General features: G+C 47.8%; 2 protein-coding genes and 1 pseudogene across 8 annotated transcripts; all 3 read left to right on the top strand.

Annotated features, from left to right (window-relative positions):
* Nucleotides 1-3,349: 3,349 nt before the first annotated feature.
* Nucleotides 3,350-4,248, top strand: LOC127312932 (cell number regulator 2). The gene is made up of 2 exons (XM_051343468.2): nucleotides 3,350-3,871; nucleotides 3,962-4,248. The coding sequence occupies exons 1-2, from the start codon at nucleotides 3,463-3,465 to the stop codon at nucleotides 4,057-4,059; spliced, it is 507 nt and encodes a 168-aa protein (XP_051199428.1). The 5' UTR covers nucleotides 3,350-3,462; the 3' UTR covers nucleotides 4,060-4,248.
* An 11,846-nt stretch (nucleotides 4,249-16,094) lies between these two features.
* Nucleotides 16,095-20,107, top strand: LOC127316913 (uncharacterized). Of its 7 annotated transcripts, XR_011747981.1 has the most exons (6): nucleotides 16,101-16,479; nucleotides 16,654-16,811; nucleotides 17,949-19,112; nucleotides 19,211-19,359; nucleotides 19,432-19,591; nucleotides 19,799-20,107. XR_011747981.1 is itself a non-coding variant. In XM_071823045.1 (4 exons), the coding sequence occupies exons 1-3, from the start codon at nucleotides 16,229-16,231 to the stop codon at nucleotides 19,550-19,552; spliced, it is 489 nt and encodes a 162-aa protein (XP_071679146.1). In that variant the 5' UTR covers nucleotides 16,097-16,228; the 3' UTR covers nucleotides 19,553-19,591; nucleotides 19,799-20,107. The 7 variants fall into 7 exon arrangements, 3 of the variants coding, with proteins under 3 accessions (XP_071679146.1, XP_071679148.1, XP_071679147.1); XR_011747980.1 differs by having other exon boundaries at nucleotides 17,949-19,359; XM_071823045.1 differs by lacking the exons at nucleotides 17,949-19,112; nucleotides 19,211-19,359 and having other exon boundaries at nucleotides 16,097-16,479; nucleotides 19,473-19,591.
* Nucleotides 20,108-27,209: 7,102 nt separating this feature from the next.
* LOC127312936 (cell number regulator 2-like) lies at nucleotides 27,210-27,972 on the top strand (annotated as a pseudogene).
* The last annotated feature ends 44,117 nt before the right edge of the window (nucleotides 27,973-72,089 follow it).

The following is a 72,089-nucleotide window of genomic DNA, read 5'->3' as shown; positions in this document are numbered from 1 at the left end:
TAGTAGACTGGCCTCGGATGCGCTTGTTAACAACACTTGGATCTCAGATATACCACCTGACCTGATTTCGGTGGAGGTTTGTTCTCAGTGCATCCATCTTTGGGAAGAACTGGAACGGATAGAAAGGGATGCTACTGCCCCGGATCGGTTCGTTTGGAAAGGATCTGAGTCAGGAGGCTACACAGCGAAAGGAACCTACCTGATGCTTTGCCAAGGGTCGGTGATTGATGGAGCGCATAAGCCGGTTTGGAAGTCCTTCGCGCCACTCAAATGCAAGATTTTCATTTGGCTTGCGCTCAGGAACAGGCTATGGACTGCGGAGCGGAGATTCAGACATGGCATCACGGCCCACACTGAAACTTGCTACACGTGCTTACAAGAGGAGGACCGAGTGGACCACATTATCACCCTATGCCCCTACGCGAGAGAAGTATGGTTCGGTTGCTTGCATACAAACCAGTTTGAGGTGGCCCTGCCGCACCTTACAGATAGTTTGGAGGATTGGTGGCTTAGGGCCCGGAGAGTAGTTCAGAAGAGTGACAGAAGGAGGTTCGATTCCCTGGTGATTCTGGTGGCTTGGACGCTTTGGAAGCAGCGCAATGCCCGGGTGTTCGGCAATGTTCGTATCCAGTTGAACACCGTGCAAATCATAGATAGCGTCAGAGAGGAGTTTAGGTTGTGGGAGTTCGCGAGAGTCGGAGGGAGACAACTAGTGCCGCGAGAGTAGGCTTAGGTGTGTGTGGTGTGTGGGTGTGTGTGCGTTGGAGCTCGCCGGCTCAGTTGTTCGCAACTTGTTGTACGGCTTCTTGTATATCTGTTTTCTGCCTTCTATAAAGATATGGTGCGCATTTAGCGCACTCTCGAAAAAAAAAACAATTCAGTTTCGTTAATGCAGTTTAATTACCGAGGCAGCGGATATGATAGATGAATTGTGTTAAGGCGACGAGCAAGCATAATTAGAGGCTAAACAGGACGAGAGGAAAACGATGGCAGTGGCAGTGGCGACAAGGTCACATGGGTCGGCCATAACCCATAAGCTAGGGTCCTACGTTTTCTTTTACTGCAACTGTTGTTTAATTGAGATCAAAGGTTACACAAGATTTCAACTCAACCATTTGGGAGAAATGCATATGTCCGTGCATATATGCACCTTTAATTTTTGAGTGTTAGGATATGTAACATGGTAAAATGTCTACTCACCACTAGCAGTCTCTCATCTCTATTAATACACACATCCTATTTTTTCATACGCAGATTTGAATTATATGTGTTGGAATGAATATCTATATAACAATTTGTTCAAATTAACCTGTATTTTTATTTCGATGATATTTTAAACAAGCTCAAAATTAACAAAATTCAAAACAAGAATTCCAAAACACAGTGTGAAAGGTTATGATTCACACAATGAAACATCATGATTCATAATGAAACACATTTGATGTTTTTATCTTGTTTCTCATCCATGTATTTTATGGTTTGAAATCTAAGGAAGTTAACAATTATTTTGCTTACTATATGATGAACAAAGTTTGAAACACAACATGAAATAGACTATTTAAAAAAAAAATTCACGAGGTATCATTAAGTTAATCAAAGTTTCGTCAGGTTAAAAAAGTTGGTTTTGTTTTTTGGAGCTCCCTTGGCTAGAAACCCAAATATTCAAACGGTTTTAAAATAAACTTCTCATTGAAAAAGGCAAAATTAAGCTTTCATCACGCAACCTTCGTGTTGCGTGAAGTGGTACCGTCGGTGGGGTGAAATTATTTGCCCGTGGAGGCGTCGACTCACGCCTTGGCTTAACTAATCTGCTGACGTACGGAACGTACTATGGATCATTGCGTGCGCCCGTCTGGTCTGGCCAGCAGCTCAAAGTGTTGTGTTGTGTTATTATGACCCGCATCACAGGTTGCTCCCATAATTCCTTCTTTCAAAGTACTGTAGTTGTTAACTTTGACCAAGTCACATACGTATACATAGTGTCACGCAATCATTTTGTTTCAGTGTATGTCATAACTAAAATGCCCTTTGGTTGTTCTTTCAGGGCACGTGCGATATGGTCCGTCAAATTCTTTTATTGCAGAGCCTCACTTTTTTTTTTAGGGAAATCAACCACGCTAATTTCAAACAATAGTTACAACGTTTATAAGTTTAATTAAGATGTAGCTAGGGGGATCATCGATTCGGTTAGAACTTTTTTTTGACTGAAAACAAAACCTAGCCTGCTCATGAACAATTTTATTAGTTTTTCTAGAACAATACTTGAAGTCGACTCTACTTCCATGGAAGTTGATTGACACTCGTCGCTTAATTCTTTTCCTAAACTATCTGCATACAGTGACAAACCTCGACGCAATAAAACTCACATATTGAGCTAACCTTAAAAACAATAAAGAACAAAATAGAACTCTAACTCTCTAACTGAGGTAAGCCATATGATATAATGCTCATAACATCATAAGGCCAGAGCAAAAGGGCTTCGGTGCCTATAAATTTTTTTTTTCTTGAAAAGAGGAGCATAGTCCTAGCCTCTCGATCAATCGATGTTGTTTAGTGGCCGTCAGACAGACGGATTAAATTATCCAAGCGAGTAACACAGACGATTATGTCTAATCGACACTGTTGCCCCACAAGTACCTATTGAACAAATAATAATTAATCTTGTGATGACCAGATTTTTTGAACATTGATATAAATATGAGATCTAGTTTTAGAAATCTCATCGAGACCAATTTATTAGTGAAAATGGATCCTAAATCTGAGTTAACGGTTGAGAGATAAAACATTTGAATATTTAAAATAGGAAAGATTTTCGCTGGCAACAACAAATTTGTGCATACGCGCAAAACAACTCAGGCGGCCGCTAGCTAGGGTTGCCCTTTAATACCACCACTGCAATATTTCTCACTATGCAAATAGTAAGCATGTGCATGATACATGTCTATATTATTTCTCTTGTCTGATCGCGAAGCAATATGAGAAAAGAAACACGTGCACTTAATTTTACAAGTTTATCTAATTATAGTCTGCATTACCACAAATATGCAAAACTTTTCATAAATAGTTCGCATTATAGTTAAAAAATTAACTAGAAAGGAATTTTTGTTTGGTCCGGAACTAACCGCTGGCTGGGTAGGGTCGCCATTCCACCCTGCTGCAATAATTCTCAATATGAAAGTAGTAAAAAAGAGTTGTCTAAATTATTTCTCATTGGCCTTATCGCTAAAAATAGGAGAAAAGAAACACGTGCACTTAATTTAACAGGTTCAGCTAATAATAGTACAGACTAATTAACGATAGGATTAGAGTTGTTTAATTAGGGTGCATATGCATGCCGGCCTACGTACTCACCTGTGCCGATGCAGCCATTCTTGACGCCCTTCCAGAGGTAGCTAGCTCCCCTTGAGGGCAGGCCACCCACACGCTTAATCTGCGTGCCCAATCGGTTCCTCTAGCGCAGCCATGGACGCTGCCGAGGGGAAGCCAACACCGGCGGCGGCGCCGTCCCACCCTCAAGGGCCGCCGCAGGTGAACCCCTGGTCGACGGGGCTGTTCGACTGCACGCAGGACCCGGCGAGCTGCTGGCTGACGTGCCTGTGCCCGTGCATCACCTTCGGTCAGCTGGCGGAGATCGTGGACCGCGGGTCGACGTCGAGCGGTGCGAGCGGGGCGCTGTACATGGGGATCGGGATCCTCACGGGCTGGGAGTTCCAGTGGATCTACTCCTGCTTCTACCGCACCAAGATGCGCGCGCAGTACGGCCTCCAGGAGACCCCCTTCCCGGACTGCTGCGTCCACTGCCTCTGCGAGCCCTGCGCCATCTGCCAGGAGTACCGCGAGCTCAGGAACCGAGGCTTCGTCATGGACATCGGTTCGTTGATTACCTTCGTTTCATTTACATGGAGCTAGGAGCCTAGGACACATGTGCAGCAGCAAATCAAGTTATATGTTCTTCATGCAGGATGGCACGCCAACATGGAGCTCCAGCAGCAGCAGGGCCGCGGCGGCACGGCTGCGACCTCGCCGCCCGCCATGCACGCAGACGGGATGACCCGCTGATCCATCATCGATCATGCAACACTCCGTGCTAGCTGCCTTGCTTAAATATATATAGCAACGTATCTGTTGGATTCATACATTCATATAGTCTTTGCTAATGTAAATTAAATCGCAAAGCTTCCTCCATCTCATGGATGCAAGGAGAGTTGATTAATTTTGGAAGAAGAAATGCCATTTTTCATCCTTAAACATTCACCAATGTTCACTTGTCGTTATAAATGTTTCCTAAGGTACAAAATAGACCCTGAACTTTGCCAACACATTCAAACGCCCGGTTTTGCTGATCTTCTTGCATAGATGATGAGCAAAATACAGACCTGGACCATGACCATGACCGAACCACACTCACGCGTGAGAGGAGCTAGCGTTCGGTTTTCTCACACGATGAACATGGATGACGTGTGGAGTGTATGTTCTTTTCATAGTTTTAGAGGGAGGAAATGCAAAGTACTCGCAAGTTTGACAAGTCAATTTTTGTTGGAATATTAAAGCAGACCAACGTGTGGGAGATAGTGCCGGGACCCCAACTTAGAAGTGGAAAATCCTTGTTGTTTCAAAATGCACTTCTAAGATATATCCATAGAAATTTCTACTATTGGGTTCGTGACTTTTCTCATAAAGGACAACCAACCCTCAACAATGGATAGTCCAGACATGAGCCACACATTTGGTATCTCCAAGGAAGACATACAAGTTGGGGGCCTTCAATATACCGATGATACGATTTTGTTCATGAAACACGACCCAGAGAAGGCGCCATAAATATTAAAATGATTCTACGCATCTTTGAAAAAAAATTAGGCCTTTAGATATAAGTTCCATAAAAGTGAGATTTTCTATTTTGGAAAGGCGCCAGAGAGTGGGAATGAGTACAGACAAATTTTGGGCTATACTGTGGACTCTCTCCCTTTTTGGTACCTTGGAGTTAATTCCAATTCATTGTAGAAAACTCTTTAATAAATAATGGAATCCAATATAAAACCAATTTGAGAAGAAATTGAGATGTTGGCAAGGAAAGCTTCTCTCACATGGAGACATGCTTATTATAATAAATTCCGTTCTTACGAGTCTCCCGATGTTAATGTTTTCTTTCTTTTAAATACCTAAAGGGGTAAGGAAGAGGTTAGATTTCTATCGGTTATGTTTTTTCTGGATGATTTGAAGCATAGATACCATTTAACCAAATGGAAAATTATATGAAAAATTAAAGACCAAGGGAGGCTGGGTGTTGAGTTATTAGGCATAAAAAATAAATTCTTATTAAGTAAGTGGGTATTTTTAATTTGTTGAAGGAGGAAAGATTGTGGCAAGAACCCATGAACAAAAATACTTTAAGAATAAAACTATGTCACAAAAGATGACAAAGCATAGAAATTCAAAGTTTCGGAAAGGAAGCATGAAAGCCAAAACTTTGTTTTTTTAAAAGAGGTTCTTTTAGAGTGGGTAATAATAGTCAAAATACATGATTCTCGGAAGACACATGCACTAGTATGGATATGCTTAGTGGGAACATGCGATTAATGGCGCACTGTATTAGTTCAACGCCATTATTATTACTGCAACATCACCATTTTGGGACCACTTAGGGCGTTCAACAAGGCCAGCAGCGCCACCATTAAGTGGACCCAGCGCGCAAAGCCTGACCGGGCAGTAATGATGGCTTTGAGCTCTAAGCCACGCCATAGTTACACAGCTGTTGGTGAAGCAGTGCATGCGTGCACACCACCATTTCTGACTATGTTGGTGGCATGCGCGCGAACCTCCATGCCATGACTGAAACAGGTTGCGTGACTTGTCATGTCATGTATGGCACCACTGGTAGAAAAACAGGCTTCCGGTGAGCCCCATAAGTCGCGAAGCTGTAGGAACCGCGACTAATGGTACTTTTAGTCGCGGTTCGGGAGGCGAACCGCGGCCAAAGGCCTGGGCCCAAGGCGCTCGGTGGCCAGCCGGTGCACGTGGGGGGCTTTAGTCGCGGTTGGCCAGGCCAACCGCGACTAAAGGTGCCCGAAGGCCTTTAGTCGCGGTTGGCCAGGCCAACCGGGACTAAAGCCCCCCCCCCTATATATACCCATCCAGCAGCCAACACTTAGCCATTTGGTGCCATTCTCTTCACAAACTTCACAAGTGGGTGTTAGGTTTGCTTTTGGTTCCTCTTATGCACATAAGGTGTTTGATGAAATGCCCCAAGAGCATGAAACAAACATGATATGAAGTGTTGGAGCCACACTTGAGCTTTCTCATTTATTTTTTCCTCCTCGATCGCGGTTAGCAACTTGAACCTTTGATGTGTCATTGATAAAATGTGCATGTGTGTGTAGTTCATTGTTTAATTTATATTGTTTGTAGCTAGTTAGTTTAACAAATGCATGATGGTTAATTATATATTTTATATTATAATAATGCAGATGAATCGACAATGGATGTACGGCAACCGACTCTCCGGCGAGTTCAGTACGGGTTTGAAAGATTTCCTCGTAGTGGCTAATGCGAACAAGCAGGGGGGTTTTGTTATCTGTCCATGTGTTAAATGTAAGAATCAGAAGGGTTACTCTTCCTCAAGAGATGTTCACATGCACCTGCTTCGGCACGGTTTCATGCCAAGCTATAATTGTTGGACCAAGCATGGAGAAAGAGGGGTTATAATGGAAGAAGATGAAGAAGGGGATGATTTCATCGATGAAAGCTATCTTGCTCATTTCGGTGATACTTTCATGGAGGATGCTGAAGGTGAAGGGGAAGGTGAAGGGGAAGGCGAAGAAGAGGCACGTGATGATCCCGTTGATGATCTTGGTCGGACCATTGCTGATGCACGGAGACGCTGCGAAACTGAAAAAGAGAGGGAGAATTTGGATCGCATGTTAGAGGATCACAGGAAGGCGCTGTACCCCGGATGCGATGATGGTCTGAAAAAGCTGGGCTGCACATTGGATTTGCTGAAATGGAAGGCACAGCAGTGTAGCTGACTCGGCATTTGAAAACTTGCTGAAAATGTTGAAGAATATGTTTCCAAAGAATAACGAGTTGCCCGCCACTACGTACGAAGCAAAGAAGGTTGTCTGCCCTCTAGGTTTAGAGGTTACGAAGATACATGCATGCATCAACGATCGCATCCTCTACCGCGGTGAATACGAGAATTTGAATGAATGCCCGGTATGCACCGCATTGCGTTATAAGATCAGAGGCGATGACCCTGGTGACGACGATGTTGAGGGCCGAGAAACCCGGGAAGAGGGTTCCCGCCAAGGTGATGTGGTATGCTCCTATAATACCACGGTTGAAACGTCTGTTCAGGAACAAAGAGCATGCCAAGTTGTTGCGATGGCACAAAGAGGACCGTAAGTCGGACGGGGAGTTGAGACACCCCGCAGATGGAACGCAATGGAGAAAGATCGACAGAGAGTTCAAAGATTTTGCAGCTGACGCAAGGAACATAAGATTTGGTCTAAGTACGGATGGCATGAATCCTTTTGGCGAGCAGAGCTCCAGCCATAGTACCTGCCCGTGACTCTATGCATCTACAACCTTCCTCCTTGGTTGTGCATGAAGCGGAAGTTCATTATGATGCAGTGCTCATCCAAGGTCCGAAGCAACCCGGCAACGACATCGATGTGTACCTAAGGCCATTAGTTGATGAACTTTTACAGCTGTGGGGCAAACCTGGTGTCCGTGTGTGGGATGAGCACAAAGAAGAGGAATTTGACCTACGAGCGTTGCTTTTCGTAACCATCAACGATTGGCCTGCTCCTAGTAACCTTTCGGGACTGTCAAATAAGGGATACAATGCATGCACGCACTGCTTACATGAGACCGAAAGTGTACATTTGCCAAATTGTAAGAAGAACGTGTACCTTGGGCATCGTCGATTTCTTCCGAAAGGTCATCCAAGAAGAAAGAAAGGCAAGCATTACAACGGCAAGGCGGATCACCGGCCGAAGCCTGCAGGAACACTTAGTCTTGAGGTATTTGATATGGTCAAGGATTTGAAAGTCATCTTTGGAAAGGGTCCTGGCGGACAATCAGTTCCGAAGGGAGCTGACGGGCACGTAGCCATGTGGAAGAAGAAATCTATATTCTGGGAGCTAGAATATTGGAAAGTCCTAGAAGTCCGCTCTGCAATCGACGTGATGCACGTTACGAAGAATATTTGCGTGAACATCCTAAGCTTCTTGGGCGTGTATGGGAAGTCAAATGATACAAGGGAAGCACGGCAGACCAAAGAAAGTTTGAAAGACCACGATGGCCGGCATCCGGAACGGTTTCAAGGTCGTGCCCTACGCTCCGACCAAAGAAGAGAAGGTCATCTTTTTTGAATGCCTGAGCGGTATGAAGGTCCCGTCGGGATTCTCGTCCAATATAAAGGGAATAATAAACATGGCGGAGAAAAAGTTCCAAAACCTGAAGTCTCACGACCGCCACGTGATTATGACGCAATTGCTTCCGATTGCTTTGAGGGGCTCCTCGGAAAATGTTCGAGTAGCCATTGTGAAGCTATGTGCATTCCTCAATGCAATCTCTCGAAGGTAATCAATCCGTAAGTTCTATCACGGTTACGTAACGATGTGATCCAATGTCTTGTCGGTTTCGAGTTGGTGTTCCCGCCATCCTTCTTCAATATTATGACGCACCTCCTGGTTCACCTAGTCGATGAGATTTCCATTCTCGGTCCTGTATTTCTACACAATATGTTCCCCTTCGAGAGGTTCATGGGAATATTAAAGAAATATGTTCGTAACCGTGCTAGGCCAGAAGGAAGCATCGCCAAGGGCTATGGAAATGAGGAGGTAATTGAGTTTTGTGTTGACATTGTGCCGTACCTTAAGCCGATTGGTCTTCCTCAATCGCGGCACGAGGGTAGACTAAGTGGAAAAGGCACGATCGGAAGGAAATCAACGATATGTATGGATGGCCATTCTCTGATCAAGCACACCACACGATTCGACCAATTCCAGCTTGGTGGCTCCGTACTTTGAGAAACACAAGAATATTTTACGCTCGGACAACCCCGAGAAGCCCGAATCCTGGATTAGGAAGGCCCACATGGAGACTTTCGGCGGTTGGTTGAGAAAACATTTAATGAGTGACGATCATGTTGTAGATCAGCGTACATGTTGGCCAAGACACCATCTTCGACTATAACGACTTTCCAAGGGTACGAGATAAATGAGAATACATTTTACACGATCGCCCAAGATAAAAAGAGCACCAACCAAAACAAGGTGTCCGCTTTGATGCAAAGAACCGAGAATGGGCAAAAGGTCACATATTATGGTTACATAGAGGAGATATGGGAACTTGACTATGGACCCTCCTTTAGGGTCCCTTTGTTCCGTGCAAATGGTTCAAGCTAACAGGAGGTGGGGTAAAGGTGGACCAGCAATACGGAATGACAATGGTGGATTTCAACAATCTTGGATACCTTGACGAACCATTCGTCCTAGCGAAGATGTCGCTCAGGTTTTCTATGTGAAGGACATGAGTAGCAAACCGAGGAAACGGAAAGATAAGAAAACGATCGGTACATCATGCGATGATCCAAAGCGCCACATTGTTCTTTCAGGGAAAAGAAACATCGTGGGAGTGGAGGACAAGACAGACATGTCGAAGATTATAATATGTTTGCTGAAATTCCGCCCTTCAAAGTGAACACCGACCCAAGCATTAAGTTAAATGATGAGGATGCTCCATGGATACGGCACAATCGTAAGCAAGCGGGGACACAAGGGAAGAAATGATGTGTAATAATTTATTGTACCAAACTTTGTTGAATGAATCATGTGAATTATATTACCCGTGATGTGTTTGGTGTCCATTTTCGAATGATTCAATTGACTCGAGATAGCACCGATGATACATGAAATTTGGAGTGACTAAGTCATACTCCCCGCATGCATACATGAAATTTGGAGTGACTAAGTCATACTCCTGCATACAGAAATTTGGAGTGACTAAGTCATACTCCTGCATACATGAAATTTGGAGTGATTTAGTCATACTCCTGCCTAGGCGTATAATATGCATACTCGTAGTCTTCATAGCCGCCGCCGTTGTACCGGTAGTCGTCGCCTTCTAAGTTGCCGGCGTCGTCGTCGCCGTCGGCTGTCGTCGGGCGGCGCTCGTGGCTCGAATCGAGGGTAGCGCGGGCGGGGGATATCGCCGGCCGTGATGTAGTCCATGACGCTCTGCGAGTCCGGCCGTACCACCATAGCCGACGGCCGGCCTCGTGGAAGTTTCCGGGAGGCGACCGTCCTCCTCATACGGCAAGCGCCCTCTCACGCCGATTGATGAAGAAGGCGTCCCAAGTATGCTGGTTATCGGGATGCCGCCGGGGATTCATCCGCTGCTCCGCGTGAGGTCGAGGTAGTAGTGGTTCGTGATGGCCGTCCGGCGCGCAGCACTCGAGGGACGGGAGGGACCGGCACGCCGCCGGCGCTAGGCTCCAGCCGGCAGTGGACGCGGTAGCCCGGAGGGCAAGGGTAGTTCGAGGCGCAAAGCTCCTCCACCTGCTGGTAGGTTAGAGTGGGTGCGGTGGAAGCCATGAGAGAGTGATGAGAGATTGTAGAGATGTGATGCTGGCCAAGCCGGGCTGCCTATATGTAGTGACAAATGGCGGGAAAAATGGGAGCGGGAAGACAGGAGGCGGGAAGAAAGAGGCGGGGAGAAAGTGGCGGGAAGAAATTGGCGGGAAAAAATTGGCGGGAAGAAAGAGGCCGGAAGAAATTGGCGGGAAACAATTGGCGGGAAGAAAGAGGCGGGAAGACAGGGAAGAAATGGCAGGAAGACGAGGAGGGAAGAGGGGGTCGGCGGAAAGAGGCGGGAAGAGGGGGCCAACGAACTTTTGAATTGAATTAGTTTTATTTTTATGAATTTTTGATAATTTGTATTTTTAAAATTTTGAATTGAATTAGTTTTATTTTTCTGAATTTTTTGATATATTATTTGTATTTTTAAGATTTTGAATTGAATTAGTTGTATTTTTATGAATTTTTTGATATATTATATGTATTTTAAACATTTTGAATTGAATTAGTTTTATTTTTCTTAATTTTTTGATATATTATTTGTATTTTTAACATATTGAAATGAATTAGTTTTATTTGAATTAGTTTTATTTTTTTGAATTTTTTGATATATTATTTCTATTTTTAAGATTTTGAATTGAATTAGTTTTATTTTTCTGAATTTTTTGATTAATTATTTCTATTTTTAAGATTTTGAATTGAATTAGTTTTATTTTTCTGAATTTTTTGATATATTATTTGTATTTTTAAGATTTTGAATTGAATTAGTTTTTTTTTCTGAATGTTTTGATATATTATTTGTATTTTTAAGATTTTGAATTGAATTAGTTTTTTTTTCTGATTTAGAAATGAATTCGAAAAAGGCCTTTAGTCGCGGTTGGCCAGGCCAACCGCGACCAAAGGGTCTTTTCCGCGGGAAGCCAAAAACCGCCCAAAAATGAGCTTTAGTCGCGGTTGGGGACCCCAACCGCGACCAAAGGCCCACGCCTATAAATACGCGCGGGCGGCGCGCACTGATCTCTTCTTCCTCTCCCTCGTCTTCGCCGATCGATCTGCCGCGCCTCTTCGTCGTCTCCGCCGCGTGCAAGTCCTCGCCGACCGCCGCCCTCGTCGCCGCCGTCGATCTTCTTCCCGCGCCCCGCCCTGCCGTACGTCATCGTCCCCTGCACACGCCGCCGAACACCCGGCCCCTGCACACGCGCGCCGCCGATCGAACCCCGGGGGCCGCCACACGCCGCTGCCGCCGCCGCACGCTGCGCCGCGCCGCCGCCCGAACACCCGGCCACACTGCACGCGCGCGCGCCGATCGAACCGGGCCGCCGCACACGCCGCCGCCGCCGCCGCGGCTGCGCCAGCGCCGCCGCGCTGCGACGATCGCCGCCGCCGCCGCGATGCGCGCCCTCGCCGCGACCGCCCTCGCCCGCCCGGCCTCAACGGCGCCGCCTCGCCCGCCAGCGCGCGGCCGGCCGGTGCCGGCGAGATCGACGAAGGGGCCGTGGCCGGCGCCGGCCCCTTTTTTTTGTTTTTTTTGTTTTTATTAATTATCTCACATTTTGTTAATTAAAATTGTACACTAAAATTTGACTTAAAAAAAGATTGTGTAAAGAAAAGTAAAATTTGACTTAAAAAAACTAAAATTTGACTTAAAAAAGATTGTGTAAAAACTAAAAGATCTTTCGGTCACTTCGTCCCGTGCCTCCGCCCCGTATGGTCCCACCTACGTCACCGTCTTCCCCTCCATCTTTTTTTTTCTGGCCCGGCAATCTCATCCCCAAATCGAGCCGCCGCCAACCCAGCAGTGCGTCGAGCCATAGCGCGCCACTCCGCCTCCTCTCCTGCATCCCGAACCCACCTACACGCGATTCCGCTGAGCCGAGCGCCGCGAGCTGCCTCACCCCGTTGGATTCCTTGTCGTAAGGAAATCGGACTTGCCTACGTGAAGCAATTCCGTCCAAAGTATATGCCGTTTCGTTGACCAAAAACGCGCAGGAGACTAGCTAGCTAGCTACTTCCGTTCGCTCCACTAATTGCCTGCTGTGTCATCGCTACCTATCTGCTCGCATTCAACCTTAAACCTCCTACACACACATATACAATATCCGGCCCCTTTCATGACTAAAAAAGATTGACTAAAAAAAACTAACCACCGCGCGTATACGGAGGGGGCAGCGAGCCCCTCGTCGCCCCGTCCGTATACGAGCGGTGTTTTTTTTTTTGGGTCGAGAGGGGGCGGCACCACCACTGCCTTTTCGCCACCGCCGCCCTTTCGCCACCGCCCTTTCGTCACCGACCCCGCGTGTAAACGGAGGGGGCGGCGAGGCCCTCGCCTCCCCCTCCTTATACGCGCTGGTTTTTTTACGAGAGAGAGGACCGGCACCGACACCGCCACCGCCACCGCCCTTTCGCCACCGCCACCGGTCTCTCGGTCACGCGGTCACTGCGAGGCGAGGTCGATCGTCCGCATATACACATCTAATACACGCGTCCCCCCTCTCGCCTCCCTCGTCGCCCTCTCTCTTTATATGTAGAAGAGATGTGATAATGCTGGCATATACACAATTAATTTGTTTTTACTACATGTTTTCAGGACTGACATATGGCGGACGATAGAGCTGACCCGATTCTGGACAACTATGATGCGGACCTTGAAGAACATATGTTCGGCATCATAAAAGGCGATATTCTATATGTGCCGACCGGACAAGAAGAAGATGATATCTCTTCTTATCTGAACCTTGAGGGTGAAGATGAAGGGCGCCGTCAGCAAGATGATGCCGAAGAAACGTCGATAAACGACGATCTTCAATTGGAAGTAGCAACCACCTCCGGCGCCGAGGTATATATATATACATATTGAGCGTCTGGTGATACAAACTAACTGATTTGAATAAATATGTGTGTACTAACGCGCGCGACTCTCTTTCTTATTTTAGCCCTCGGCCGGATCGTCGAAAAAATCGAGTACGTCGTCAAAGCGTGGCGCAACCAAGATGATGTAACCAAACAAAACATGCACCATCGAGGTTGTCGATGAAGAAACCGGCAGGCCGCTGGAGCCCAGCAAGAACGCCACCAAGTTTATCAGCCAATGCGGAGCCGTTGTTAGAGACAACGTCTCGATCACCGTCCAGGAGTGGAATGAGCCAAAGAAGGCACGTCTTGGTTTCACTTTTGTCGATAAGAGAACAAAAAAAGATTGCTTCAACAAGCTTATGGAACATTTCGTTCTACCTCCGGAATACCGCAAATATGATGAGGCGGGTAACAAGATTCAGGAAAACAAGGAGAGGTGCAAGCTAGTCAAACAGTTCGCTCTTTCTAAGATGGCCAACGCATTCCGGAAATACAAGCAAAATCTTGCCCATGACTTTGTCAACAGGGCAAGACTCCGGATTTCACAGGACAATATGAGAAACTGCAACATGATTGGCCAGAATTTGTGAAGCAAAAGAAATCGGAGCAGTTCCTTGAAATATCGAAAAAAATAAGGAGAATGCAGCCAAGAAGGAGTACAATCATATTATGGGGCCAGGAGGGTATCGCTTTTGGCAGCCTAAGTGGGAGAAGATGGAGAACGAGCTGAGGGCGCGAGGAATCCGTCCGGTGCGGAGGGATGGGACCCAAGGGCCAAAAGCTGGTGAGTACGGGCATGGGGGATCGGCGAACCCGGAGACAGGGGAGTGTGTTTATCGTGGCAAAATAATTAAACCCACCCAAAAGCTTATTGAGGCAATGAGGGATGCTCAAGAGGGAGGATCAAGTTCAACGAGAGAACGACGCCCGACAAACGCCCTCGGGAATCCTGAACACGGAGGACGTGTACGAGGCATGGGGCCCATTCCATGGAAAGTAGGGTTCCCCCAGAACGATGACCCGTACGGTTACAGAAGCCGTAAGAGAAAGATGGATCGGGATGCAGATGTTGTGGCGAAGTTGGTAACGGAAATGGATGTGATGAAGAAAACTGTGAGTGTACTAGTAGCCGAAAGAGATGCAGCTCGGGCGCAGCATGAAGATCATCCGATGGATCTCGGAAGCCAGCAGCGGAGAAGAAGCAGCGTGGCTTCCACGGAGGCCTCACCGGCTGGTGCACCGACGATCGAAATTACTGCACCGGAGCCTGTGGTGGTCGAAATTACTGCACCGGAGCCTCCTCGCGACCCCGTGGACGATATAAAGGAGAGGAAAGCATGTCATCTGTATTATCCTATCGGGAACATGTCCATGAAGGTAGCCCTCGGCGGTGCTTTACCTCGTGGAGCCCTCCACCACTACTACCCGATTCATGATGGCTGTGCTGGGGTCAGGGTGGAGGAGATAGTCCAAGGGTTTGAGGACCTGGACATTGACATTGCTACACCCGAAGGGGTGAAAAGACTTGGAGATGTCAAGCGCCGCTCATTCTATGGCGAAGAAATTTATCAAGTTTCCGGGCGAGGCGCCAACAAGTCCACCCTACGGTGGTGGTGGTGGCGGTGGCGGTGGCGGTGGCGGTGACGGTGGCGGTGGCGGTGGTGGTGGTGGTGCTTCACCTACACCTCCTTCACGTCGGCCCGACGCCGCCCCCAATTCACCTCCGGCGGGTAGCGACGCCGCCCCCGATCCTCGTCCGGCGGGTGATCGGACACCGCGCCCCAATCCACCTCCGGCGAAAGCGAAGCGGTCCTGGGTTATTAACCCGGACCCTTATGTACCTAGAACCACAAAGATACCGAGCCATCATGAAGCCTCTCCCCACAAGGCCTTGGGAACGTAGTGCCGAGGAAGTCGACGCACAAGCGGCTGCTGAATATGAGAAATGGAAGGCGGACTGCAAGAAGAAAAGAGAGCCCGAGCCCAAGCAAGTATTTTCTGACAAGGAAAAGAGCTGGGCTAAGTCATTTTTGAACACACCGTCCCAAGCCGCGAAGAATCTGCCTGACGACTATTTACGTGAACTTCGTAGGCAAGCACTCGCGTTCAAGAGGAACCAAGAGTTGGCGGAGAAGAAAGCCTTGGAGGAGGAGGCCGAGAAAAAATTAGAAAGGGGGAAAGAAGTTGCCCAGCTCGGGGAACAAAGTAAACAATCGATCGCCCCGCTCATAGTGCAAGCCGCCGGTCCGGATGCCCCCGATATCATAGCAGCTGCGGCAGCACATGGATTGACTGTAACGAGTGCCAGAGAACAAGCGGCCGACTTAGGTATCACTCTTCGTGCACTGTTAGGCCTTGATGAGGCGCCAATGAAGGACGTAGTATTTACATATGTGAAGAATGGCCCTCTCGTCGAGCCTGCGCAGGAAGAGGATCTACCTCGACAAATGAAAGGTCTGCTAAATTGGTACAAGGGTTACATAAAACTTAAAAACGCCAAAGACTATATTTATGCTAATGTGAAGGACTGGCTCAAACTTTCCCTCCATTCTTTTCTCTCTTTAGTGGAGGTGTTTGGGATTTCCTCTTTGGGCTGAACTGGGCCCCGTTTGCTGTATCGGCCAGTGCTAGGCCTGCCTCCCTACCGTGACGCTCTGCCCGAAAATCCCTAGGTCGCCAGTCTCGTGATAGTTTCGATTCAGTGCCGTTTTAGCCAAAGCTTTGGCACCCTTCTCTTCTCTGATCTAGTAGTCTCTTCAGTTTTTCATCGATCTTGTTTAGTCTCTGCGAGCAACATGTCTTACCCCCGATCTCCACGCCGTAAGCCCCCGCCCCCCTGTGCTCCTGCTCGTCGCCAGCCTCAGCGCTCCGGCCCGTACACGCCCCTGCTCGCTACCGGCCCAGGTTCTCCTGCTTCCCACCGTTCTCCTCGCCACCATCTAGCTCCTCCCGCCGCAGCGCTGGATGGAGGTGGTGCATCGCCATGGGAGCCCTGCCGCGTCGCCAAGGAAGGGGGCATCATGGGTGGTAGGCACGACTTGCCTAGGTGACCCCTGCCTCCTCGGCCCATGGCGTCACGAGTCCCCCGTTCGGCCTATCCCGACCCATAGATCTAGCCGCCTTGGCTTGATTCGGTCGTATCTTCTTCTTGTAGCGAGCTCGTGTATGTGTGGATCTATGGGGTCAACGCTGTCACCTTAAATTCGTTTTCTTGTTTCAGCGCAGCAGCCAAGATGGGGCTCACGTTCACGAAGCTGTTCAGCCGCCTCTTCGCCAAGGAGATGAGGATCCTCATGGTCGGTCTCGATGCGGCCGGTACGACCACCATCCTCTACAAGCTCAAGCTGGGCCAGATCGTCACCACCACCCCCACGATCGGTAAGCCCCATCCCCACTGTATGTAGTTTGTAACTGTATAACTCTCGGTTGTAGATTTAGCATAGGAGTGCATGTAATGCGAGTTTCATGGGAAGCAAAAGTTTGAGATCATTACGAAAGTGGCCAGCTCATTTGCAACATAGCCTCCTGCAGGAGTTAAATAAATCGTTGTTTGTCCAATTCATGCTAGATAGTGCACTTTATACAAATATTTGCAACCACATGTAATCTTTTGATGCGTATTCACATTGTTTTTATATGAATGCTTATTTTAGTGAGGAACTGAGGATTGTGATTATGTTAGATTTTTTTTTTACCTCTGCACCACACGTATGGGTTCATTGAATCTGTATGCTACAAGGATATTATTTAGGGTTCAAGCACCCTCCTCACAAACAAAAATATAATGATACCCTCGAATTGCATACTACGTCTTCCTAGAATTTATCATCTCAAGTCAAATTCATACGCAAAGTTTAGCGCCTCACCTTTTGTAAATTTTGAGTACTAGTAAGCTGCCAAATTTAAACAAATATAATGGAACCTTGTCTCGCCATTTTTTGTTGATCTTTATTCTTACACAAAATAGATCTTCATTTTTACGATCAGCGAACATGAGGTGCAACTGACTGGGTGATCCTTGTGTCTTCGAAATTAGAAGCAGCATACAAGACATTTTAACAGGCGCACCATTATAATGTATGCGTGGAACCATTTGTGGAAAACACAGGCACCCTTTTATTTTGTATAGGAACCCATCCGAGAAAAAGATTTTATTTTAGAATTACAATGTGGTTTTTAGCAACTGTAGTTATGGTTATGCATTTTTAGCAATTTGTTATATATTTGTTCTAAGTAATTTTTGCATCAAACTAAGGCTGAACCCTGGCCCCCTAGCACACTCTATATTAATTCCAAATTCCAAATCCTGTTTGTATGTGTTGGGCACTGTTTTTAAATGCATTGGGCACCGTTTTTAATTTGTATTGGGCACCATATGATCAGGTGGGCTCTTATTAATGTCGCTTCTATGTAGTTTCTATGATGATAGCCTCCAGGATCTATGTAATTGTCATGTTCAACTGAATTGGCTTAATTAAGAAATTAAGCAAAAGAACTTGGCCTGCCAATGTGCAGGCTCCTTTTGTTTGGCCGGCATTGTCTCTCCTTCCTGAACCTCATCGCCTCTCTACCCGTGAAGTGTGTCGCCCATCCCCGCGGCGTCGAGTTGATGCTGGACAAGGACGAGCGAGTCCTCTGCCTGCACCGAGCACCGTTTACGGAAGGGCTCCGTTGATTATTTTTATGCAGCATTGAATAGGAAAATGAAACCAAATTGATTATTTTGATGTGGCACTGTTTTTTTTCCAGATTTGTGAAAACACACTAGATGGTGTTGATAATAGTCACCGACGGATTTGTTCAATGGTGTTTTTATTCAAATGAAATCTCAATGAAAAGTCTGTTTGATGTACACTTTAACTTCCATTGAAGTTTTATCTGACCACGTTAACTGGAACTGCTAGTTAATGGGAAAACTAAGTTGGTGTCATTCAAACATACCAACAGAATTGAAGTTTTATCTCAGTTTACTCTTCACTTTGAAGAGGGCACCCATTAGATATGCACCAAGCACCGTTCATGGCAATAAACAGGCTCCTTTTGTTTGGGTGGTTGGCTCTTCTTATAAATTGTATGCAAATACCTAAGTCATTTTGTTTCCCAGATTTTTATTTGGAGAAAAAACAAAATTGGCTATTCTAATGTTTCCTGTTGACAACACCGTTTCTTAATTTGATATTTTTAATTTGATCTTCTACCTTTGTCGTATGGGGGCATAATGAACAAGGGCAGGTAATTTGTGAAAACACACTAGATGGTGTTGAGAATAGTCACCGACGGATTTGTTCGATGGTGAAAAGTCTGTTTGATGTACACTTTAACTTCCATTGAACTTAAATCTGACCACGTTAACTGGGACTGCTTGTTAATGGGAAAACTAAGTTGGTGACATTCAAACATACCAACAGAATTGAAGTTTTGTCTCAGTTTACTCCTCACTTTGAAGAGGGAACCCATTAGATATGCGCCAAGCACCGTTCATGTCAATGAACAAGCTCCTTTTGTTTGGGTGGTTGGCTCTTCTTATAAATTGTATGCAAATACCTACATCCTTTTGTTTCCCAGATTTTTATTTGGAGAAAAAACAAAATTGGTTATTCTAATGTTTCCTGTTAACAACACCGTTTCTTATTTGATCTTCTACCTTTGTCAGTATTGGGGCATAATGAACACGGGCAGGTAATTTGTTTTTCTCAAAATGAGGGAAGAGAGAGACTTGCTGATGAGCTTAATGTGAAACTGAGCTAATTAATTAGTAATTTTTGTTCATGAGCTAGGTGATCAGATATCTTCAAATATTAGAGTTTTGCAACTTTGAGGTGCTCCATCATTTGTTCATGGATACGATCTCTGAAAGCACCATTTCTTATGTGAAGTGCGCACACACACCTACCGTTCAGTTTAGGCAGCACCTAGCGTTCAGTAGGTTAGCTACTACCGATCTTTGTGCAAGTTGTATTTTTTATGCACAATTTTTGAGAAAAGGCAAGATGTGCAGAATGAAGATGATGTTATGGCTGGACTGACATCTGGTGGCAGTGAGGGAAGTGCATCTACGACAGCGAGGGGAGCAGATTGGGAAGGCACCATATAACATGTCGTTGGGCTCCGTTCATTGATTTGATCAAGCACCTCTGTCAAATAAGGCATGCGCCGTGGTAATGAGATTCTGAGATTCCCTTCATTCCTTCAGATAAAAAAAAAAGTCTAGCGTGATCCTTAACTTGTATCACTTTTATGATCTTTGTCTAGTCGCAATTATTATCTTAACAGGGTTAAATTATCTGTAGTTACAGTACTTGTATGAAAAAGATGATCTGAACTAGTATATAAGAATCATGCTTTATCTTCTTGGAATTGAACAGGAAACAGATGGTGATGCCAGTCCATCCTGAGTCAAACTTGGAGAGGTGAGCAGGCTGCCGACCCAGATTCTCTCACCCAGGGGCAAATTTTTAGTGTAGGTCGTGAGATGCACCGAATGAGAATATACTGAGCACCGTTGCAAGATCAGTGTAGGCTCCGAATTATTTTGAATGGGATCCTTTTCCTGTTGCCAGTTTCTTCTATGCCTGGAGCTTTTCGTCTCATCATATCCAATTGCCAAGAAGTGTAAGCAGATTGTGATTTGCAGTTTTTTTATTAAAAAAGCTCATGTTGTGCTGATTAATTCACTGCCTGTGTCAATCTAAAATATATGTCTTCTGGTTTAGTTTAACCCACCTCTAATTGATTTTATTTTATACCCGTGCGAATAGAATCAATTTGATTAATCTAGGTCAATCTTTCTCTGTCATGTGTGACCAAATCTGCCAAGCGGACGCGTCCAAACTCAGAAGAGCAAGGTGCAGCAGTCGGCACATGCATGTGCTATCAATATAGTACTAATAAAAAGATTAGAGAAGTGTGTGTATTGAATACTCGTGACCGGAATTTAGGGGAAAAGGAATATAACGGACACCAGTGAAGACAAAGTCTGGACCAGACTAGGTTTCCTAAGTGGGATATGTGCCAGCGAAAAGGTAGATCTGACATTACTTGTTATAGCGCGCGAATTATAGAAACTAGAGAATCCAGATCTTTTTGAACCAAAGAGTGCGGATCTCAATGCGAATGAGTGGTTCCGATTACACCCTCCACTACTTACAAACATAGCAAATCCGCACTCTCTCTCTCTCTCTCTCTCTCTCTCTATATATATATATATATATATATCCAAAATAGTGGGCTACCATGGTGGCTAGCTGTGCACACCTCAGCAGCCGTCCGATCTACTGCATATGACACCAGATATACAACCGAGAGCACAATCTGCAAACGGAGCAAGCTAACACCGTCTCTCACACAGCTGGCCAGGAGCACACTTTTCAAATTTTGAATCCACAACAACACATGCAATACACTTTGCAATACACTTTGCAATACACATACTCCTCAGCTCCAAGGAAAGTGTATTTTATTAAGTCCAAACAAACGTATCCAAACCATTCTACCAACCAAAGTACTAGTCCATATGACATGCAGTTTCAACGTGAGTTCTCCACCGTATCTACCAGCTCCATTTAGCTACCGCTGGCGCCAATCCAATGCACGTTCACAAGAGGAAGAAGAATGAGGATGCAGAAGGATTGAACGACCGTGGCGATATATCCATCTTGGTGTGCTGTCGAGGGAGACAGGTCCGGCAAGCTCTAGATGATATGATCATCACGCAGTGGCTATGGTTGCATCATCATCCGGCTTGCCGGCCGCCCTTGCCAACAACGTCATGACATACTCCCACCCCTCTCATTTTTGTTGATGCTTGCGATCAAAATACATTTTGCAGGAGAGCTCAAATCTTTCAATGTGGCGGCAGGTGCAGCAGAAGGACTGGACGCGGCGGTGAAGGACGGCGTCAATGTGATCTCCTTCTCCATCGACGCGTTCGACGACGTGCAGTTCAACTATGACTTCATCGACATCGCCACGTACAAGGCCATGGAGTGCGGCTTCTCTAAAAAACCTGAAGGATTGACATACTTTCGACCATTGAGATGTCTTTTGGGTTGGCTTATTTCTTGTTATTTTGCCTCATCCAATAAATTATCTTTTGGGGAAGTGAGTTCATCTTTGTTTCTTGTTTTGTTCTTGTTCAATTCATTTCTAACTTCAAACTCTGCTGTAAGGAAAAAAGGTTGAAATTTGGTTATCAGGCTGCATATTTAGACGTCGCCATAAGACTTGCACTCCTTTCAGCACCCCTACTGGATTAGCAAGCAGCTGGCTTTCTTTTTTTTCTTCCAAATCATTGTCTAGGCGAGCTCAGGAACATCTGAAAAGACACGTTTCCCTTATGATCAACAATGGGCACCCGACTAGTTTGATTTCAACAAATTTCAGTTCTGCAAGTTTTGATTCTTTTGGTACTGCATTTATCTACATTTGCATTTCTGTTATGGGATTCAAGAAAGTAAGTGCGTTTTTTTATTGTGCAAATGCATGGATCTTGTCTTGCATATTCCGTTGCTCTAACCAGTTGTAGTGAGCGAGTTAAAAACAGGTACAAATGGCGACGCAACACAATGATTATTAACAGGTACAAATGGACAACCGTATGCAGAATGTCAAAAACGAATGCCAAAACGAACGCTAGACAACCGTACACACAATGTCAAAATGAATGCCAAAACAAACGCTAGTTGGATTTGCAGTTTGGAACGAAATTTCAACTGGAATACCATGCATGTTGCTATTGCATTTTCCTTGGTACAGCTTGCAAACCTGGCAGCTTGCAAAGATTAGCTATGCAAACTAAAGAGCCAATTATATGAAAGTGTAGAAATAAATGTAGAACTCATGTGTATTATCAAATGTATTTATTTCTGTACTGCAGTCGAAATTACACTTCAATTTCTGCTCAGATTCTACATTGTAGAATACAACTTTCCACTTGTAGAATTTCAGCCAGCAAGCTAACGGCTGTAACACCCATGAATTTTACCGTTAGCTCACTCCACTTCTAGACATAGGAATCTTGATCCATCGATTTTCTTGCACACTATATCCAATGGCTAATGGTGGGTGCATAGCTAGCCACCATGATAGTAACGGAATATGCAAGACAAGATCCATGCATTTGCACAATAAAAAAACGCACTTACTTTCTTGAATCCTAGAACAGAAATGCAAACATAGATAAATGCAGTATCAAAAAGAATCAAAACTTGCAGAACTGAAACTTGTTGAAATCAAACTAGTAGGATGCACATTGTTGATGATGAGTGAATCGCGTCTTTTCAGATATGCATGAGCTCGCCTAAACAATAATTTAGAAGATAAAGGAAGTCAGCTGCTTGCTAATTCACTAGGGGTGCCGAAAGAAGTGCAAGTCTTATGGCCTGATATGTTGGAGACGTCTAAATATGCAGTTTGATTTGCACTTCGTTTTGCACTTTGAGTGGTGTTGGGATAAGACATATCAGCCATTTGTAATTCGTAGTGTACTACAGTTCGTTTTGCGTTAATTTTTCCTTGCAAGCTGGCAGCATGTACAACATCTTTGTACTGCAAAGTGTATTGTGATGTGGATTCAAAATTTGAAAAACGTGCTCTCGGCCAGCTGTGTATGTGACGACGTTAGTGTGTTCCCTTTGAAGAGTGTGCTCCCCAGTGTATATCTGGTGTAACGTATAGGAAATCAGATGGCTGCTATGGTATGCATAGCTAGCCACCATGGTAGCCCACTATTTTGGATATATATATATATATATATATATATATATATATATATATATATATATATTGTCCTAACTATCTTGTTGTGTACGCTATTATGCAGAATGAAGAAGCGGGAAATGCGAATAAGGAACATCCATGATGTTGGGTTCATTGACCCACAAATCGTTAATTCATATGTGTTAGAACACCACCCCGCCGACGTGGAGGATGACCTGTGGCGGTTTATTAGAAAACAGAAACTCAAAAGTGATATTCTATTTCCTTACCATTTTGGGTGAGTGTTTCTGTCTTGAGCACATTCTCTTTTGTTTACTCCATGCATGGTATGTGGCTAATCGATGAGTTATGCATGACTGTGCATGTATCGTGTCCGCAGGTTCCACTGGATTCTTATGGTAATTCAATTTCAGACCTCCTCAGTTCTCGTCCACGACTCTCTGAATATGGATCCGGCGCTTTGGGCCGACATGAGAAAAATGATGCAAAAGTAATTATTTTCATTCATTTGCGCTCTATATCGATCGGCCTATTTCGTTCATCATTTCCTAATATCAAGTAACTAATTAATAACTCTCTTGTTCATTTAATTTTCTTTGCCTCGTAGGGTTTGGAGACGGTTCGTAGATACCAAGGTCGGTGAATTCAAAAAAGAGCTACATTTTAAAATGGCAGTGCGGACGATCGAGGGATATTCAGCCACCGGGGACCAATCTATGTGGATACTATGTTTGTGAGAGGATCCGGAGATACTGCAATGAGCGGGACCAGAAGTGTGAGAACAACATCCTGAGGAATAACCTCCGGAAGACGCTTAGTCCAGAAGCTCGCTTCCGACCACTTCAAGAGGAACTAGCTGGATGGTTGGCGAGGGAAGTCATCGATCCTAGAGGAGAACACCATTACGATGACGTAGATCTTTATATGCACTAAATTATGGATGGAATCTTGTTCAAAATTGTATATGGTCATCCGATATTGAATATATATTGTATATGGTCATCCGATATTGAATATATATTGTATATTCCTCTTGAATTCTTTTTGGTTCTAATTTCAAATTTGTTTGAAATTGTACATTCATATGCATGTATGCTGTAGTACCGTAGAATATGTGAAACTCCTTCAAAATTAAAACCCAAAAGAAATAAAACAATACAAATTAAAAAGAAACCAGATTTAGGGGGAGGGGGGCTAAAACCCTAAACCCTGCGGAGGCCTTTAGTCGCGGTTGGCCAGAAGAACCGCGACTAAAGGTCCTCCGCCCTGGCGCTCGCCTGCGGCCCACGTGGACGGGCCTTTAGTCGCGGTTCGTAAGGAACCGCGACTAAAGGGGGGGGCCTTTAGTCGCGCTACTTTGGTCGCGGTTGCGCAACCGCGACTAATGGCAGTTGCCAACCGCGACCAAAGCCCCTTTTTCCACCAGTGCACCATGGGAAAAAAGCCTCCCGCGCCCGCTTGGACTGTAATATGACTCACATTTATTAAAATATGACCTATTTGCCGAAGAAAAGGTAACAACCAATGAATTGTATGAAAGAGTCTTGGAAGTGAAAGACGCCGATGATCAAACAATGATCGGCACTGAGGTTGTTGCTGTATTTCTAAGGCGCCGCATCCAGCCAGCTATGCCTAGAGCTCATTCGATGTGGCTATATTGGTTGTAAAAAAGGCGTCGGGGCAACATTTTCCCAGTCGCACACCCGGCATTTGCCCCTCAGTGGCGAATCACCATGCTATGACTGGAAACGGGTCGTGTGACTTGTCATGTCATGTATGGCACCATGCTAAAATAAATTTTATTCTGAATAAAAAAACATATTTTATTTGCTAGTGAGCTAGCCGCATCGTCTATAAGTCGTGAATATTCGCGCGAGCCCACGCGCTATGTGCCATACATGTGCAGTGCAACCCGATGTGTGTTTCTAGCAATTTATATGGCTACCACAGCTCACCTTATAAGTTGGTCAAAACTTCCACCCCTTACCGATATGGGACTAAAGTATGGTGGTTTCCTGCCCAGGTTGTGCTACTTCTCGCTAGTTGTGTCAAAAGACTCTGGCGCGTGCATTTGATTATTGGGCTTTAGCTAGACCTTGTATCAGCCAGTCTTGCCTCGCGTCCCAGCCTGCCGGGCCCACGTGCCATGCAGAACTTTGTATTGATTTAGTGTGTGATGTAGAATAGTGGCAGTTGGTCAAGGTATGCGTAGTGCCCTCCGGTGCATGCATGCACATGGTCATCCGTACAAATCCATTATTTTTTAGTTAACTGTGCTCGACTTAGACATTCTCCAATTGCAACAAGTTTTATATTAACTAAATACCTAAAATAGGTTAATATATGTTTACCGCCCAGCTTTGCGTCCCGGCAGCTTTTTCCGCCTAAATTTTAGCACCTACCTACTCGCCGGGTCTTCCCACACAACTTCTTTGTACCAAGATTTCATGTGCCGGCGGCCTTTTTTGGGAGGCCGTATCCGTCGCATACGAACTCCGAATTGGACATGTGACCAGGCATCGAAACCGTCTCTACAAGGTGGGTTTTCCACGAGCCACTGGACTTGCGTTTTGCTTGAACTCTGCAATTGAACGCTGGCGGCGGCGGGGCATCTCTCTCCCCCGCGTGGCTGTGTCTGGCGCGTTGGCTCGACCACGACGTGGTGAAGACGTAGCTCCGGCGGGGTGGCGGTGCGGCTAGTGGCTGGCTGGCGCGGCCCTGCGACGGTGTGCCCGTGGCCATGGGTGGCGGTGACGGGCCCATATCTGGGCCAGCGGGCCTAGGTCTAGGCCTCATCTGGACTGCCTCGGGTTGGGCGGCCCCGATGCGTCTGGTCGACGAGCGGCGAGGGCGCTGGTTCGTCTTCCCCCATGTCCTAAGGCGGGAATCGTGGTGGGTGCCTCGGTCCGGCGTCCTCGACTCCTCGGGATGTGAGGCGGTGGCGGGCAGCATCTGCGACGTGGATCGTCGGTTCACGTCGGTTTCTGAGGTAGTAGCTGCTGTCCTTGGCTCCTTCTCACCTTTTCCCCACCTCCCGAACGAAAGTCCAAAATCTCGCTGATTGGGCGACGGCGACGCGCTGCTGCGCCGTGACCTTCTTGGAGGCGCCGCCTGGGGAGGTTTGGGTAGGGTGGCGGAGCTAAAGGTTGCAGCTTTTGGTCAATGTCGGTCTTCGAGTAGCTGCATGCGGTGATCTCTGGCCCGTATGCGTGTGTCGGCTGCAGTCTGCCCCGTCCTCTGCAGGTGCTCCCGACGGATTTCTTGTCGCTGGTGGGTGTCCAAGTGGTCGGCAGTGTGGCGGTATGGTGTGATCTTCGTCAAGGTAGTCTTCGTCCAGGGCGGCACTGGGTCCGGAGCCCAACACCTCTGCAGCTTTTGGTTGAGCTTCTCTCATGTCCGATGGTTCGACACCTTCGAGCCAGGCGAGAGGGCAGGGGCCCTCTTCGGCATGAGAACAGGTTGGTGCTTCTGGTGCTCGTAGTCCCGGTTGTTCTCCCCTGGTTCAAGACTGCAATTCTGCTCCTGGCAGTGCCTCATCGTGCTTCCTAGCTGGTGTCCTTGGTGTCGAACAGCGGCGGTCTACACTTCTGCAAGATTGTCCTCGCTCTTAGTGCAGTGTTGTAAATCGTTCTGTGTGTACCCTTGTATCTTCCTTGTCATGGTGTGCGTGGTGCGGTGGCGGTTGATGGCTTTGTTAATTTAAAGCTGGACTTTTGAGCCTTCTATTTAAAAAATTTAATCAGGCTTTTCCAGAACGGAGAGGCCCCTTGCCCTGTTCCGGAGAAGATGCCAATGGCTGACTAGTATTTAGCACGTTTCGGTCTATAAAATATTATGATGCATCTTATCATACATGGAAATAAATATTGCGCCCGCTATACATCTAGGACCAGAAAAATTCGCATGCCTCTTAATTTACAAATCCAGCTAATAATAGTGTAAGCTAATTAACCATGGGATTATATTCGTTTAGGTTGCATGCATGCGTACATGCTGACCTATAGCCATTATTTGTAACCATTATATATGCCACTCTTCCCGCGCTAGCTCCTCTTGACTCCTGAGGCCAGCCTCGCTTACATACCCCTCCACCAGTCTCGCTACCGGTGGCCGGAGGAGGAATAGGCTAATTATTCCGCGTGCCCGCTGGCTGGCCGAGACCACCAGCCACCATGGACGCCGCCGAGGCTAAGCCAACACCAGTAACGGCCACGCCGTCACGGCCGCGCGCGCAGCCGCCGGTGAACCCCTGGTCGACGGGGCTGTTCGACTGCATGGAGGACCCAGGCATCTGCTGCCTGACGTGCCTCTGCCGGCCCGTGCATGACGTTCGGGCTGATGGCGGAGATCGTGGACCGGGGAGCGACGTCGAGCGGCGCCAGCGGGGCGATGTACATCGGGATGGGGGTCATGACGGGGTGGGGGTGCCAGTGGATCTACACCTGGTTCTACCGCACCAAGATGCGCGCGCAGTACGGCCTCCAGGAGACACCCTACCCGGACTGCTGCGTCACAGGCTTCTGCGAGCCCTTGGCCATCTGCCAGCAGTTCCGCGAGCTCAGGAACCGAGGCTTCGTCATGGACATCGGTACGTGCCCTCTGCGTTTGTCTCGTCTTGAAGACCCCGATCCGTGTTGACAGCGTTCTAATTGCTAAATGGTTTTCGTGCAGGATGGCACGCGAACATGGAGCTGCAGCAGCAGCAGGGGCGTGGCGGCAACGCGGCCACGGTGCCGCCGGCCATGCACGTTGATGGAATGACCCGTTGATCGATGATCTAAGTTCTGTGCTAGCTAGCTACCAACCTGTCGGATCCATACATACGTATAGTCTTTGCTAGCTAGCTAATGGTAAATCGCAACGCTGCTTCTTGCACCTCGCGGATGCAAGGAGATTTATCTTTTTTGACGCCGAGTCGAGTAGTAGTTCATGTAAAACGTAATTGAGGGGAACTGCTCAACACCCAATGGGGTGTGGCTATCTCATATATATATAGGGGTACACAAAGGTGTACAATACAATATACAGCATATATAGAAGCTATGTATAATACAGTCTAACACCCTCCCTCAATCTTAACTATGGCCAGAGGTACTAAGCAAGTTAAGATTGCGCCTACAACCATCAAACAAGGGCTGAGGTAGTAGCTTTGTGAAGATGTCAGCAAGTTGATCCTTTGAGGAGATGAACTTGATACAAAGTAGCTTCCGAGCAACACGTTCCCTCACAAAATGATAGTCAACTTCAATGTGTTTTGTTCGGGCATGAAACACCGGATTAGATGACAAGTATGTCGCTCCAATATTATCACACCAAAGAACATGAGACATGCGCTGAGAAATCCGCAACTCCCTCAACAGTGACTGTACCCATATAAGCTCTGTTGTGGCATCTGCAACCGCCTTATACTCAGCTTCAGTACTACTGCGAGATACTGTAGCTTGTTTACGAGCACGCCAGGCGATCAGATTAGAACCAAGAAACACTGCATATCCCCCCGTGGATCGCCTATCATCAGGACAACAGCCCAGTCAGCATCAGAGAACGCGGAGAGAACACAGGATGCAGTAGGACGCACAGCCATGCCATAGGCAGAAGTATGACGCACATACCGAAGAATGCGTTTGACAGCAGACCAATGAGAAACAGTGGGAGTATGGAGAAACTGGCACACCCGATTAACAGCATAGGAGATATCAGGGCGAGTGATAGTCAAGTACTGAAGACCACCAACCAGACTCCGATAGGCAGTAGCATCCTCAGCCGAGAGGGGATCACCATCAAACGCAGACAGGCGATCAGTGGCAGACATGGGTGTAGCAACGGGCTTACACTGAAGCATACCAGCACGACGCAAAAGATCCTGTGGAGTATTTCTGCTGAGTAAGAATCAGTCCATCAGCAGAAAAGTGAACCTCCAGGCCAAGAAAATAGTGTAATCTCCCAAGATCCTTGACAGCAAAATCGGAGCTCCCAGTCACCAAGCGATCAGCAGCAGTAACTGAAGAACTGACAAGAATAATGTCATCGACATAAACCAAGAGATACATGGTCACTTCAGGCCGCTGAAGCAAGAAGAGTGACGTATCAGCAGTAGAGGGAACAAAACCAAGAGCCCGAAGAACAGCTGCAAGACGTGCATGCAAAGCACGAGGAGCCTGCTTCAACCCATAGATCGCCTTGATAAGCCGACACAAATGATTAGGGCGAGCGGGATCAACAAAACCAGGAGGTTGCCGCATGTATACCTCTTCCTCAAGAACACCATGAAGAAAGGCATTCTGAACATCAAGTTGGCGCAAGGACCAACCACGAGTGACAGCAAGGGAGAGCAGAATGCGAATCGTCGCTGGTTTGACCACCGGACTGAACGTATCCTCATAATCCAGACCATACCGTTGCTTAAACCCTTTGGCAACAAGACGCGCCTTGTATCGCTCAATAGTGCCATCAGCATGCTTCTTGACTTTAAACACCCACTTCGAGTCAATAACATTAACACCAGAACGAGACGGAACAAGCTGCCAAGTGTCATTTTTATGCAGTGCCTGTATCTCCAACTCCATAGCAGCACGCCAGTGAGGAATACCCAGAGCAGCTTGAAAATGACGAGGTTCAGCAGTAGGGTCGAGAGTAGACTGAGCCACACATGCAGCTATCCATGCCACGGTTCCATCAGTGCGCTGGCGCGGCCGAACAATGCCGCTTTTGCTTCGAGTGTGAGGACCCAGCAATGGCGGAGCAGCAGGTGGTGAGGTAGACACCACAGGGGCAGCTGACGTGATGGTGGATGCACCAGAACCGGCTGACCCAGATATAGCTGATGAAGAGGAGGCAGGGGACGCACAGGGCGTCATAGCAGACGCCGCCGGCCCAGACGACACCAACGCAGGCGAGGATGGGGATGGCGATGACGCCGACGCGTAGGGCGATGGCGAGGTAGGCTGAGGCGAGACGGGCGATGGCGAGGGCGTCGACGCGCGGGGCGGCGATGGAGGGTCGCCCAGTGGGCCGACCAACAGAGGCCGTGGCGAAGACGGCGTGGCAGCCTCGGGAGAAGCAACCGGGGTTGCATGGCCCATGCAGGGGCCATGATCGACGTCCGGCGACAAGGAGTCAGCGGACGGAGGAGCAGGGACGTCCAGCAGTTGCACACGGGCGCCTCGACCAGTACCTGCACCATGATCAGACAACAAGCTCGGAGCATATGCAATATCAACAAATTGGTCAGGTAAAGGCGGAGAGGACTGTGACAGTGGTGGGGAGGAGGTATCGGTGGTGGGAAGTGCAGAAAACGGAAACACATTCTCATCGAACACGACATCCCTAGAGAAGTAGACACGGTTAGATGGGACATGAAGGCATTTGTACCTTTTATGAAGAGAACTATACCCAAGAAAGACGCACTTCTTAGACCGAAACTCCAACTTCCGACTATTATACGGACGCAGGTGAGGCCAACAGGCACAACCAAACACCTTGAAGAAGGTGTAGTCCGGGATCTCATTCAACAGGAGTTCAAGAGGAGATTTCATGTGGAGTAGACGTGTAGGGAGCCGGTTTATGAGAAAACAGGCTGTGGAAAAAGCATCACTCCAAAACCGAAACGGTAGAGATGCATGGGCTAAAAGTGTGAGGCCAGTCTCAACTAGATGGCGATGCTTACGTTCAGCGGTACCATTCTGCTGATGTGTATGAGGACATGAGACACGGTGAGTGATCCCAAGCTTCTGAAAGAACTCATTGAGGTGATGATACTCACCACCCCAGTCGGATTGGACATGAACAATTTTATGCTTGAGAAGAAGTTCAACATGAGCTTGAAAACGAATAAACACATCAAACACATCAGACTTGCGTTTAATAAGATAAAGCCAGGTAAAGCGACTATAAGCATCAATAAAACTGACATAGTATGAATGACCACTAACAGAGGTTTGGGCAGGGCCCCATACATCCGAAAAAATAAGCTCAAGTGGAGTTTTGACTACACGAGTGGACTCTGAAAAAGGAAGCTGATGACTCTTGCCCTGCTGACAGGCATCACACACTGTATCTACTTTATTACTAAACCCAACTGGAAGCTCATGGCGGTGGAGGACATGGCGAACAACAGGAGTGGCAGGATGACCCAGACGAGCGTGCCAATGTGATGGAGAAACACGAACACCGCTGAACACCTGGGAGACTGGCGAAGCAAGCTCATAGAGACCATGGCGGCATCGACCTCTAAGAAGAACGTCCCTCGTGGCCCGGTCCTTAACAAAAAAATGAAACTGGTGAAACTCAACAAAAACATCATTATCACGAGTAAGTTGTGGAACAGACAGCAGACTACGAGTGACAGAAGGAACATGAAGGACGTTGAGAAGACGCAAGTGTTTGGAGTTGGAAGTAAGGAGAGAGGCCTGACCAACATGTGATATGTGCATACCTGCGCCGTTGGCGGTGCGAACGTGATCGTGCCCCTGATAGGGCTCATGGGCATTGAGCTTCGCCATCTCGCTCGTCAGATGGTTGGTAGCCCCAGTATCCATGTACCATGGAGCATCAACCGAGTAGGACTGAGTATGTCCATGAGTAGCAAGAGCAGCCTGCTTATCATTCCCTTTGCCATTGTTGCCAAGACCAAGAAATTCCGCCTTGAATTGTCGATGACACTTGGAGGCGACGTGGCCATCAATACCACATAGCTGACAGGCGGCAAACGCACCACAGGTGGCGCAGCAAGCACGGGGCCGGCCGTTCTGGCTGGTGATGACGGGGCAGGAGCCTGTTGTCGGCGCGGCAGTGTCCCCAGGCGGCGTCACCGACTTGGGCAGGTACTGCTGCTTGGGAGGCTTGCCCCCACGAGTCGCCGCGTTGGCAGCAGCATAGGAGGGGCTCGAGCGGCGACTCACAATGCGCTGCTCCGTGGCCAGCATGCGTGCATAGAGTTCCCGTGGCTGAATAGGGATGGTGCGACCTGTGATATTTTCAACAAGAGAGTCATAGTCATCATCAAGGCCATTAACCACATAGGATATGAATTCCTCGGGACGCAGAGGCTGGCCAATAGATGCCAAAGTATCAGCCAATGCGGAGATCTTGTTGAAGTAGAGGGTAACTGTAAGATCATTCTTCTTCAATTCACCAAGCTGAGTGCGGATGGCCATGGACCGAGCAATGGACTGCGTGGAGTAGCTAGTGTCAAGAGCAGCCCACGCCTCACGCGACATAGTGGCAAAGAGCACCAGTCCAGAGACACTATCAGTCAAGGAAGACTGAATCCCAGAAAGAATGGCTTGATCCTGCGCCACCCACTGATGATAGGCCGGATGATACGACGGAGGGCATGGTAGGGAGCCATCGATGAAGCCCTCGAGGTGACGGCTCCGAAGCAGAGGAAGCACCTGAGCACGCCATGCCAGTTAGTTATCCGGTGACAGCTTCACCGGGATAAGGTGGGCGATGTAGAAGGGCGCCACGCCGCCCGCAGGTGCGCCGGCCATGGCATAGGCAGCAGGCGAGGGCACGACGGGCGGTGGAGCCACACCATATAGCGGACCAGGAGGAGCAGCATCAGGCGTAGCAGCTGGAGCCGGGGCAAGCCCTAGATGGGACGTTCCACCATAGGCACCACCATACCCATGGGGATCAGGGACTAGCCTACCATGGGAGGCCGATGGCTCGAACGAGGACGACGGCATCGACGAGGAGCCGGCCTGCAGAAGTCCCTGGTAAAGCGCCAGGGCGTTGAAGTGCTCCGGGGTAGGGTTGAAGTAGAACCCGGGCGGAGCCGCAGCAGCGACCGTCGACGGAGGAGGCGCGGTCGGTGTAGGCAGTGGAGCCGGAGGCAGCGAGGGAACCACCGTGGTCGGAGGAGCTAGCGACGTAGGCGCCGGCACCGTGGACACGATCGGCGGCGAGACGAAGCCCGGCACAGGAGCGATCTGGCCCGAGAACATCGCACCCGCGGTTAGAGTGGAGAGCGGGGCGAACGGAGACATCGCGACACCGGGAGCAGTGCCGCCGTTCAAGAGGCGGGCGAGCACTGGCGGGAGAGCAGGGGCCTGCATGGGCGGCAGCACAGAGGCTGTGGCGTCAGGGAGAGCAGGCGCCGCCGGCGGCAGCATAGGAGCGGCGGCATGCGGGACAGGAGCCGGCGGCGGCTGCACAGAGGCGGCGGCGGCGGCTAGGGCAGCGGAAGACGACATCGTAACCTAGATTGATACCATGTAAAACGTAATTGAGGGGAACTGCTCAACACCCAATGGGGTGTGGCTATCTCATATATATATATATAGGGGTACACAAAGGTGTACAATACAATATACAGCATATACATAAGCTATGTATAATACAGTCTAACAGTTCATGTTATCATCACGGGTTCTCTGGTGTGTAAACTGCAATTCAAGGACATTTAGATATAGTCAGATGCACATTTGTCTTCATTATCACTAGAGGTCAATATGAAATGTTTCCACTATAGTTTTCGATGCATCAGCTTTTAGGAGCAAAGATAATAGTAGAGTCAATTGACAGCTACATTTGATTGCCTTGCCATCTCATCCAAAACCCATGGTCAGATTCTATTTCAGCTAGTTGGTGAGGTTCCGAGGTGGATTTAGACGAGTCTCGGCTTGGATTTATATGATCTAAAGCGTATGGCAAGAAGTCTAAATCTACTTCCGCAAAGAAAAGTAAAAATCCACGTTACCTCCGCAAAGATGTAAATGTCATAATCTCTTAATGATTTCCAATTTGTGACATATTTATTAGTTGCAGAGATTTCGATGACCTGGATAAAAATTTACATATTGCTGATTATGTTCGGGATCATAATTTTGATTTTGTTGCTATCACAGAGACATGTAGATGTTAATTCCCTTGCCGGTGAATGTTCTTAACCTTCCATATATCTTGGTACTAAGTCAATTCAATGAATGTGTTAGCCTTTTCAGATGAGGACTTTCGTATTGAATGCCATATATATGTAGTAAGGTTGACAACTTTACATGGAGTTATGTTGCCGTGTATGGTGTTGCCAATGATGAGCATAAAGCTGCTTTCGTACGGTGAACTAGTTCATCTTTCTAAGAGTAATTCATCATCTGTTCCAATAGGACTGATTTTAATATGCTAAGATCCCAACATGAAAAAAAGTAGAGGTAGGTTCGATAAGCACTAATTGGTCTTAATTATTCAAAGTTGTAATAGACAGTTTTGATCTACTAGTACACTACCTCTGCGTTGCTACGTAAAATACATATATACCTTATATCCAATCTGGACGTCTCATCGCTGAGACTCAATATCTCTCTACATGTTTCTCTCTCGCCGCGAGCCTACGCCGACAAGATCTACTGACGTGGCCGATGCCAAGTCGGTGGCATCGCCACCCCTCTAAGGACAAGCCTTGTAGAATCGATCGACCCGCGTAACTATGCACATGATAATAATTCATTTTTTGGATTAAAAGTACACAAATAAATTTATAATATTTTATAATAAGTTCATTTTTTGTACAATTTTAATATTTTTTTAAATATTTTTAATTGATCTACTCTTTTATAATTTTGTAATTTTTTTCTATTTACTCTTTTGTTTATATTTATTGTTTAACACCTTCTTGTCTACTAAGCAAACGAGCTATATATTGCTCCCTACTAGTTTACACATATCATTTAAATATGTTATTAAAAAAATAACAATTTAGGGAGTATTATATATCACCGAATAAGCATGTCGATTACATGCATGGAATGTGATTTTTGAACCTGCTGGGAAGCCTGGAAAACAAGGTTGACGGAGGTTCGTCCCTGTCACCATCTTTTCAAGCGTCACCTGTACTATGCATTTGTTCCAAAAGTACGGACGGCCCTTTCAGCTTTCTGCCTGCGTCTATGTAACCACTGCAAAGTAAACAATATCGAAATGACATCGTATATTTTCTTCTGAAATATATGCATGTGGATGTTTGTGAATGAGTTAGGCGATGATAATTTGATTCTAAAATGGTTTTATTTGACCTTTTTCATCATATATTCCGTAGCAACGCGCAAGAAATTATCTAGTAGTAATTAGTCCAGTTGTACTGAAGATTATTTGCATTTAGAAGTAATAAATGACTGAACATCTATTTGAGCTTTCTTCATCCCATCTACTAATCATGGTTATACTAGTGATATCTCACTTAGTATACACTACTGGTTGGGGCGCCCCATGGGGCGCCTCCTCGCCGTACAGTGGCTCTCAAATTTCGTCCCAATAGCAGCCATATTTTATTTTGTGTGTTCGTCTTTTTTTTTCACCACTCCTTCGACTCCAACTGCGTCCCAAATGCCTCATCAAAACGAGAAAACCACAGGTTGATAGAATGGTATAGTAGGTTTATTCCTATTAGGTATCCATAGTCTATCAGGCTGTAGAAAAAGCAAAAGTTACATGTTACATCCACGGTCCATGATTCTTCTGCTAGTGGCCAGGTTACAACATACATGCCTACACGGCTACACACAGCTTAGCTTGAGTTTTTTTAATGGATGTGGATTAATCTGAATCTGCCTTAGTACTACCTCTTACAAGAAAACCCATCGTCCTAGCCATACAGTGGCAAGCCCAATCTCATCATCCCAATCACTGCCCAATTTTGTTCTCTGTCAATTCCTTTTTGCCGTACACTTCGGTCGATTCTTCAAAGCATCCTTCGCAGCTCTCTTTGTTCACCCTTCTCCCGTTGGCATGCCGCTGCCGCCCCTGTTCGGTCTTCAATGTGGATGCTCTGATTCATCAAGTCACGGGAGGTACCTGTCTTGGACCTTGGCATGCCAATCTGCATGGCCATCTTTTCCAGGAAACTGTCATGTCCTCCCGTCATCATTGATTAGTTCTGACAAAAGAGGAGAAACAGAAAGACCTCGGTATATGGTGTGATTTCTAATTACGACCGAAATAGGAAAAACTGAGTAGGCAAGAAGCATGATATCATAGTTTCATCAATCAAAGAATTTATCCTAGATGAACTACATAAGTAATTAACAGGATGATAAGTATGTGCGAAACCTTTGTTTAATAAAAAATAGGTGTAACCCTTGCTAGCAAAAATTAGAATGCAAAAGAGAGCTGAATTCAACTCAATGCAAATATTACAACATAATGAGCAATAGAGGAAAGCAAGTTTATACAGTTCACATAACATTCTTCAATAATAGAACAATGTTTGTTTTTTCGGCCCAATAAGGTAAATCAACCCAAGTATGTGCATCACGAAATATGAAGTAGCTTACATAAAAAATAAGGATAATGCAGTGCTAAATTATGTATGGCACCATAGCCAACATAGATCCTTATTTCATCCTATTTACCTAGAATAATTAGATTTATAAAAGACCAATCATCGCCCTAATTGTGACACTCGTTGGCAGACTAAGGGGAGATCGCAGATACATCAAATCTATCTCGAACCTAAAAAGAGAAGGCCGAAAGGCATTGAAGAAAATGAATATGGTGCAAGATCAACTTAAGACAGTTAGTACAAGGAAATTTTATGATGAAACAGGTAGGAGCTCACATTCCTCCTTTTTTTAGAAACTTCATTATACTCCGATCTGACCTCCATCCAACTGTCTTGGTGTTCATAAGCTATATTGGTAGAGGCAACGATCTTGCACTGTCTTATTGATCTCTGAATACTCAGGAGTGTAACTATCCTAAACATTGTACACAATGGAGACAAATGCTATGGATATAGCCTAAGATGATAAATGTACAGTATGTAGTAGATTTTCTCAAATAGATTCTTATCATGTAATCGTTTAACAATACTGCTATTACATCTCCACTACAGGAATTGCACGAGGTGCCGACGGCCGGCGGCCCTCGGCGTACCACCGCCTCGCCCTCGGCGTACGGTACGCCGACGGGGACCCTCGGCATAGCTCCTCGGGGAAGGTCCGCCTCGGCAGAAGCCAGGTGGCCCTCGGCGTAGACGGCGAGGGCCAAGGGCGAGGCCCACCCGTCGGCGTACTAGCCCTCGGCGTAGCTCGCTAACGGGCGACGTCGATCTGACGGCCGTTACCGCTACGCCGAGGGTGCGGCCGTCGGCGTACACCGCCACGCGGCGGGCCCTGGCGAGCCGTGGCGCACGCTACGCCGAGCGCCTGGCCGTCGGCGTAGGAGGCCACGTGGCACATCCTGGACGCTCCCCTGGCACACGCTACGCCGAGCGCCTGGCCGTCGGCGTAGGAGGCCACATGGCGCATCCTGGACGCTCCCTGGCACACGCTACGCCGAGCGCCTGGCCGTCGGCGTAGGAGGCCACGTGGCACATCCTGGGCGACCTGTTGCACTCTACGCCGAGCGTCTGGCCGTCGGCGTACCACTGACCATATGGTCCAGGTCGACGCTATGCCGAGGGTTAACCCGTCGGCGTTTTTTTGCTGGTTTGGTTGTTTCCCAGGATTAGCAGCACATTTATCACAAATAATTCACACGAACTAGAGTAAGTGCAAATAGACATAACACGAAGTTCAAGTCTCATAACATAGTTGCGGATACATAGTCGTAGTCTCATAACATAGCTACAAGTGTAATAGTGTCATAGTGCGGATACATAATAGTGCGGATACATAAGTAGCTACTATGGGACAACTAGAGGAGCTCGTCGCCGCTAGACACCGGCCCGGGCCGATGCCTTGCAGTAGAAGCTGCGGAAGAACCACCGGGAGAAGTACCGGGAGAAGTACCGGGAGAAGTACCGGGAGTAGCACCGGGAGAAGGACCACCATGATGAACCGGTGTCATCTCCCTCCCACCACCCTGGTTTCCGGAACATCCCGTTCCCTACACACATGTTCCCGAGATGTTAGCAATTTGCGAGGCAAAGGAAAGCCGTAGTATTAGGTTTGGCGAAGAACTTACCGCTGTTCTCCCATAGTACTCCGCAGCGAAATTTTCCTTCGATGGATAGTTTGGCACCGGCCCCGGAAAGGGAGGCATCGGCCCTGAATCCACTGTCTGTCCAGTTTGATTGGCCAGCATCGACGCCTGCAAGATAGTTTACATGTCAGTCTTTACAGAAATGAAGCATCAAACTAGGGGAAAGTGGGACTTGTCATCATTTGCGAAAACAAAGGTTGGAACTTACATGTATATATGCCATGTACTCTGTGAACTGCTGCTGCTGCCGGTTGAAGGCCACCTGATATTCTTGATGAGCGGCCACGTAGGCCGCCTCGAAGTCAGGCTACAATTTCACAAATTCATGTCTCGTTAGCACTTAGCAATGTATGAACGAAAGTCGGAAAGAGGATGGAAATGAGGGAAACTTACGTCGTATGCGGGTTGTTGCCGAGCCCGGCGACGAGGCGGGAGAGGGGGGCTGTCCTTGGTGAGGCCCGCCTTGAGACGCGTGAAGGTCGTGGTGAGCTTATGCTTGACGGCCTTGTCACTAGTGGAAAACGGGGCAATAGGCCCGGTCCATTTGGGCCTTTAGACCCGGTTCCCGAACCGGGACCAACTAGGCGGGACTAAAGGGGGTACCCATTAGTCCCGGTTCAAAGATCAACCGGGCCTAAAGGCCACGACACGTGGTGCGGCCAGGGAGCTCGCGGTGGAAGGCCTTTGGTCCCGGTTCGTCGTACGAACCGGGCCTAGGTTTCTCTGCCGCGGCAGAGAATTGCTATTTCTCTGCCGCGGCACAGATTTAGGCTGTACCAGCGTTTCTCTGCCGCGGCAGAGAAACAGGGCGTTTCTCTGCCGCGGCAGAGTTTCAGCAATGCATATATATCATTCAAGAAAACCACAAAAAATCGTCATGAATATATATAGACATCGTCAACTGTACACGACATAGTCAACACAGTACACGTAATGCATGCATATTTACAATACAACATCTCCTGAACGAATATCCTCCGCCGTCACGATCTTCCGATAGTGCTCTCCACCTGGGGTAAGGACCTCGGTAATAAAGAATCCCGCGATTTCCTCTTGAATTGCTTTTATTTGATCCGCTGTTATGAGAGTGTCCCGCAGGCGTGTCATCTATATTTAAAAAAGGAGATCAATATATGAATGGAACTCAATACAATAGATGGTACTAATTAAGATTAATTGTGAAAATTTGTTATCGTACACGAGTGTGGTGTATTTGGGCATCCCCACCCTTGGGACAGGACATGTCACGCATGAAGGTGCAGACGTAGTATCCACATAAGTTATTCCCTTGTTCCTGCCTCATACACTTTACGAAAAAATAGTTCGATCAAACTAACAATCAAGCATCGTATTGAAAGTAAATATCATATATAAAGTTTCACGGACATAGCTATATATATAGTACTACTTACAGGGTAATCTTTAAATGTAAGCTCCGGTTTCCATTCACCCGGAACAGTATTGATGAACCGTTTCCAAGCCCTGCCCGGCAAAAAATAATGAGTAAATGAGTAATTGATTAGTTGATGATATCTTCGAATTAGAGCAGATGAAGATGCCAATACGAAATTGATTGAAACTACCTCTGGAGGATGGCAGCCATGTCCGCCCATTCCGCATATTCTTTATGTTTCGAGTCCATGATGTTTACGACTCCAAGGTGAAGATCAATGATTAGGAGAATAAAGTGAAAACTGCACAAGCATAGCTCAATGATTACGAGAATAAAGTGGAAGGTGCACAAGCATAATGTATGTTATATATAACACTCACTTGAAGTTGTAGGGAAAGAATATATCCTCTTTGTCTGCTTGCTTCTCTAAAAACATTACGATGTTGTCCTCTGTGTCCTTGGGGTACCGTCGAACCGTAACTTCATGAACTGTGTTTGGGTCTATGAACCCCAGCGGTAGGAGCTTGCCTCTTTTGTATTCCAGCTTCTTCATTCTGCATAATTAAATGTATAGCGTACACAAAGAATATAATGAGGATAATTGTTAGTGCAAATGAATGAGCTACAAACTTAATTACACAAATAAATCACTTACAGGCAGTAGAAACTGATGACAGCTTTGTCGAGGGCATCTTGATTGAATAACTGAAACAGTTCTTCTAACTCAAGGTTTATCTCGTCTTCCCCCCGGAAGTAATGCTCATCTCTAAGATACACCGTGATGTAGCTTTCACATCTTCGACAGGCTTTCAGGTACCAGTCATGCAACCTTCGCATCTGAGTCCCTAGACGCGCGAGCTCGCCAGGTTTGACGAGATCAGATCCGTATCTATACTTGTTTACCACTTGAGCCGTTGGATAGTAATCTTCGTACTCAACTGATGCTCCCTGAGCTCTAGCCGCCCGTTCGATCATCGATGCCGTCTCTGGATCATGATAGGGCTCCACGATGAAGTGGGGTACGGCCTGAATGTCCTGCTGTCCAAGCTGGGCGACTTTTTTTGCTTCTTTGCTCGCTCTAGAGGACTGTCCAAGAGAGCGGTCATAATCAGCTCTCAGCTCAGGTCTCTTCATTCTCGTCTCGGCAAAGTGCTTCACTGTCTGCGGTGGAATAAACATCTTCTTCGGCGCAAGAAACGCCTTTTGCTCTTCAGTCTGCTCATGTGGTAACAACTCTGGAGTCTGTGCCCTCATTGGAGTTGATGATCTCTTCGGAGCTGTAGGAGGTGCCGCGGACCGCTTCCTCTTTTGCTTAGGTGGAGGCGGCGGAGTCTCCTGACGAGGAGGAGGAGGCGGCGGAGTATTTTCACGCGGAGGAGACTGGTCATGGATAGGGGAATCATCATCGCGCAGAGGAGAATCATCACGCGGAGGAGACTGCACAGGTGGCGGAGGAGGCGGAGGTGGCACCTTGTTGGCTTCTCACCCGGAAACACAATGTTCTCCTTCCGCCATTGCACGGTGGTTCTACGTGCTTCTCCCGGCTTCTTTGATTTCCCCATCTTCACCTGCAGGGTGCTCAAGCACCAACCCCTCATACTCTCTCAACACTTCATCCACCATCACAACAAAGAAAGTCGTCTTGGACCGGACGGCAATGGTAAGACCTTGTAGGTAAGTGGATGCCGACCGCCGCCTTGAAGGATAGGTTGAAAACTTTAACATGCAGCTCACAAGGACGGCTCTCAGTGAGATCATCCACGAGGAGGCTCGACCACCTGGTCATCATCATCATCATTATCCACCTGCTGAGAGGAAGCCACGCTGCTTTTCCGGTGTGGTTGAGATTGCAGCGGGGCGAGGGCATTGAGCAGTGCAGGATCTACAGCCTGCCCCCGAGCCATCTGAGATGTAAGTACTTGGGTTACCATGGTTAATTGGGCTTGCATGGTGCTCATACCCTCCTCTAAGTTAGCCAGGCGGTCTGTTTCCCTTGCCTTCCTCCTCTCATGGCTTTTATCAGGAAATCTCTTCCTTTCCGCAGGAAAGCCATACTTCCACGGAACTGAGCCTCTTTGTGCCTCGTGTTCGTCCGCCGTGTTCTTTGTTCCCAAGGGCGCGTGTCAGCTCATCGTTCTCTCTTTCGGGCTGGAACAACCCCGCCTCCACGTCCCTATGTGCTTGTTCCAGGGCATCAATGGGAACCTTCAGATGAGCTTTCTTATAGATGCACTTCCCTGTTTCTGGATCCAACGTTCCCCCAATCCCGTAGAACCACTCCTTGCACCGTTCGATCCAACCGTGTGTCCCTAATCTGATCCCTTTACTGGTCAGTTCCGCCTCAGCTGCCTGCCACTTAGGACTGTTAGCCTTGTATCCACCTGGACCCAGAATTTGGTGATATAGCTTCAACGCAGCATTTGCCTTATTTATTTCCGACCTTCTCAAAAATTCTTCTGACTCCGTGCTGTACTTCACGAATTCGTCCAGTGATTTTTACCTTCTCACTGTCCGAGTCTTCTTTAACTTGATAAGGCGGCGCAATCTTTTCTTGTGGCTCTTGAATAGTTCGGCCATCTTCTTCTTGCCAAACTCGCGGAGGGCCTGCTCCATCTTGGCCTTTTCAGCGTCACCCCCCTCTTCGGGTACTATGTTGAAATGTGACATGAGCTTGTTCATAATGCTGTTTTTGGCTACATCATCGATATAAAGACCTTGAGCTTCTTCCTCTGCAGACAGCACTAGTCCCTTCGGCTTGTGCCATTCTCGAACGGTGATCGGGACGTGGTCCCTAACAAGCACTCCGCATTGAGCTATAAATGACTTTGCACCTTTCTCTGGAGCAATCGGTTTACCATCCTTTTCGATGTGGGTGATGTCGTGCCTAACACCGTCATCCAACTTTTTGGCCGGGCCTCGCTTCCTCGACTTTACAGAAGAAGTGCTCGATCCGGAGGGCTAAAAAAGAAATAGTTCATAGTCAGTACAATTTAATTAGTTAATGCATCTAGTCGATCAACAGCGGCTTAATTAATTTATATACCTCGGTGATAACTACAGTTTGGGAGCCATTATGATGATCTTGTTCCTCACCGGCGCCACTAGGATCTTCTTCCTCAATATTCTCCGCTCCCTCACCGGAGTCATTCAAATAAGTTGCGGTGACATCGTCACCGCCATCATCTGGAATAACGTCGTCGTCGCGATCATCCAGAGTACCGTTTGCTATGAGTTCCTCCATGAAATTTTCTTGAATTTCATCTCTGTCCATGCTTTCTACAACGACCTGCAAGCTATACATAGGAACCATCATATGATCAAATTAAGGATAATGCAGAAAACTGAAAATGGAGTTACATATGTAGTTCTTAACTAAGGATCGATAATATAGTGCTGAAAGCAGATACTGCAGTTACATGCATACATAGATCGGGTTCATGTTTATTTAACCCTAATACATATCAATCACTACTACAACCACTCAACCGCGCAGACCGGGTCCTAGAGGGCGCCGACCGGGTCCTGAGCCGCGCTGGGTGTACCCCCAAAGCCACGGAACAACAACGGGAGCATAGCTAACATGAGATCCCCGCATAACGCTCCATCCGGTCCTATACATGTTGTCTAACGCGTACATGTAACGGCGAACGTGCTGGTCCTCCGCTTCAATACGCTGAGCTACCTCCTCCGGCGGGGCCGGCTCCCTCTGAAACGACCGTGGCCCATAAGACCTCCACCAAAGAATATCCAGGTCGACAACGGGACCCGGATTCCGCACCAAGGTGCGCGACCCGGAAGCTAAGACCTCCCAGTGCCACCCCGGCGGAGCCCAGTCCCGGACCTCCCCCATCTGCTCCATCTCCTCTAGAAGAGTCAGACCACGGCGCGGCGGCTGTCGCGGCATCGTAGCTACGAAAACAAATCATATATATATGTACCAACGTTAACATAAATTAAAAAATAAATTCACTATATGTTAGTCGGCGCCGGCACTACCATTTGGGGGGCGCCGGCACTACATACTCTATTCTGGGGGCGCCGGCACTACCGCGTAAGGGGGCACCGGCACTACATCTTCTATTTGGGGGCGCCGGCAAGAGCGTCAGCACACCACGTAAGGGGGCGCCGGCACAACATCCTCTATTTGGGGGGCGCCGGCACTACCGCGTAAGGGGGCGCCGGCGTACATCCTCTATTTGGGGGGCGCCGGCAAGAGCGCCGGCACTACCGCGTAAGGGAGCGCCGGGCGTACATCCTCTATTTGGGGGGCGTCGGCACTACCGCGTAAGGGGGCGCCGGGCGTACATCCTCTATTTGGGGGGCGCCGGCAAGAGCGCCGGCACTACCGCGTAAGGGGGCGCCGGCGTACATCCTCTATTTGGGGGGCGCCGGCAAGAGCGCTGGCACTACCGCGTAAGGGGGCGCCGGGCGTACATCCTCTATTTGGGGGGCGCCGGCACTACCGCGTAAGGGGGCGCCGGGCGTACATCCTTTATTTGGGGGGCGCCGGCAAGAGCGCCGGCACTACCGCGTAAGGGGGCACCGGCGTACATCTCTATTTGGGGGGCGCCGGCACTACCGCGTAAGGGGGCACCGGCGTACATCTCTATTTGGGGGGCGCCGGCGTACATCTCTATTTGGGGGGGCGCCGGCGTTTTTGCGCGCTAACTATTTTACACTAACACACTAACTAATTTTCTAACTATTGTTTTAACTAAAGTTCTAACTATTTTTCACTAACACACTAACTAAATATTTTACTAACTAATTTTACTAATTAATTTTCTAACTATTGTTTTAACTAATTTTTCTAACTTAACAAACTAATCTAATTTTTCTAACTTAACAAACTAATCTAAAAAAAAGACTAAAAAAGAAAGAAAAAAAAAGGAGAAGGGGCCGTGGGGGGCGGCGGCTCTTACCGGAGGAGGAGGCGCGCGGCGGCGAGGAGGCGGCGACGGTGGCGGTAGCCGGCGGAGTGGAGGCGGCGGAGACGGCGGCGGTTGCGCGCGCGAGAGAGGCGGCGACGGTGGCGGTAGCCGGCGGAGTGGAGCCGGCGGAGTCGATCGAGGCGGCGGTTGCGCGCGTGCGCGGCTGAGGAGGAGGCGGCGTCGTGCGGCGGCGGCGGTTGCGTGCGGCAGGGGCGGCGGCAGCGACGGCGGGCGAACTCAGCAGCCTGGCGGCGTCGGGTCGTCGTCTCCGCGGGATTGATCTCCGCGCGGAGACGAAGGACCACTTTTATACCCCCTCCCCCTTTGGACCCGGTTGGTGTTACAAACCGGGACCAAAGACCCCCCTTTGGACCCGGTTTGTAATACAAACCGGGACTAAAGGCCATTTTTGCTGCGTTTTCGCTGCGCGCGCAAAAAAGGCCGTTAGTCCCGGTTTGTAATACAAACCGGGTCCAAAGGCCACTTTTTTAAAAAAATTTCATTCCCGCCTTATTTCAAATGAAAAAAAGCCACCGCACTGCCACACGTGTCCACCGCCGCCACCGCCATGCATGTACAGGCCACCGTCGCCACCGCCGTGTACTGGCCACCGTCGCCACCGCCGTGTACTGCCCACCACCGCCACCGCCATGTACTGGCCACCACCGCCACCGCCACACGTGTCCCTTCCCCGTGCCACGTGTCGCCGCCGCTTCCACGTGCCTCGCCCCGCCGTCACCGCCATGTACGGGCCACCGCCGTGTACTGCCCACCACCGCCACCGCCATGTACTGGCCACCACCGCCACCGCCACACGTGTCCCTTCCCCGTGCCACGTGTCGCCGCCGCTTCCACGTGCCTCGCCCCGCCGCCACCGCCATGCATGTACAGGCCACCGTCGCCACCGCCGTGTACTGGCCACCGTCGCCACCGCCACCGCCTGGCCACCACCGTCACCGCCATGTACGGGCCACCGCCGTGTACTGCCCACCACCGCCACCGCCACACGTGTCCCTTCCCCGTGCCACGTGTCGCCGCCGCTTCCACGTGCCTCGCCCCGCCGCCACAGCCGTGCGACGTGTAGATCCCGCTTCCACGTGCCACGCCCCGCCGCTTCCCCGCGCCACCTGTCGCCGCCGCTTCCACGTGCCACGCCCCGCCGCTTCCCCGCGCCACCTGTCGCCAAACTTGCCGCGTCGCTGTGCTATAAAGCGCCGCGTGCGCGCGGAACCACACGTCGCCGTCGCCTCCGTTCATTCGTCGCCGGGATGCCGCCGCGCCGTCGCGGCTCGTCCGGCTTCCGTGGCGTCCGAGCGCGGCCGAACGGTAGGTTCTACGCCGAGATGCGCGCCGGTGGCTTCCGGCTCACCCTCGGCACGTACAACACCCCGGAGCTGGCGGCGCGCGCTTACGACGCGGCCGCATGGCGATTTCGGCGGCCACGGTGCGACATGAACTTCCCAGACGTCGAATCGCTAGAGGAGGCGGAGTTCCTCGCGCCGACGCCGTGCCTCGTCGACGACGAGGACCGTCGCCGCCACCGCCAGGTGCAGCGCCGGATCGCAATCGCCGAGCACGACGAGGAGTTGATGCGCCAGTGGAGGGCGCAGTTCCCCAACGACGTCGACAACACCGCCGCGTTCTTCGCTGACCTCCGGGCACAACGCAGGTCCAACAGGCGCCATCGTCGGGCCGTCGCCGTGTTCGAGCTCGATAACCCGAATACAACTTGGGCCGACAACGACCCTCGGTGGGACGACATTTGGACCGAGACAACCTCCGACGACGAGTAGATCGACTAGACTAGTTGTTTATCTATTTTATTGTATTTTCAATAAAGTCGTTGTGGCAGACGCTGATGATGAGAAAAGTTTCCCGCCAGATTACATGTGGAATTAAAGTACAGAACTCAACTGAAAATTAATTAAGATACATGGCCAGATAGTACTCGTGCCTAGCCCTATAGTACTCGTGCCTAGCTCAACTGAAAATTAATTAAGATACATGGCCAGATTCGACTGTTCGAGTCATTCAGTCATACTCGTGCCTAGCCCTATAGTACTCGCCACTGTAGTCGTCGTAGTCGCCGTCATCATCGTCGCTGGCATCGGGGTCGCGGTAGTCAAACCTCGGCGGGAGAGCATGCGTGGGCTGGGACTGAGGGTAGCGCAGGCGGGGGCCACGGTGGGCCATGACGCCCTGGAGAGTTCGGTCGCGCCACCACAGCCGACGGCCGGCCTCGTTGAAGTTCGAAGGAGGCGGGCCGCCCTCCTCGTGCCTGGCGAGCGCCCTCTCACGCCGATTGATGAAGAAGCTGTCCCAAGTCGGGTTGTAGTCGGGATGCCACTGGGGATTCCTCTGCTGCTCTGGCGTGAGCTCGAAGTAGTAGTGGTTCGTGATGGCCATCTCGCGCGCCACACCTAGAGGGACAGGAGGGACCGGTACCCCTCCGACGCTCAGCAACCAGCCGGTAGGGACGCGGTAGCCCGGCGGGCAGGGGTAGTTCGACGCGCAAAGCGCCTCCGCCTCCCGGAGGGTTAGAGATACGATGGAAGCCATGTGACCTGGTGATGAGGTTTGCAGATATGAGTCTAGATGTGATATGTAAATGGAGGCCAAGCCAACATATATATAGTGAAAAAATGGCGGGAGGACGGAGGCGGGAAGCAGTGGAAAGCGCGGGAAGAAAAATAGGCGGGAACGCAGTGGCGCCAAAAACTGTCGGTGGGATAAGGACGTGTGGGTAACCTTTAGTCCCGGCTGGTGGGTACAACCGGGACTAAAGATCCTTTTTTGTGTCATCTAACAAAACTGTCGGTGGGATAAGGACGTGTGGGTAACCTTTAGTCCCGGCTGGTGGGTACAACCGGGACTAAAGATGTCGGCAGGATAAGAACGCATGGGTGGACGCACTGCTCGATGAGATAAAGCATGTAGCGCACGACGCCCTGTCGAAGGAACAAGACAAAGTAGAAGAGGTGCCGTGCCTACAAAAGGAGCATTGATACGCCTTGCAGAGTTTCATTCCCATGGATGAAGGGAAGGGTTGGGAAATCTCCCGTGGCGCAGCTTCCCGAAGATGTCGTTGGTGCACACGCCCTACGACATCTTCGGAAGCTGCTCCTCGGAATTTTTCCCTGCAAGCCCCTAAACGACTACATCTCATCTAACAGTGTTGGGGAAAGGGTTGGGAAATCTCCCGTGGCGCAGTTTCTCGAAGATGTCGTTGGTGCACTGATACGTCTCCGACGTATCGATAATTTCTTGTGTTCCATGCCACATTATTGATGTTATCTACATGTTTTATGCACACTTTATGTCATATTCATGCATTTTCTGGAACTAACCTATTAACAAGATGCCGAAGTGCCAGTTCCTGTTTTCTGCTGTTTTTGGTTTCAGAAATCGTAGTAACGAAATATTCTCGGAATCGGACGAAATCAACGCCCAAGTTCCTATTTTCACCGGAAGCATCCAGAACACCCGGGAAGGACCAGAGGGGGGGCACTGGGCCCCCAGACCCTAGGCCGGCGCGGCCCAGGCCCTGGCCGCGCCGCCCTATGGTGTCGTCGCCCCTTCGACCCTCCTGCGCCGCCTCTTCGCCTATATAAAGCCCCTGAATCGAAAACCCTGATACGTTCGGTGAAAACCACAGAAACCTTCCAGAGCCGCCGCCATCGCGAGGCCAAGATCTGGGGGACAGGAGTCTCTGTTCCGGCACGCTGCCGGAGCGGGGAAGTGCCCCCGGAAGGCTTCTCCATCGACACCGCTGCCATCTCCACCGCCATCTTCATCACCGTTGCTGCTCCCATGAGGAGGGAGTAGTTCTCCATCGAGGCTCGGGGCTGTACCGGTAGCTATGTGGTTCATCTCTCCTATGTACCTCAATACAATGATCTCATGAGCTGCTTTACATGATTGAGATTCATATGAGTTTGTATCACAATTTATCTATGTGCTACTCTAGCAAAGTTATTAAAGTAGTTCTATTCCTCCTGCACGTGTGTAAAGGTGACAGTGTGTGCACCGTGTTAGTACTTGGTTTATGCTATGATCATGATCTCTTGTAGATTGCGAAGTTAACTATTGCTATGATAATATTGATGTGATCTATTCCTCCTACATATGCATGAAGGTGACAGTGTGCATGCTATGTTAGTACTTGGTTTAGTCTATTGATCTATCTTACACTATAAGGTTACTAAAACATGAACAGTATTGTGGAGCTTGTTAACTCCGGCATTGAGGGTTCGTGTAATCCTACGCAATGTGTTCATCATCCAACAAAAGTGTAGAGTATGCATTTATCTGTTCTGTTATGTGATCAATGTTGAGAGTGTCCACTAGTGAAAGTCTAATCCCTAGGCCTTGTTCCTAAATACTGCTGCGTTACTACTGCTTGTTTACTGTTTCACTGTGTTACTACTGCTGCAATACTACCACCATCAACTACACGCCAGCAAGCTATTTTCTGGCACCGTTGCTACTGCTCATACTTATTCATACCACCTGTATTTCACTATCTCTTCGCCGAACTAGTGCACCTATTAGGTGTGTTGGGGACACAAGAGACTTCTTGCTTTGTGGTTGCAGGGTTGCATGAGAGGGATATCTTTGACCTTTTCCTCCCTGAGTTTGATAAACCTTGGGTGATCCACTTAAGGGAAAACTTGCTGCTGTTCTACAAACCTCTGCTCTTGGAGGCCCAACACTGTCTACAGGAAAGGAGGGGGAACGTAGACATCAAGCTATTTTCTGGTGCCGTTGCCGGGGACCAGAAAGCTACACAACAGGAATTTCCTCCCTCGTCAACCACGCGCCAGTCCTGGACAGCATCAAGTATTTTCTGGCGCCGTTGCCGGGGAGGAAAGGTAAAAGGTACTCACACTCCGGACCTCGGCTACTAAGCTATTTTCGTTGTTGTAAGTACTCGAAGCTATTTCCTTTAGATCCTGCAATTGCAACTTTTTGTTTCTTGTTTACACTAGTTTGGCATAATGGACAAGAATGAGCTTCTTATTCTATTTCCTGATTTAAAACATGGATTGTTTGATGCGAAAATTAAAAAACCTATGGAATCTTATTTGCATGCTGGTAGTAATATTAGTATGAACGCTTTGAACACCATTGTTGATAATAATATAGAAAGTTCTAAGCTTGGGGAAGCTGGTTTTCATGATCTTTTTAGTCCCCCAAGCATTGAGGAGAAAATTTTCTTTGATGATACTTTGCCTCCTATTTATGATGATTATAATGATAGTGGTCTTTTGGTGCCACCTACTATGGAGAGTAAATTTTGTTGTGATTATACTATGTCTCCTACACTTGATGAGAATAATAGTGATAGCTACTTTGTTGAATTTGCTCCCACTATTACTAATAAAATTGATTATGCCTATGTGGAGAGTAATAATTTTATGCATGAGACTCATGATAAGAATGCTTTATGTGATAGTTATATTGTTGAGTTTGCTCATGATGCTACTGAAAGTTATTATGAGAGAGGAAAATATGATTGTAGAAATTTTCATGTTACTAAAACACCTCTCTATGTGCTGAAATTTTTGAAACTACACTTGTTTTATCTTTCTATGCTTGTTGCATTATGCTTCTTGAACTTGTTTATTTACAAGATTCCTATGCATAGGAAGCATGTTAGGCTTAAATTTGTTTCATACTTGCCTCTTGATGATCTCTTTTGCCTCAAATACTATTTCTTGCGAGTGCATCATTAAAACTGCTGAGCCCATCTTAATGGCTATAAAGAAAAGAACTTCTTGGGAGATAACCCATGTGTTATTTTGCTACAGTACTTTGTTTTATATTTGTGTCTTGGAAGTTGTTTACTACTGTAGCAACCTCTCCTTATCTTAGTTTTGTGTTTTGTTGTGCCAAGTGAAGCCTCTAATCGAAGGTTGATACTAGATTTGGATTTCTGCGCAGAAACAGATTTCTATCTGTCACGAATCTGGGATTTTCTCTCTGCAGAAAAATCAGAAAAATATGCCAATTTACGTGCGTGTTCCTCAGATATGTACGCAACTTTCATTAGTTTTGAGTTTTCTGATTTGAGCAACGGAAGTATTTATTAGAAATTTGTCTTTACGGACTGTTCTGTTTGGACAGATTCTGCCTTTTATTTCGCATTGCCTCTTTTGCTATGTTGGATGAATTTCTTTGATCCATGAATGTCCAGTAGCTTTATGCAATGTCCAGAAGTGTTAAGAATGATTGTGTCACCTCTGAACATGTGAGTTTTTGATTATGTACTAACCCCTCTAATGAAGTTTATGAGAAGTTTGGTGTGAAGGAAGTTTTCAAGGGTCAAGAGAGGAGGATGATATACTATGATCAAGAAGAGTGAAAGCTCTAAGCTTGGGGATGCCCCGGTGGTTCACCCCTGCATATTCTAAGAAGACTCAAGCGTCTAAGCTTGGGGATGCCCAAGGCATCCCCTTCTTCATCGACAAATTATCAGGTTCCTTCTCTTGAAACTATATTTTTATTCGGTCACATCTTATGTGCTTTACTTGGAGCGTCTGTATGCTTTTATTTTTGTTTGTGTTTGAATAAATTGGATTACATCATGCTTGTGTGGGAGAGAGACACGCTCCGCTGTTGCATATGAACACATGTGTTCTTAGCTTTTAATTTTCATGGCGAAGGTTGAAACTGCTTCGTTAAATTGTTATATGGTTGGAATTGGAAAATGATACATGTAGTAATTGCTAAAATGTCTTAGGTAATGTGATACTTGGCAATTATTGTGCTCATGTTTAAGCTCTTGCATCATATGCTTTGCACCCATTAATGAAGAAATACATAGAGCATGCTAAAATTTGGTTTGCATATTTGGTTTCTCTAAGGTCTAGATAATTTCTAGTATTGAGTTTGAACAACAAGGAAGACGGTGTAGAGTCTTATAATGTTTTCAATATGTCTTTTATGTGAGTTTTGCTGCACCGGTTCATCCTTGTGTTTGTTTCAAATAAGCCTTGCTAGCCTAAACCTTGTATCGAGAGGGAATACTTCTCATGCATCCAAAATACTTGAGCCAACCACTATGCCATTTGTGTCCACCATACCTACCTACTACATGGTATTTTTCCGCCATTCCAAAGTAAATTGCTTGAGTGCTACCTTTAAAATTCCATCATTCACCTTTGCAATATATAGCTCATGGGACAAATAGCTTAAAAACTATTGTGGTATTGAATATGTACTTATGCACTTTATCTCTTATTAAGTTGCTTGTTGTGCGATAACCATGTTCACTGGGGACGCCATCAACTACTCATTGTTGAATTTCATGTGAGTTGCTATGCATGTTCGTCTTGTCTGAAGTAAGAGCGATCTACCACCTTATGGTTAAGCATGCATATTGTTAGAGAAGAACATTGGGCCGCTAACTAAAGCCATGATCCATGGTGGAAGTTTCAGTTTTGGACATATATCCTCAATCTCAAATGAGAAAATTATTAATTGTTGTTACATGCTTATGCATAAAAGAGGAGTCCATTATCTGTTGTCTATGTTGTCCCGGTATGGATGTCTAAGTTGAAGAATAATCAATAGCAAGAAATCCAATGCGAGCTTTCTCCTTAGACCTTTGTACAGGCGGCATAGAGGTACCCCTTTGTGACACTTGGTTAAAACATGTGCATTGTGATGATCCGGTAGTCCAAGCTAATTAGGACAAGGTGCGGGCACTATTAGTACACTATGCATGAGGCTTGCAACTTATAAGATATAATTTACATGATACATATGCTTTATTACTACCGTTGACAAAATTGTTTCATGTTTTCAAAATCAAAGCTCTAGCACAAATATAGCAATCGATGCTTTTCCTCTACGGAGGACCATTCTTTTACTTTCAATGTTGAGTCAGTTCACCTATTTCTCTCCACCTCAAGAAGCAAACACTTGTGTGAACTGTGCATTGATTCCTACATACTTGCTTATTGCACTTATTATATTACTCTATGTTGACAATATCCATGAGATATACATGTTACAAGTTGAAAGCAACCGCTGAAACTTAATCTTCTTTTGTGTTGCTTCAATACCTTTACTTTGAATTATTGCTTTATGAGTTAACTCTTATGCAAGACTTATTGATGCTTGTCTTGAAGTGCTATTCATGAAAAGTCTTTGCTTTATGATTCACTTGTTTACTCATGTCATATATATTGTTTTGATCGATGCATTCACTACATATGCTTTACAAATAGTATGATCAAGATTATGATGGCATGTCACTCCAGAAATTATCTGTGTTATCGTTTTACCTGCTCGGGACGAGCAGAACTAAGCTTGGGGATGCTGATACGTCTCCGATGTATCGATAATTTCTTGTGTTCCATGCCACATTATTGATGTTATCTACATGTTTTATGCACACTTTATGTCATATTCGTGCATTTTCTGGAACTAACCTATTAACAAGATGCCGAAGTGCCAGTTCCTATTTTCTGCTGTTTTTAGTTTCAGAAATCGTAGTAACGAAATATTCTCGGAATCGGACGAAATCAACGCCCAAGTTCCTATTTTCACCGGAAGCATCCAGAACACCCGGGAAGGACCAGAGGGGGGGCACTGGGCCCCCAGACCCTAGGCCGGCGCGGCCCAGGCCCTGGCCGCGCCGCCCTATGGTGTCGTCGCCCCTTCGACCCTCCTGCGCCGCCTCTTCGCCTATATAAAGCCCCTGGATCGAAAACCCTGATACGTTCGGCGAAAACCACAGAAACCTTCCAGAGCCGCCGCCATCGCGAGGCCAAGATCTGGGGGACAGGAGTCTCTGTTCCGGCACGCTGCCGGAGCGGGGAAGTGCCCCCGGAAGGCTTCTCCATCGACACCGCTGCCATCTCCACCGCCATCTTCATCACCGTTGCTGCTCCCATGAGGAGGGAGTAGTTCTCCATCGAGGCTCGGGGCTGTACCGGTAGCTATGTGGTTCATCTCTCCTATGTACCTCAATACAATGATCTCATGAGCTGCTTTACATGATTGAGATTCATATGAGTTTGTATCACAATTTATCTATGTGCTACTCTAGCAAAGTTATTAAAGTAGTTCTATTCCTCCTGCACGTGTGTAAAGGTGACAGTGTGTGCACCGTGTTAGTACTTGGTTTATGCTATGATCATGATCTCTTGTAGATTGCGAAGTTAACTATTGCTATGATAATATTGATGTGATCTATTCCTCCTACATATGCATGAAGGTGACAGTGTGCATGCTATGTTAGTACTTGGTTTAGTCTATTGATCTATCTTACACTATAAGGTTACTAAAACATGAACAGTATTGTGGAGCTTGTTAACTCCGGCATTGAGGGTTCGTGTAATCCTACGCAATGTGTTCATCATCCAACAAAAGTGTAGAGTATGCATTTATCTGTTCTGTTATGTGATCAATGTTGAGAGTGTCCACTAGTGAAAGTCTAATCCCTAGGCCTTGTTCCTAAATACTGCTGCGTTACTACTGCTTGTTTACTGTTTCACTGTGTTACTACTGCTGCAATACTACCACCATCAACTACACGCCAGCAAGCTATTTTCTGGCACCGTTGCTACTGCTCATACTTATTCATACCACCTGTATTTCACTATCTCTTCGCCGAACTAGTGCACCTATTAGGTGTGTTGGGGACACAAGAGACTTCTTGCTTTGTGGTTGCAGGGTTGCATGAGAGGGATATCTTTGACCTTTTCCTCCCTGAGTTCGATAAACCTTGGGTGATCCACTTAAGGGAAAACTTGCTGCTGTTCTACAAACCTCTGCTCTTGGAGGCCCAACACTGTCTACAGGAAAGGAGGGGGAACGTAGACATCATGCACACGCCCTACGGCATCTTCAGAAACTGCGCCTTGGAATTTTTTCCTGCAAGCCCCTGAACGACTACATCTCATCTAACTGTGTTGGGGAAAGGGTTGGGAAATCTCCCGTGGCGCAGTTTCTCGAAGATGTCGTTGGTGCACACGCCCTACGACATCTTCAGAAACTGCGCCTTGGAATTTTTTCCTGCAAGCCCTTGAACGACTACATCTCATCTAACAGTGTTGGGGAAAGGGTTGGGAAATCTCCCGTGGCGCATCTCCACTTTTAATATCTTACATACAGTTACATGATTACACAAAAATAAATGGGAAATTGATTGCCATGTTGAGATACTCATTTGTGCCATGAACATTCTTCAATTAACTTGATGATGGAGCATCTTCATCATTTAACTTGATGCTTGGATCAATGTTCACTCTGAAGGGTGGAATTTCATCAAACTGATTATAATCTTCTGACATGTCTGTCTTGTCCTCCACTCCCACGATGTTTCTTTTTCCAGAAAGAACTATGTGGCGCTTTGGCTCATCGTTTGATGTATTTGTTTCCTTATGTTTCCTTTTTCTTGGTTTGGTAGACATATCCTTCACATAGAAAACCTGGGCCACATCCTTGGCTAGGACGAATGGTTCGTCTCTATACCCAAGATTGTTGAGATCCACTGTTGTCATTCCATACAACTTGTCTACCTGAACCCCGCCTCCTGTTTTGTTGACCCATTTGCACCTAAACAAAGGGACCTTAAAAGAAGGTCCATAGTCAAGTTCCCATATATCCTCTATGTAACCATAATATGTGTCATTTGGGCCTTCATTCATTATTGCATCAAACCGGACACCACTGTTTTGGTTGGTGCTCTTTTTATCTTGGGCGATCGTGTAAAATGTACTCCCATTTATCTCGTACCCTTGGAAAGTCACTATAGTCGAAGATGGTGTCTGGGCCAGCAAGTACAACTGATCTTCAATATGTTTGTTATTCAGGAGATGTTTTTGCAACCAACCGCCAAAAGTCGACATATGTTCACGTCTAATCCAATCGTTCGACTGCCCCGGGTTCTGGGAGCGTAGAAAGTTCTTGTGGTCACCGATCTACGGAGCCACCAAGGTGGAACTTTGTAGAACTGTGTAGTGTGCTTGAGTCAAAGAAATCTCGTCCCTACATATCATTGATTTCCTTCCTAGCGTGCCTTTTCCACTTAGTCTCCCTTCATGCCGCGATTCAGGAACACCAATCGGCTTAAGGTCAGGAATAAAGTCAACATAGAATTCAATGACCTCCTCTGTTCCATAGCCCTTGGAGATGCTTCCTTCTGGCCTAGCACGGTTATGAACATATTTCTTCAAGACTCCCATGAACCTCTCGAAGGGGAACATATTGTGTAGAAACACAGGACCGAGAATGGAAATCTCATCGACCAGGTGAACGAGGAGATGTGTCATAATATTGAAGAAGGATGGTGGGAACACCAGCTCAAAACTAACGAGACATTGGACCACATCATTCTGCAACCTCGGTAGAATTTCTGGATTTATTACCTTCTGAGAAATTGCATTGAGGAATGCACATAGCTTCACAATGGGGAGTCGAACATTTTCCGGTAGAAGCCCCCTCAATGCAATCGGAAGCAACTGTGTCATTATCACGTGACAGTCATGAGACTTCAAGTTCTGGAATGTTTTCTTCTCCATATTTATTATTCCCTTTATATTGGAGGAGAAGCCAGACGGGACCATGATACTGCTAAGACATTCAAAAAATATTTCCTTCTCTGCTTTTGTAAGAGCGTAGCTGGATAAATGACGTCCTTTAACTCTCTCATGCAGCTTTTTGGGGTCTTTCCAACGTTGCTGGTCCTCCCGTGCTTCTGGTGTATCTTTTGTCTTCCCGTACACACCCAGAAAGCCTAGCAGGTTCACGCAAAGATTCTTCGTCACGTGCATCACATCGATTGAAGAGCGGACCTCTAAGACTTCCCAATAGGGTAGATCCCAAAATATAGATTTCTTCTTCCACATGGGCGCGTGTCCAGCATCGTCATTCGGAATGCACCGTCCGCCGGGACCCTTTCCAAATATTACATCTAGATCCTTGACCATACCAAATATATCAACACTATCACGATGGGAGGCTTCCTCCGTGATCAGCCTCACCGTTGTAATGCTTGCCTTTCTTTCTTACGGGATGGGTAAGCCTAAGAAATCGACGATGCCCCGTGTACACGACCTTCTGACCTTTTTCCAAATAATCACCTTCGAGCTCATGTAAACAGTGTGTGCATGCATTGTATCCCCTGTTTGACTGTCCTGAAATGTTACCAAGAGCAGGCCAGTCATTGATGGTTACGAAAAGCATCGCTCTTAGGTCAAATTCCTCCTGCTTGTGCTCGTCCCACACACGTACACCTGCTAGGGACCACAGCTGTAGAAGTTCTTGGACTAATGGCTTCAGGTACACATCAATGTCGTTCCCGGGTTGCTTCGGGCCTTGTATGAGCACTGGCATCATAATGAACTTCCGCTTCATGCACAACCAAGGAGGAAGGTTATATATACAAAGAGTCACAAAGCCAGGTGCTATGGCTGCAGCTCTGCTCTCCAAAAGGATTCATGCCATCTGTACTTAGACCAAACCGTAAGTTCCTTGCATCCTGTGCAAAGTTTGGGAACTCTCTATCGATTTTTCTCCATTGGGAGCCATCAGCAGGGTGCCTCAACATCACGTCTTTCTTATGGTCTTCTTTGTGCCATCGCAACAACCTAGCATGCTCTTTATTTCTGAACAAGCGTTTCAGCCGTGGTATTATAGGAGCATACCACATAACCTTGGCAGGAACCCTCTTCCTGGGGCGCTCGCCCTCAACATCACCAGGGTCATCTCGTCTGATCTTATACCGCAATGCAGTGCACACCGGACATGCATCCAAATTCTCGTACTCATCGCGGTAGAGGATGCAGTCATTAATGCATGCATGTATCTTTTGCACATCTAATCCTAGAGGGCAGACAATCTTCTTCGCTTCGTACGTACTGGAGGGCAATTCGTTACCCCTTGGAAGCTTCCTCTTAATTATTGTCAGCAACTTTCCAAATCCTGAGTCAGTGACACCGTTCTCTGCCTTCCATTGCAACAATTCCAGTGTGCTGCCTAGCTTTTTATGGCCATCTTCGCAAGTTGGGTATAACAATTTGTTGTGATCTTCTATCATCTTGTCGAAGGCCAACCTTTCCTTTTCAGCTTCACATTCTCTCCTTGCATCAGCAATGGCCCAGCCAAGATCATCATCAGCAGACTCATCTGGTGCCTCTTGATCTTCTACTTCATTGTCTTCATTGCCTTCTGCAGTATCATCGTATTCAGGGAAATTGGGATAACCGTCATCATCCTCTTCCTCTTCGTCATTGTCTTCCATCATAACCCCTCTTTCTCCGTGCTTGGTCCAACAATAGTAACTGGGCATGAAACCGGATCGCAGAAGGTAGCTGTGAATGAGACTCGAGTGAGCGTAATTTACGGTATTCTTGCAGTCCACACATGGACAATACATGAAGCCACCATGTTTGTTTGCCTCCGCCACGGCCATAAAATTATCCAGGCCCGCAGTGAACTCGTCAAACCGTCGGTCAATGTACATCCATTGCCGATTCATCTGCATGATATAATTAAGCTGATCAAAACCATTACAGAACATCACGATGTATATATACACATGCATTTTATCAATTGCAGATGAAAAGGATAAAGTTGTTAACCTCGATGAAGAAGAAAAAAGCAAGTTAAGTGTGGCTTGATTTGTGTAAACTCAAGTGGCAAATCCTCTTAAGCCTTTCATCGAACACCTCTTGTGCATGTGAAGAAGAGAGGAAAGCAATACACCCCTCTTGTGAAGATAGTGAAAAAATGGCTAAGTGTGGCTCACACTTGGGCAGGGGCAAGGTTATATAGCCAGAGGGGGGCCTTTGGACCCGGTTTGTAATACAAACCGGGACTAAAGGGTTCCCCACGACTGACATGGCCTGCCGCGCCCTGCGGTGGACCCTTTAGTCCCGGTTTGTATTACAAACCGGGTCCAAAGGCCACTACAGGACAGGCGCCAGCGAGTGGGGTCGTCCTGGGCAGAAACGAACCGGGACCAATGCCCCCATTGGACCCGGTTTGGTTCAGCACTGGGACATTTGCTTGGGACCAAAGGCCTCTTTTCCACTAGTGTGTTAAGCATCTTGAGACGGCCATGCGGCAACCCTCCGGACGAAAGGACCAACGACTCCTCGTCGAGCTCCGCGGTCATGGGGTCATCCACCTCCGGGTGACGATGCCTCACCATCGCGCAGTAGTTCTCGGCGTCCTCGGCGTAGGTGCCGAAGTACTCAGGGAGCGAGGGCTGAGGCTGCGAGAGATCGGGCCTCTTAAGCCGCATCCTGTTGTATACCTCGACGTCAGAAATCTCCTCGCCGGGTCCTAACTCGGCCCTCTGCATCGCGAAAGGAAATGTTGTGAGTATCAACTTTGAACCTGACAGGAAATAAAATGTATACATACCATCTTCCCCTTGTAGCGCTCGTAGCTGAGGTTTCCCCCGCAGTGTGTGCCACCGTTGCCTCGGTTCTCCGCGTTCCGCCTCGCCACGGCTGCAAAGTCCTCGTCCATCTTGAGCCACCTCGTCCTAACCAACTCCTCCCATGCATCGGGATGCGGCTCGGCCCACTCGGGGATAACCTGAAAATGCAATACTCAACTCAATATAATGCAATTGCAACTTAGTAGCAATGTAGAATCTCATTGACATTTTACTCACCGACATGTAGTCCTCCACCGTCATCACGTACTCGGCCTTAGCACGGTGACCGACAATGTCCGGCTTGTGGACCCTCTCGCCTCTCGACGCCCAGAAGTGACTAGTTGACGTGATCCTTTGGTTGTACCACACCTGCGGTGTCAACCTCTCACAAGTCGCCCGCAAAGTCATCTCCGCCGTCTCCTCAAACTTGGTCGCCACACGATAAAAACACTTCAATCATGCAAAAAAAACAATTGTGAGAGTCATGAGTTAGCACATTGGGGTCATCAAATATGAACGAAGCTCGAGAAAATATGTCTTACCCAAAACTTTCTCATCACAGCCTCAGCAGCCGTCGGGAAGCCTATGCTAGGGGCACTCTCATAGTCCGCCCAAGTAATGGCTAGCTTCTTCTCGCTAGCGGGGACCATGCCGAGGGGATAGTACTTGCCCGGCCAGAACTTCCTAAGCAAAGGTCCAATCATACTGCTAGGCAGGCGCCCCTTAGCCCCCGGAGGAAATGTCCAATTGCTGCACATGAAAATCAAACATTAGTACATGGTGTGTCTCTATATGACCAAAATGAAAGTACATGTTTGAAATTGACAAATTAGTACACTTACTCAGGGCCAGAATGAATAATAAGGAGCTTCGCCTCATGGGTCTTAGGCTCCTTCCTCTCGTCGGGGACTCTCGCTTCCCCACGAAGCTTCAGTTGCTTCGGCCGCCCCTCCTCCTCCGGAGTCTCGAACCCGCGGCTAGAGTCCTCCTCGGCTCTAGACTCCGTCTCCGCCTCCTCTCTAGACGACGGCCCCTCCAAAAAGAACCCAGAAGCGACGTCGCCTGAGGCCGACGGTGGTGGCTCAAAGTCCGCTCCTCCCTAGCCACCTCCACCTCCACCTCCACCTCCACCTCCTCGTCCCCGTCCTCGTCCTCCTCCCGCGCCGTCCTCGTAACGCGGATTGGGACGCTGTGGCCTGTCACTCCTTCTAACATTGTTCTTACGCTGTTGCATCTTCTTAAGCAAGCTCGACGAGTCCTCCTTGCCGCCGCTCATACTGTTCAATCACCTGCATTGATAAAGAGAAAACAATTAAGCATGTTGAAAAATATATAAATACTAAGCATAACGACACTAAACAATTAAGAAGCATGTTGAAAAATATATAAATACTAAGCATAAAGACACTATGCAATTAAGAAGCATGTTGAAAAATATATAAATACTAAGCATAAAGACACTAAACAATTAAGAAGCATGTTGAAAAATATATAAGAAGCATAAACACATAAAAGACCCTCACTAGCCGTCATCAATCTCATTGTCAATCTCATTTTCTTTCTCCTTGTCACTATCACTATCTTTTGAGTAGTAAGTTGGAGCCTGATAGATGGGTGGAGGCTCATCATCGCTATCATCTTCCACTTGTAACTTCTCGAGCATATCTATGTCCTTTAGATCCACCACTGACTCACCATGAGGTTCTGCATCGTTCTCGTTCCTGAGGTCCTCTTCAAGAACATATTCTAACTCAAAGTGCCCGAACTCCTCTTCCTCTTGATAGAAAATCCCCTCGTATGTTATAGGGTCAATGTTGTTGTAATCGTCCTCGGAGGGAATCAGTAGGTTACCATGTGGCGATACCTGGAACACGACTTCCCAGCCGTTGAGTGTCGCTTTCTGGCATGGGTACGGCAAATAATAAACTTGCTTGGCTTGGTGAGCAACAATATAGACATCGGCTCCGGTATAGGTGGTGGAAGGCTTAACTTCTACTAACCCAATGGACTTGGTAACTCTCTGTCCACCTCTTGGGTCGAACCAATGACACTTGAACACAACGAGATTGAGTTGTTTGTTTGTACGATTGAAGGTCAGATCGTATACATTCTCTAACCTCCCGTAGTAATCAAAGGTATCGGATCCTCTAGTGAAGACACCAGTATTTATCGTTTTTGGATTCGCCCGGCCCTTCTGGTGTGTCTCTGTATGGAAGCGAAACCCATTCACGTCATACTTTTCATACTTCATGACGTCACGGTTACAACCTTGGGATACACATCTCAACTCATCTGTCATCTCAACGTTTCCATCTTTTGCAGTGGTTACTAGGACACATCTGGTCAGTTTCCAGCGGATTCGGCGGGACACCGCAGGAAGCGGGAGGGATTCCCAGATGGCTGCCGCGCGCATATGGCATGTGATAGGTGGTGCGTAGTAGGTATCCTACCGCCGCGCGGAGGTCCCGCGCAATACTAAAATGCGCACCATGTAGCTCCTTCACAAAAAAAAGCCCTTCCGGCACCCCGAAAATGGAAACCCCGTCGCCCGTGGTTCGGATTGGAAATCCGCGACCGGGGCCTTGCTTCCCATCCTAAGGCCCACACGCGTGCCAAATATGGCCTCGTTCCGACAAACTATGTGGTAAAACCGGACGTTTCCTACTCATTTCCCCTAAAAGTCATAGAACTCCGGACGTGATAGCCCTATTCGTGAAGGGTTTTTCAAGATAATTGCCGTATCCCAGTTCCGTCTTTTGCAGTGGTTACTAGGACACATAAAATGACGCCACGCGGCTCCGCTCGAATTTTTGGCTCCGTTTACTTTGCCAACTGTGCAAAACGGGGCCGCCGGGACATGCGGTATGGCCGTACCGGGCGCGCGCGTGCACCCGTACGCCAACGCGCGAAACGGAAAACATTTAGCACATAAAATGACGCGTCCTAGACCTAAAAACATTTTTCCGTCCATTTATTGAGCGAAGGAAAGTGTCGCCCCAGTTCAAATCCGGTCAGTTTCCAGCGGATTCGGCGGGACACCGCAGGAAGCGGGAGGGATTCCCAGATGGCTGCCGCGCGCATATGGCATGTGATAGGTGGTGCGTAGGAGGTATCATACCGCCGCGCGGAGGTCCCGCGCAATACTAAAATGCGCACCATGTAGCTCCTTCACAAAAAAAGCCCTTTCGGTACCCCGAAAATGGAAAACCCATCGCCCGTGGTTCGGATTGGAAATCCGCGACCGGGGCCTTGCTTCCCATCCTAAGGCCCACGCACGAGCCAAATATGGCCTCGTTCCGACAAACTATGTGGTGAAACGGGCCGTTTCCTACTCATTTCCCCTAAAAGCCATAGAACTCCGGACGAGATAGCCCTGTTCGTGAAGGGTTTTTCAAGATAATTGCCGTATCCCAGTTCCGTCTCTTGCAGTGGTTACTAGGACACATAAAATGACGCCACGCGGCTCCACTCGAATTTTTTGGCTCCGTTTACTTTGCCAACTGTGCAAAACGGGGCCGCCGGGACATGCGGTATGGCCCTACCAGGCGCGCGCGTGCACCCATCCGCCAACGCGTGAAACGGAAAACATTTAGCACATAAAATGACGCGTCCTCGACCTAAAAACATTTTTCCCTCCTTTTATTGAGCGAAGGAAAGTGTCGTCCCAGTTCAAATCCGGTCAGTTTCCAGCGGATTCGGCGGGAGTTTCGACATACAGATCCTGGATTTTACCAAGTGCGGGCCCATGTATGCGGAAATCATCAACGCCGGGTACGTGCAAGGTTAGACAAACCTTACATCACACTTGTACACATATGTTAGGGACAAATGCAAGTTTTCCAGCGATTCCGACGCTCCGGTGATCTGTATCTTAGGAAACCCTAGGGCGGGGACCCTGCAGATCTACCCCTATAGCTTTTTCCGTGCGAGGGTTTACCAATGGATTTTTTTATTTTCTTTGCTTTGTTTAGGACATATGCACATGGAAACCATAGGTTTGGAATGAAATAGGCCCCGGATGAGCCGTAGCAGGAGTTTCCACATACATATCCTGGATTTTACCAAGTGCTAGCCCATGTATGCGGAAATCGTCAACGCCGGGTACATGCAAGGCTAGACAAACCTTACATCACACTTGTACACATATGTTAGGGACAAATGCAAGTTTTCCAGCGATTCCGACGCTCCGGTGATTTGTATCTTAGGCAACCCTAGGGCGGGGACCCTGCAGATCTACCCCTATAGCTTTCTCCGTGCGAGGGTTTACCAATGGATTTTTTATTTGCTTTTCTTTGTTTAGGACATATGCACATGGAAACCATAGGTTTGGAATGAAATAGACCCCGGATGAGCCGTAGCAGGAGTTTCCACATACAGATCCTGGATATTACCAAGTGCTAGCCCATGTATGCGGAAATCATCAACGCGGGTACATGCAAGGTTAGACAAACCTTACATCACAGTTTTATACATATGTTAGGGACAAATGCAAGTTTTCCAGCGATTCCAACGCTCCGGTGATCTGTATCTTGGGAAACCCTAGGGCGGGGACCCTGCAGATCTACCCCTATAGTTTTTTCCGTGCGAGGTTTTACCAATGGATTTTTTTATTTGCTTTGCTTTGTTTAGGACATATGCACATGGAAACCATAGGTTTGGAATGAAATAGGCCCCGGATGAGCCGTAGCAGGAGTTTCCACCGATTCGGACGCTCCGGTGGTTTGTATCTAGGGAAACCCTAGGGCGGGGACCCCGCAAATCTACCCCTAGGGTTAGGGTTAGGGTTTGAGTTAGGGTTAGCAATGGACTTTTTTCCTTTGTTTTAGGACATATGTACATCGATAGCAGATGTTGGGCCTACTGGCTCCCGTCGACCCGTCTACGAAGAGCGTCACTCGTGGGATCTACATAAGCCATCTACCATTTTTTTCTTTTAAAAAAGTAACTATTTTTACATAATTCATACTAGTACATAAATAAAACAAACATAATATAAAGTAAATGAGAGAGAAGAAAAAAAAGAAAAAAAATATGTATGCCGAGGGTGGCCGTCGGCATAGGTGGGTGATGCCCTATGCCGAGGGTGGCCCTCGGCGCCTCGCTGACGCCGTGACCGAGCCGTCCCGGCCGGAGCGGGACCGGAGCACATGCCTGTGCTACGCCGACGGCCTTGCGTATGCCGAGGGTGGCCGTCGGCGTAGCTCTCTCTACGCCGAGGGTATTCATACGCCGAGGGGCTCGGTGGGCTGCTGCCATGGACCGGACGTACGCCGACGGCCCCGACATTTGGCCGTCGGCGTACGCCACGGCCGTCGGCGCAGCGAGCCATTCCTGTAGTGCTCCTAGCAAGAATTATAGATAAATTGGAAGGAATCTCAATGTATCAATGTACCTATACTATGTATGTCATTCTTTTAATGGACGAATGAAAATGGTTAGAGCAGCAAAGCATACACGGTTCTCACATGAACAATAGTTACCTGAGCTTCTTTGAAAAAAACCATTTAAGGAAGACGTACACATGTGATTGGAACTATCTCAAGTATCTGATGGACATGGCAAGACAATTTGGGCATTGTTAGAGATATAGGAGCAGAAGCACAAAATTTAACAGAGTTAATAGTAGTGGAGTTAGAGTTTGTCCAGACCTGATTGCCCCAGAATCGATTAATCAAATAGAAAAGTGTCATATATGAACAGAAGCAAAATGTTTTAAGAAAACCTGGTCAATAAGCAATTAGATGAACTCAAATAATTTGGAGTGTTGCGCGCCTCCCTGGACGGGTTTTTTACCACATCTAAATTTGGTTCTTTGTGTCCTATGAATCAAGCACTGATGCAATAACAACATTGTATACATTCCTTCAAATGCAGAAAAAGGAAAACACTACCGCTATAAAGTCATAGTACCCTGACCTATTATTTTTACCCCTAATTATGAGCTATAATAGAGAACAAGAATCATGATCAACATGATTGTTCAAGAAGAACCAAAGAAGCAAAATAAGACAAATAGGTTGTACGCTGCAAGGAAATAGTATGTAACACTACGGGAAAACAGTTCATTGCCGTGCGACAATTCGCACGGCAAAGGCCCTTATTTGCCCGGCAAAGGATTTGCCGTGCGTCGACTCGACGCACGGCAACGTCTGCACGGCAACGCCCTCGACGGCAAAGAAGACATTGCCGTGCGCCTGACCAAACCGCACTGCAAAGGCTCATTGCCGTGCGCGCGCTTGTTGCCGTGCGCTCGAGCGTTTGCCGTGCGCGCGCTCGTTGCCGTGCGCTCGAGTCGTTGCCGTGCATCCCCTCTTTGCCGTGCGCCCAATACTTTGCCGTGCCCATAATTCTTTGCCGTGCGCTTCTCTGTGCCGTGCGACAATTCTTTGCCGTGCGCCCGCGCCCCTTCCTGCACGGCCAAGCCTCCTGCAGCCACACCCAGTGAGCTCCCAGGAGCACAGTTTAGCGACACGTGGCTCCTTTGCCGTGCGTGTGCACACGGCAAAGTGACCAAATGTCCTTTGCCGTGTGCACACGCACGGCAAAGGGCCCTGTTTTTTTCATTTTTTTGCTGTTTTTTGCTTATTCCCTGCATTTCAAATATAGCAATTGACAATAAAGCATATACTCATATAATCTTCAACATAACATCACCAAACACTACGGGAACACCACAAATACATCAAACACACACATTCATGCATTACATAGAGTCCATAGTCCATCCACACAAGTTACATAGAGTCCATAGTGCAATGTCCAATATTACAATCCATTACAAGCATACAATCCGACAAAGTGCACGAAGACCATGCCATCAACCTTGTCCTCCTCCGCTTCCGCCGGCCTCATTGTCATTGCCTTGTGACATAAAATCTGTAAGCAGGTTGATGGAATGAACATGCATTTGCATATTGAACACTTGAACAAGCACAAGTAGCGGGTTGGGCACAAGCGTAGGAGGACTCACCGAGGTTCATGCTCCGGATGATGTTCATGTTGTTGACGGTGATAGGTGTCCCCGGGGTGCGAGTGGGCGGTGGCGGCATCCACATGGAGTAAGGTGGAGGAGGAAGACTCCCCGGTGGAGAAGACAGAGCCGTCTCGGCTCATGAGCCAGCTCATCCGTGCTCGCTGCTTGCATCATCTACTGCTATTTGTTGCATCTGCCGCATCATCTGTGTCTGCTGCTGCTGGTGCCGCAGAATCTGCCGCTCCATCTGCGCCCTTTGCTCTGGGCCGCCTGCTCCTTCGCTGCCATCTCCTCCTACGTTGTGTTGCCGCGATGTCATTAACATTTCAATGGAAAGCATGTAAAGGAAATGTAGAGACCCGAGGAAGAACATACCCGTAACCGCTCGACAGCTAGATCCGAAGCCCGTGGCCGGGGCGCTAGCGCGGGGTGGCCGCTCTTGCGACCACGACGGATCTGGCGGAGAGAGGGAACCCTCGCTGGGTCGACGCACCCGTCACCAAACCATAGGCGGCCATGCTTCAAGCCTTCTCCCGCAAGCACCGCGACCTCAGGGTCAAAGTCCTCGGCCTCTGGATTGGCGTCCTCGCCGTGCTTCTGCTTGAACTTGGAGACATACGCCGTGCACTGGGTCTCGGATTGCGGGTTAACCCACACGGACCCCGTCTCAGGATCAGGCGTCTTCCTTTGCTTCATCTTCTTTAGCACGGCAAAGACGTTGAGGCTTCGCTCTGTCCTGACTTCCTGCAAAAGAGAACATGTAATTGAGTGAAGTGACACACCCTTGCGGAGTTAACAAATATATAACATGAATTCAAAGAATGAAGGAACCATTAATTTGCTCACCTCCTTCTGCAGGTGAAGAGAGATGGGGATGCTGCCTTGGATATGCGATCCACCTCGCATCTCTCGCCCGCTTCGCCTTGCCCTCCTCGTGCTTCTTGAGGTACCGGGGGCATGTCCACCACATGACCATCGCACGAAAGCACCTATCGTCGTTGCCGACGCATGCGAGGAGGGTTCTACATGCACAAGATAAACCCATTATGGTAAAATAAACTACATGGCGATAAAGAAATCAATAACACATAAATGCAAATACCTGCAAGTACTTGCCACGGCTGCATGAGCGTGTCGCGAGCGTCCTCCTTACTCATGTGGACGAAGCGGTCGGCGTGCCAGTCGCGGACGCATTGAATACGTGCCTCGTAGTGCATGCCAGTCACCCTCTTCCTTGCAAGCTGGTGTAGGACATCATCGCACGCATTCTCCTTGCCCTCGGCCCTCTTGAAGTATTTCTGCAACCATGCACATAGGTAAAACAAGGGGCATTAGTGCAATTATTGTGAACCAAGGAGAGTGTATGAATGGTAAGAAGTCAAAAGTCACGTACCCAGAATTTGGCAACAACCATATCCGCCGCGGTGCCGCGGCCAAGAGGATCTTCCGCGAGGCTGTAGTGCGCCCACCTCCAAGCTACGTCGCAGCCACCAGTAGGGAAGTTGACTATCCCAGGGAAATACCACCTAAGTAGGCCCCCAAGGATGTTCGAGTACCCACGTGGCGGTCTCTGCGTCGGGTCTTCAAACTGGAACGAGCTGCACCATGAAACGACAACATCAATATGTATGTGATAATAATTTTGATAATGACAAAATTGCGATAACGAAATGCCAAAAAATAACATGTACCTCCTTCCATAGGGCACAAGAACAACGTGCCTGTAGCGCCAGCTCTTCTCGGCGAGGGAGCTGTGTTATCCCACGCCGATATGGCTTCCTATCACGTGGCCTCGGCCTCTCCAAAGCTGGAACGTGCGGTAATCCTCTGGCTCACACCACTCTAGGCTTGGATCAGGATCGAACACTAAGTTCCCCAACCCCTCATCCTCCGAGAGGTCCTCCTCGTCCCCCTCCTCCTCCTGGTCCTCCCCACCCCCCTCCTCCTCCTGGTCCTCCCCACCCACCTCCTCCTCCTGGTCCTCCCCACCCCCGTGGTGCTCCTGGTCCTCCTCCTCGTCATCATCATCGGCTGCGGGAGGGGGGCTAGGACTAGGAGTGAGTACCCGCGTCGCATTCTTCCTACGCGGCCGCCCTGTGGGAGCGACAGGAGGGGGGCTAGGAGGGGGGCTAGGTGGGGGGCCCCGCCTCGAAGTCCCTACACCTACCAAGTCCTTGAGCTTCTTTTTAAGACCGCCACCCCTTTTTTTTGGCGGCATGCTTCAATCACCTGCAAACACAAATGAAGAGAGTGGTTTATTAGTACGCAATATTGTAAAGAGATAAATATTAGTGAAAGCAACAGAAATATAAGTAGATGAACATTAATGAAAGCAACAAATAATGCAAAAGGATGAACATTAATTAATTAGTGGAAGCAACAAATAGCTACCATAGAGTTCTCTCAAACATAGCACGGAGTTCTTACAAATAACCTAGCTAGACAATCTCTATTACACGGAGTTATTACAAATAGGCTAGCCTCACAATTACTACTACATAGATCGCAGCTTTGTGTCGCCATCCGTGATTGGACCGCGTGTCTCCTCATCGTCATCAGGCTCGGCGAACCAATAATCATCAATGAAACCTGGAGGTGGTCCATCTGCATCGAGGTCAATCCCTGCTTTGAACGCCTCTAGCAAAATCAAGTCTTCCGGGCACAGACATCCTCGACTTCATCTTCTCGCATTGTCTCCATCCATGCCCGCGTCTTCTTGTTCATCGTCTACGACCATGTCATCGATAGTCGGCAAGCCGATTGTGAAATGGCCGGGGAGCCCTTCTTCCTGATAAAACTCGACACTCCTTGCTGTGGGGTCTACGCGGCGGTAATCGTCCTTGTTTGGCGGGGGCGGCCTATTGCGTGAAGGCACCGTCATCACAACATCCCATCCATGTAGACGTTTTGTCGGGTTTCTGCACGCGTACGGGAGATAGAATACTTGAAAGGCCTGGGTTGCCAAGATGTACACATCCTCTCCCTTATAAATGGAGTTCCTTTCAACTTCGACCAACCCAATTTCAGGATCCCGTCTCACCCGACGTGGGTCAAACCAATGGCATTTGAAGACGACGGGATTTAGCCCTTTGTGAAACCCGTAATTCAGCTCGTATATACCCTCGACTCTTCCATAGTAATGGAGCCCATCATCACCTTGACATACCACCCCACTATTTATTGTCTTCGCGTTGGGCCGGCTTGTTGTGTATTGATGGGTCTGGAAGCGATACCCGTTCACGTCATAGGAGTTGAACGCTTCTACGGAATGGTCAAAGCCCCTAGCAATTTTTCTTAGCTCTGACTTCATCTCTTTGTCAGTTCTTGCCTACAAGTTTAGCACAAGAAGTTTAGAACGAGAAATGACCGATAAATGTAGGAAGTGCTAGCTAATTTGGATAGAATAGTACCAAATTACAAAACCAGCTACTGAAACCGAAACCGCCTCCCTTATCGAAAATTTGCTTGGATTCTTCCGGGTAGGCTCCCTGTGGGTATTCTTCCAATGTATAGCCTTGAATTTCCTATACCGATGAAAAGAGGAAGAGTTAGCCACGAACATACGAGTGAACGTTTGCGAATAATTAAATGGTTCGCACTTACTCGATGTACGGCTTCACTTCGACCATGGTGTTTAAGACATACGAGTGGATCAAGGTCCGCTCAGGTAGGTCCGTTCTGTACGGCTTCGAGCCACTTGACTTGCCACCAAGCCCCACGAAGATGCTAAGCTTGGGTACTTCTTCATTGTTGGCGGCATTTAAACGGAGGACCGGGTTGTGCTTTGTGGGAATGTTGGGATCATAGTGCTTAGTGGTGAAGTTTGCCACCTCCACGTTCAGACTGCCTCGGCTATGGATGCTTCGATCTTGCATTTATTGCCGGTCATTTGACGAAGCTTTTGTGTTTCTCTCTCGGGACCAAGCGCCAACGGCCCCAATTCGGGCCCCCTTTAAGCACTCCTCCGCGAGGTGCAGGATCATGTGTTGCATCGGATTAAAAACCCTGGAGGAAAGATCTTCTCCGGATCGCAAAGCAACACGGGTGCCTCTTCATCCAGCTTCTCAATCACTTTAGTGTCTAACTCCCTAGCACAAATCTGGCGGAAGAAAAACTCAACCTCGCTAGCACTCGCCAAGTCTTCTCAGGGACATAGCCTCGAATCATCACCGGCATTATCCGCTCAAGCCATATGTGGTAGTCATGACTCTTCAGTCCTTGTACTCGCAGCGTTTCAATGTTCAGGCCCCTCATCCAGTTGGCTGCGAACCCATCGGGGAAAAACAAGGAGTCCTTCATCCATTGGAAGACCTCCCTTTTTTGGGCCTTTGTGAGGCAGAACGGAGCGTGTGGCTTAGTCCAAGTTTTTTTGGCACCATTAGGTGGCTGCATGTTCAACTCCGGCCTATCACACCACCTTTCTTGATCAATTCGAGCCTTTATGTTATCCTTCGTCTTCTCAGTGTCCACAATCGTGCTCCAAATGGCTTCACTGATATTCTTCTCGGTGTGCATTACATCAATGTTATGCGGGAGCTCGAGAAACTCAAAGTAAGGGAGCTTCCATAAGCACGGCTTGTGAGTCCATTGGTGTGTCTCCCCATATCCTAAGAAACCATTCCCATCGAGGCTAGGCTGAAGAGCATCTAACTCGGCCTTGATTTCCGTTCCGGTCTTCGGAATTGGCTTCGGGCCACGGACAACACGGCCTTTCTTGAAACTCTTTACATCACTCCTGTATGCATGCCTCCGCTCAAGGAACTGTCGAGCTTCATCAAAGCATGAATACTTGCCTCCCTTGTTTAGCCAGAAGAAAGTCACGGCCTGTCTGCACTGTGGGCAAGGCCACTTCCCATGTGTACACCACCCGCAGAACAAAGCACGTGCTGGCAGGTCATGCAGGGACGTGTGGTACCACACATACATATCGAAGTACTCCTTCTTTGATGCGTCATATGTTCGGATCCCGCGACCTTCCCAGCCACGAACCAAGTCATCCACCAGCGGTTCCAGTACACATTCATGTTCTTGCCCGGGTATTTGGGCCACTGGGATTATCATCGACACAAACATGTTCTCTGATCTCATGCGAGACGCCGGGGGGAGGTTCATGGGAATAACAAACAACGGCCAACAACCGTATACCGCAGCCGACATACCATATGGATTGAACCCATCGGTTGATATCGCAATCGCTACGCTCCTCGGGTCACCTGCTTTCAATGGAAATTTCTTCACAAAGTTCTTCCATGCAGTACCATCCGACGGATGTATCATCTTGTCGGTGTATCTGTTTCCTTCCACGGCCCACCTCATCTGCTGGGCAGTATCCTCGGTCATGAAGAGCCGCTGGATCCTCGGTAGAACTGGAAGATAGCGGAGGATATTCTTGGCAACCGTGGTCTGCCTCTTCGACCATCACCATTGCGGTCTACCTCAAAGTACCTAGAGGAATTGCATTTGATGCAATAATTTGTGTCAGCGTGCTCCTCTCTGAATAGCATGCATCCCTTTGGACAAGCGTGTATCTGCTGAGATGACATCTTAAGGTCACTGAGCAATTTGGTCGAATAGTAGAAGTTTTGCGGCAAGAGGTGCCCTTTCGGCAGAAGGCTGCCTACGATGACCAGAAGTTCATCGAACCCATCTCTGCACAAGTTCCTATGGCACTTCAAGGCCATAAGGCGAGCGATGGCATCTAGTTGGGTAACCTCTCGTATTTTCATGTAGGGGTTTCTGCGAAGCAAACAGAGCCTCATAGTACTCCTTTGTGTTTTCCTCCGGGTCCTCACTTGTCTCCGCATCCTGAGGTGTCTCCACCTCTACATGAGAGCTTTCAGGCACATTACCATTAGCCAAGTTTTCTAAGCACCTATCAAAACCAGTGTCATATTCCCCCCTAGGTTGAATCTGCCGCACCTCCTTCCTAGCACGTTTCTTTGCCTTTTCTCCATGGTAAGTCCAAATCCTGTAGGACGGTGTGAACCCAAACTTGATCAGGTGCATACTCATAGTTTCCTTGTCCTGTGCCTTTCGGTTAGCGCACTTACTACAAGGGCACCAAACACTTATAGGTCTGCTAGGGATGGCAAACGCCCTATCCACAAACTGCTCGGTCTTTTCTCCCCATTCATCAGTATAGTTCCACTGACTGATTCTGCCATCGTACATCCAGCCACGATTATCCATCCTCTAATCAGCAACAAAACAGACGAACATAGCATTTATATATCAAATAGGAAATAAATGCATCATATATTTATTTATTTTACGCGTGCATCAACCTGAAACTCTACTAGGTGGGCTCCTAGCAGCCGCC

The sequence above is a fragment of the Lolium perenne genome, chromosome 7 (assembly GCF_019359855.2).
Source record: "Lolium perenne isolate Kyuss_39 chromosome 7, Kyuss_2.0, whole genome shotgun sequence".
Lineage (NCBI taxonomy): Eukaryota > Viridiplantae > Streptophyta > Magnoliopsida > Poales > Poaceae > Lolium > Lolium perenne.
Note: the sequence above shows the minus strand (reverse complement) of the source record. Positions and strands in the feature narration are given on the sequence as shown.

What these genes read in the sequence shown, in the direction of transcription:
- LOC127312932 (XM_051343468.2), top strand. Translation starts at nt 3,463, where the DNA reads ATGGACGCTGCCGAGGGGAAGCCAACACCGGCGGCGGCGCCGTCCCAC. An exon ending in AGGCTTCGTCATGGACATCG is followed by an intron (nt 3,872 to 3,961) that starts GTTCGTTGATTA and finishes TTCTTCATGCAG; the next exon opens with GATGGCACGCCAACATGGAG.
- LOC127316913 (XM_071823045.1), top strand. Translation starts at nt 16,229, where the DNA reads ATGTCTTACCCCCGATCTCCACGCCGTAAGCCCCCGCCCCCCTGTGCT. An exon ending in GGTAGGCACGACTTGCCTAG is followed by an intron (nt 16,480 to 16,653) that starts GTGACCCCTGCC and finishes TTCTTGTTTCAG; the next exon opens with CGCAGCAGCCAAGATGGGGC. An exon ending in CACCACCACCCCCACGATCG is followed by an intron (nt 16,812 to 19,472) that starts GTAAGCCCCATC and finishes ATCTGGTGGCAG; the next exon opens with TGAGGGAAGTGCATCTACGA.